This window comes from Ovis canadensis, chromosome 3, assembly GCF_042477335.2.
Source record: "Ovis canadensis isolate MfBH-ARS-UI-01 breed Bighorn chromosome 3, ARS-UI_OviCan_v2, whole genome shotgun sequence".
Taxonomy (NCBI): domain Eukaryota; kingdom Metazoa; phylum Chordata; class Mammalia; order Artiodactyla; family Bovidae; genus Ovis; species Ovis canadensis.
In genome coordinates this window covers 158,108,995-158,181,083 of record NC_091247.1, presented here as the reverse complement: position 1 = coordinate 158,181,083, position 72,089 = coordinate 158,108,995, and positions in this window count along the sequence as shown.

Genomic DNA, 72,089 nt, shown 5'->3' with positions numbered 1-72,089 from the left:
GAGTGCCATTCTTGAAGGCATTTTCAGTAAATTATCTAACAAGCGCAGTGCCAGCTTAGGTTGTGGTCACTCACACACTCTCTCACCCACACCCTCACATCTCGCTGCCTCATCTATACCAGTTACCACGTCCCTGAAATTCTAGGCTTCCCACAGTGCCTCTTCCCCAGTCATAGCTCCCTAGCTCCCCTTGTTTCCCTAGTTCCCCTTGGAGAACAACTCCACTTGCCATGAAAGTTATTATGCGCATGAGGTAATCCATCATCCATTCAGACAAATGACCTGGCGAACTTGGAAACTTAAACATAGGACAAACTATTGCGTTTTTAATGACCTGGTGTGATGTTGGTTTATGTCAAGGTTCATGCCCAGAAAACTAAGGGTGAATTTTGTAGCTGGTGAGGAATGTGGAAGGTGAAGTCGCTCACTCGTGTCCGACTCTTTGCGACCCCATGGACTGTAGTCTACCAGGATCCTCTGTCCATGGGATTTTCCAGGCAAGAATACTGGAGTGGGTTGCTATTTCCTTCTCCAGGAGATCTTCCCGACCCAGGGATTGAACCTGGGTCTCCCACATTGTGGGCAGACGCTTTACCATCTGAGCCACCAGGGAAGTCAACTGGTGAGAGCCAACTAATATTCCAGGTTCCCTAGGAAAATGACAGCCAATGTCAACCCTCTATATTTTGACTAAAAGAAACTGCCTCCCTTCAGAAAGGCATTCTTTCCTCTTGTGTTTTGAGGAAGAAAACCAGACTCTGAACTTTTCTGCTAAATGGGAATCTGGGCTATCAAAGCTATAGTTAGTTATCAGTGAGTTTCTGTCCGGCTCAACACAGCTCAAGTTTGACATCCAAAGAAGTCGTGCAAAAACTGTTTTTAAAGAATTTCCATAGTTTGGAATTGCAGATAAAGCATTACAGACATTCTCAAGTATCTGTTACTGTAGATTTTAGCCTGCAATGATTCATAATCCAGAGCTTTTAAAAAGAATTGCAACGGTGAAAATTAAGAAATCCACATGAAAGTTGGAGATTATGATAAAATATGTTAATGCTGGCTTATTCTTTCCATTATAATAAAAAACATCAAGTGGAATGTTTTGTTAGGAATCATGTTAGGTGCTTTCCAGTAATTATATCATTTATTATACTTAAGAACCCTATGAGGATGATACTATCGTGACTCCTTTTTAATAGATGAGGAAACTGAGGACCAGAGAAATGAAGTAAATTGCCCAAGGTTACCTCACGAATAAACAAGAGAGCTGTGAGTGAAACCAGGTCTCTCTGACCCCAGTGAGTCTTAGGTCCTCAGTCTTTTTGCTTCTTTTTTTCCCCGCCAAGTTGGCAGGCAATGATTTTTGTTGGTTGTGCTGGTGTGTGGAGGTGATCTAAGGAATCAGCTAGTGTCTGGGAATGTAATCAGCTATTCTAAAATATAATCAGATTAGCTTCTGCGTTTCTATTTCAATAGTCAACATTTCAGTCAATTCATTGATCCAAAGTCTGCTATCCTCATTTCATATTATTAACACTTTAAAATCATGTGTATTGAACTAGTGGAAGTGACTTATTGTGCTATTTATACTTTTACTCCTAAGAGTAATTATGGTTTAAAAAAAAAAACATTTAAAACATTTTTTGATATACTGAGGGCTCCTGAAGAAGTGAATGGCTATTACCCAAATATAAAATAACCATTGAATTCAATTGCAGTGAGAAAGCAATTATTGAGTTCCTATTTGATGCTTTATGCTTATCCTGGGCTGGCAAAAATGAGTGAATTTCTTGCCCTAAAGTCATTCACAACTGGGAGGAAGACAGACCAGTAGAGAAGTAATTCTATGGCAATGTGGAAAGAGCCACACCAGGGATAAGAAACAAGGAGCTGAGAGGGGAGTGACCGGATGAAAGACTGTCACCTCAGAGGCATTACACACACCTGCACACAGCCATTCCCTCAGTGAGCTGGTTATAGTCTTAAGTGTTCCACTAACAGGTAGTAACAACACAGTTTCTTAACATGTGCTGGGGGTGAGGTGGGTGCTTGTGAAGTGAGAGAAATCATTAGCATATTCTTTTTAAAAATTTTATTTTTAAAAACTTTTTATTTTGTATTGGCGTATAGCTGGTTAACAATGTTGTGATAGTTTCAGGTGGACAGCAAAGGGTCTCAGCCATACATATACATGTATCCATTCTCCCCCAAACACCCCTCCCATCTAGGCTGCAACGTAACACTGAGCAGAGTTCCCTGTTCACTTGCAAATCCCTAATTTAGGGTTGTTTACATTTCCTAAATGTAAAATTGATCAAATTTCCAGTCCCTCACATCAGTGACACCGCCCTCTCTTCCCCCTCTCACCCATTCCACTCTGGCCACACAGAACTCTCCAGATACATGTTCATGCTGGGGCTTTAGTACTTGCTGTTCCCTTTACTGGAATAGTCATCTCCCAGGTAACCATGTAGCTATTCCCTTGCCTCCTTGAAGTTCTAACCCAATTGTCACCTTCTCAGTGCAACTTGCCCTGACCACTCCCATCCCCTCTGAGTCCCAGGCTCCTTCCTTGCATTGTTTTCCCCCACTATACTCATCATTGTGGGGCACATTCTGCACTTTGGTTGTGTGCTTGTTAATAGTTATATGTATGTCACCATAGCAAATAGCTCCCTGAGGGCAGGGGTTTTGTTCCAATTCACTGCTGTATCCTTGGTTTGCAACAGCTTCTGGCTCACACAATATTTGCGAAGCAATTACTATGGTCAAGGTGGACTGTTGCTATTCAACTACTGGTGTTAGCCAAGAATTATTAGTTATTATCCTCTGTTAATAAGCAAAAAGTCCCACAGAATGCAAATATTACATAATCCTTTAGCATTCTTCCCTGGGAAAGCTCCTCAGTCAACATTGTCCCACTCTCAACAATGCACAAGGTTTATTTACACTGAAAAACACTAAACTTTGACAGGCAAATAAGATTCAGGACTGTGTTAATTGGAAACCAATGTATGGAAGCCATGCATTTCCAGGAGGTATTTCCAGGACTTAATTCACAACCTATGGAAAAGTCTTACAGATAGCTTGTCTTACAGATAGATTGTGAGGGTGAGAACCTCAGTCTTGTCAATGCCCAAAGTCATGAGTTGGGGGAGGTTAACCCACAGTACTAACTCCAGAAGAAATTGAAGAACATGCCAGGATGTGAGCTGTAAAATTCAGAATGAGAAATGGACCTGTTAAACAGGGACTAGAACTGTCTCTGGTGTGGCTTGAGCAGCATCCTCTCTCCCTGTTGGCAGTAGGACATGGCAACACCAATGACATTCACAAGCCTTGCTGGGGAAGATGGGATCTACGGATATTCACACTTAGGTTTCCTCAGTGAGATAGTCCAGTCCACCCACTGAGATTTATCTGCCACTGAGCCAGGGCCAGGACATCTCTCTCTGCATGGCTCTCTCCCTCTCTCCAGCTGCCAAAAGGAACATTGCTTTTCTTTTGATGCATCAATTCCTTCCGACAACACAGAGCCAAACCTTATTCTGTTCTGTGAGCTGCTTTATCTTGTTAAGGTAACTACATTTCTTTATTGTCTCGATTGATTTGGTCATTTAATTCTGATGGAATAGCCTGATACTTTATGTCTTAGAACATTCTCTGTCTTCCAAGTATCCTCTCTTGTTCCTAATGAATTAAAATAGCATCATTGTCACCTTTGCCTCCCCCCATATCTTCTTAATAATAGCAGACAGTGGTTCTGGAAAACAAAGACTTCTTCCATCCTGATTGTGTGAGTGACAGCGAAAGATGGCTTATAGATATATACACACTCGGGCAAACTGTTGGGTTATTTTTAAACAGTGTCCTTTTTCTGTGATGATTCCTGAACACCAGATTGATGTCTGGACACTGACTGTCACTGACGTTTATTGAAGAGACATCTAGTGGGGCTGAAGCAGAAAACTGTCACTCTGAATTCTGCATCATAAGGGCTGGAAATTCAGTGCCAACAGGGACCTCTAGTGTCCTACAGAAATAGAAGCTCAATGACGCTGAAGATTCTTCAGAGGCCGTTTTCTGTTTTCAATGTGTCAAACAAGAGTGTACTTTTTATTCATAGTTTGCCATTCTTTGTGAAGTAAAGAGGCATACATAGCCTATTCAGGATTTCTGACTAGGTATTTGTAAGTTGGTGAATTTAACTAACCTTTCTGCGCAGGAAGTGAGTTTTGTGGAGCACGCTATGGGGAGTCAGGATACACGGCTTCCATCAGCCTAGAATGGCACTGTGTCTCATTTACTGAGCACTTACTGCGATGCTCAGTCACTCAGCCGAATCCAACTCCTTGCCACTCCCTGGACTGTAGCCCACCAGGCTCCTCTGTCCATGGGATTTCCCAGGCAAGAATACTGGAGTGGGGTGCCATGCCCTCCTCCAGGGATCAAACCCATGTCTCTGGTGTCTCCTGCATTGGCAGGAAGATTATTTACCACTGAGCCATCTGGGAAGCCCTGAGCACTTACTCCTCACACATAGTCCACACACCATATAAGTCACCCGTCTAAAGCGTACAGTTTTATATACAGGGTGGATAAACCATGAGGTCCTATTGTATAGCACAGGAAATTATACTCAATATCCTGTGATAAACCATAATGGAAAATAATATGAAAAGGAATGTAGATATATATAAAACTGAGTCACTTTGCTGTACAGCAGAAATTGAGACAACATTGTAAATCAACTATACTTGAATAAAATAAAATTTTTAAAACAGTACAATTCAATGGCTTTTATTATGTTTATAGAGTTTTGCAGCCATCAGTATAATCACTTTGAGAACATTTTCATCACTTCCCAAAGACACCCTGTGCCGCTTAGCTATCATGTCAAGGCAATCGGTTTTTAAAATCCATTTTAAGGGATCCTCATACTGTCTTCCATAGTGGCTATATCAATTTACTTTCCCACCATCAGTGCAAGAGGGTTCCCTTTTCTCCATATCCTCTCCAGCATTTATTGTGTGTAGATTTTTTGATGATGGCAATTCCTTAAAAAACTAGGAATAAAACTACCATATGATCCAACAATCCCACTACTGGGCAGGCATATACCCTGAGAAAACCGTAATTGAAAAGGACACACGCACCCCAATGTTCACTGCAGCACTATGTAAAATAGATAGGGCACAGAAGCAACTTAGATGTCCATCAACAGATGAATAGATAAGAAGCTGTGGTACATATTTACAGTGGAATATTACTCAGCCATAAAAAGGAATGCATATGAGCCAGTGGTAATAAGGTGGAAGAACCTAGAACCTATTATACAGGATGAAGTATGTCAGAAACAGAAAAACAAATATCGTATATGAACGCATATATATTCAATATCGACACATATATATTTCATATATATATGGAATCTAGAAAGATGGTGCTGATGAGCCTATTTGCAGGGCAGCAGTGGAGACGCGGGCAGAGAGAACAGACTGTGGGCACACTGGTGGTAGGCAGGAAGGAGAGGGCAGATGAATGGAGAGAGTAGCCTAGAAACATATACACCACCATGTGTAAAAAACAGAGCCGGTGGGAATTGGCTGTGTGACTCAGGGAACTCAAGCCGGGGTGCTGTGACCACCTAGAGGGCTGGGATGGGGTGGGAGGTGGAGAGAGAGTTTCAAGAGGGAGGGACATATGTACACCTATGGCTGATTCTTGTTGCTGTATGGCAGACACCAACATAATATTGTAAAGCAATTAATGCTTTGGTTAAAAATAAATTAAAAAAAACATTTTATTGAGGTGTGATGTTAAAAAAAAATCTGTACATATTTAATGTATACAACTTGATGAGTTTGAGGATAAGTATTCATATGTGATGGGCTTCCTTAGTGGCTCAGATGGCTCAGAATCCGCCTGCAATGCAAGAGACCTGGGTTTGATCCCTGGGTTGGGAAGATGCCCTGGAGGAGGGCATGGCAACCACTCCAGTATTATTGCCTGGAGGATCGCATGGACAAAGGAGTCTGGCAGGCTACAGTCCATGAAGTTGCAAAGAGTCAGACACGAGTGAGCAACTAAGCACAGCACAGCACAGACATATGTGATGGAGAAGAAAATGGCAACCCACTCCATTATTCTTGCCTGGAAAATTCCATGGACAGAGGAGTCTGATGCTATAGTCCATGAGGTCGCAGCAAGTCGGACAGGACTGAGCAGCTGAGCATTCACATACATATGTGAAACTTACCACCATCAAGGCCATAAACATATCCATCACCTCAGGACTTCCCTGGTGGTCCAGTGGTTAAGACTCTGAGCTTCCAATGTAGGGGCGTGGGTTTGATCCCTTGTTGGGGAACTAATTTCCCATAATTGTGCAGCTGAAAGTAATTCCATTACCTATGAGACTTTTCTCCTGCCCCCTTTATTATTATTATTCTCATGATTCTTGTGATAAGAACACTTAACATAAGATTTATGCTCTCAGCAGATTTTAAGTATACAACACAGTGTGTTGGCTGTTGGCACTATGCTGTATAGCAGATCTCCGGAATTTATTCACTGCACAAAACTAAAGCTTTGTATCCTTTGACCAGCACCTCCCCACTTCCCCCACCTGCGGTCTTTGGCAGCCACTACTGTGTTCCTCCTTCTATGAGTTCGACTATTTTATTATATATTCCACATATGAGACAGATCATAACAGAATTTGTCTTTCTGTGTCTAACCAAAGCCTGCCTTCTTAACCATTACACTTCTCAGCATGAATCTGAAGCGGGGTTAAAAGGTCATCTTTCTCTCACTTTCTTTTTCCCTTCCTTCCTTCATTCTTCCTCCCTCCTGCTTCCCTGTCCTTCCTCCCCGTCTCTGCCTTTCCCTCCTTTTAGCCCCTTCTTGGCTCTTTTAAGTTGATAAGTGTATCCGTTTTCCATCAGAAGCTTGGTGACATTTGCAATGGGGATAGATTTGCTTTTTTTCAGGGTTGTGCTTATAATGGCATTTTTGCGCTTATAATGGCATTTTGGAATAACCCATGGGGATTGACATGTTTTGTCTTAACACTGCTAAACACTCTCCCATGTGAAATCAAAGCAGACCTTTCACGTGTCATGGCTGGGTAATGGCTTTTCTTGGACAGTGTCCAATCCAGCGAAATGATGTTATTTTATTCTCCTGATGAAAACTGATATTTGACTTTTTCCAGCTCTTCAATTATCCTGTCTTAGAATCTCCACCTCAGCTGAAGAGGTAAATCTGTTTTAGAGAACGTGTACCCTTTGCTGAAAATGATGCATCATGATTGAGGGTATCATTTGTTGGGAGTTGAGCATGCAAATCCTTTTATCTCATTATAGAGCCTGGAACCTCATGGCTTTCTCCAACAACCAATACTTTGGGGTTTTTCAATTTTGTTTTGTTTTTGAATTAGACCTAGGAGGAACATTTTCAAGACTTTCAGGAAGAAAACTTCTGATTCAGTCCTATGTGCCGAGGCTGTAGACCAGGTGGCTGAAGAGACACTCTGTATGGGTCTTGCTCTTAGACCTAGTTGGGGTCAGGGTCACTTAGGACACACATTCACCCTGGCAGGTGACATGGATGAGGGGCTCCCCCGCGGGGACCCCTGGCTTGGCCCACGAATGCCTGTTCCCAGACCTCTAAGCGCACTGAGTACCCTCTGAAGGATTTCACACCTCCTAGAAATTCATGTGCTCCAAATGTCACAACAGAGGATGGGAATAAAAGACTTATCTGAAAAAAAAAGTAAGCAATTCTTTGTCTGGTCAGTATTTTTTCTTGGAAAATTTGCCTCCCGAGTCTGGTGGTCTGTCCCTGAAATGGTGATTATCCCTGAGACTTGGGAATTTGAGCCAGAATGGACCATCCTACCCCATTTTCCTCAGTATAATTATGTGTCCTGTGGTGGGCATCTAACTCAAGCCGAACTTTGGACTCATCTTAGAGGCATTGATGTGGGGCTGGTAGAGAGAAGGTCCCTTACTCTGAAGATTGCAAGAGCAAACAGCCATTGAAATCTGAAGCTGCTGAGATAATCTATGTTGCCAAGTGGAGAGAACTTGCTTAAGGAGGAGGAAAGCAGAGTCTGAAGGTGATGGACAATTGCATCTTAATGACAAATCTGATGTGTTGGATCCAGTCATGCCTGAATGTGACATATTCCTTCCCTCTGTTTCAGTTATGAAAACCTATACATTCCTGTTTGGTTCAAACTAATTTGAATTGGATATTTGTCACTTAAAACTGAAAGCGCCCTAATTTAACAACATATGCAGAAATTTCAAATAAACATGAAGTGAAATAATATGCCAATCCCTCTCTGTTATGATATTTCCTTGGCCCTACTGAAAATGCATCCCTTGTGGTGATCACACTCAAGTCTAATTTCTTTAAGAGGTGTGTGTGGGACATTGTGTTTCTGAGAGACTCATTACACTCAACCTATCTTTCCTAGTAACTCATTTGGTAAAGAATCTGGCTGCAATGCAGGAGACCTGGGATCAATACCTGGGACAGGAAGATCCCCTGGAGAAGGAAATGGCGGCCCACTCCAGTATTCTTGCCTGGGGAATCTCATGGACAGAGGAGCCTGGCAGGGTACAGTCCATGGGGGCACAAAGAGTTGGACACGACTTAGCGACTAAACCACCACCACTATTATCCACTCATCTGCAGGATTACTTCAAACACAGGGAGGGACCCCCCACTTCACACTGGGGAGGTCTGGGGAAGCCTTCCCAGAGGAAATGATGGTTACATTGACTCAGAAAGGCAGAGGGAGAAGAATGAATAATTCTGGCAAGGGAAGCATCAGGCCCAGGAATGTGAATCAGCATTGGGCTTTTTAAACAAGGGGGAGAGCAAAAAATGTTTGGAGAATGAGATACAAGGTTGTATCTCGGAGCATATGGAGAGATGCTGAAGGGTTTACATCAAGGGAATAAGGTCAGACCTGCATTTAGAGGGTTTACTGTGTATGGGGAAGGATAGTGTGTGTGTGTGTGTGCGTGCGTGCGTGTGTGTGTGTGTGTGCGTGCGTGCGTGTGTGTGTGTGTGTGTTGGGAGTGGGCTGGGAACAAGCAGTGAAATGACTAGAAGCCCAGAGATAATGGTCAGATGAGAGGCAATGCCTCATTGAAAGGCTGGTGATGAAGCTGAAGAAGAGGTTGAGATGGAGAAGTCGGAGCACTTGGGTCCCAAGTTCTGAGTCCTGAGAGGCCTGAGGAGGAGAGTGAAGGCAGAAACATGCTGCAGCGCCAGATGCTCTGGTTGGTGCCAAAGCAGAAGTGTTCAGCACGAGTTGAAGACTGAAAGGAAGAATTTATTCAAGAGAAATTACAGCAGTAGAGTTTCATGGTAGGGGAGAGATAGCTCACCTCCAAACACCACAAGGAACAGTAGAAATCTATAGTTTAGGAGCAGGGTGGGGGGTCCATGGATGGAAAATTACTAAGAGGAGCCATGAAGACCAGGTGGAATCTGACTCAACTGAAGTGACAGGATTCTTCTCAAAGGCGAACCAGGGTATTTAGACATTGAGGGTGAGGGATGAGGAATTTGATTAAGGATAATCACATATCAAAGGTGGGAGACATTTGCTATACTGATGCAGCAGGATTTTTGATAAGACTGGAGAAGTGGGCTAAGGACAGAGCCTAAGGTCAGGGCCAAATCGGAGAGGAGCCTGACTTAAGTTTGGTTAAAGGAGAGAGCCCTGGTCAATGGTTACAAAGAAAAATGAATAATAGAGATCTTAAGAAGTCCTCACGGTTCCCAGGACTCCAGTACAAACCTCCCCTGCCGCTCAGTTTAGACCAGTGTGGAAGTCTTACTGCCCCTGCTCAGCTGGGACCTCACCTGCTCAGCTGGGACCTCACAGAGGCGATGCCAGGAGGCCAGGAAGGACTGGGCAGGAAGAGATCCCATTCAGTTCTCTTAGTGGATCACCACTGGCCTTTGAAAGGGCAGTTCAGGAGAAACTAAGAAGTAAAAGCAGATTATAAGGATAAAGACTCCTGGAAGAATTTGAGGAGGCAAGGGCAAAATGCACATTGAGAGGCGACTCTTTACAGTTGTCTGCAAGAAACAACAGTTTGACACACACAGTGCCTACCAGAATTTTCTGTAATAATTCTGCCATGACACATACAGAAATCCTAAGAGAACATATACCCTCTTAGCAATCTAAGATCTGCAGCCAGGTCCCACAGATGGTGCTTCTCAAATCTTTAAAGCCCACTGACTTCAAAGGGCATCACTTTCAGACTAGAAATGTGGATGTGAGGATGAACTGGGTGCCCATCTTAAAATCATGTCTTTGTCAAAATCACGCAGACTTCCACACCTGTAGCTTCATCCGTCTTACCATCGGCACCCCAAAAGCTCACGGGAAAATTTTTCTCTGTACATTAAGAAAGAAGTCACACTCTGGCAGCTGTGTCTGGAGTAATCACTTTGAGACAGACCTACTTTCTAGCTGTAAAGCCTAGAATATTTCAATTTCATCGGCTACTTTTCTAATGATTATTAAAATATTTGGAGCATGGCACTGGCTGCAGAAAAGGTAGTGATGCCACCTAATCTTTCTTTAATAAGGGAACATTTTGTATAAGGAGGGATGACACAGTTAATGGAACGCAGATGTCTCTCTCTGGGTGTTCCACAATTCTGCCAACCTTATGAATCACCTCAACCATTAGTAATAAAATAAAAATGCTTGAGATCACATCACACACACACAAAGGGAAACCCAGCATACCTTCTACCCACTCTGTGGAATTTCTCAGGGGCAGGGGTGGGGTGGGCTTGGCTAACCCTTCTCGGTTTTCTGCTTCTACTAAATTCTCAGTCTTACATCTATCTGGACTCATGTGGTTTTTCTTTTCTCAAATTGAGCCCAGTTGTTTTTTCTTTTGATGCCACTTATAGAAAACACTTGTGTGTAGCCCATTTGTAACAAAGGGTATTAGAAAAGGGAAGGTCTGAATCGCCACAGAGCAGAGAAAATTCTTTAATACTAATTATGAGATGTCTCACTGAGTTAGAAATTGAGATCTCCCCAGCTCTCAACTCATGTTTGTTTGTTTATTTGTTTTTCCATTTTTTTGGTTATTTCTGCAAATTACTTCCTGATTTGGCTGGAGATGTCTTCTTCTGGGCTTCCAGACTTCATTTTCCTAGACCCTGTCCCTCCTGCCTTCTCTCTTTACCCACCAATTTCTTCTACCAACATGCCCTGTCCTCATCACCTTAGCCTGTTTGTGAAAAGTTTTTTTCATATATTATTATAGAGAGAAATATACTCTCTTTGACTGACTTATTGGTCTTTCTCAACAGTATCTCAGAGCCTACATTTTCATAGTCAAATGGCTCTTCAAGGCACTTTTGCTAAGCAAAAGACACTTCCTTCTTAAGAGAAATTTCATCAACAAATTTTGAAATAAATTGCTATTTCCCTGCTATATTAAAGTCTATGTCATATCCAGATTCTGGTAACTGGTATATCAATATTACTTTTGTAGTATTGCCAGAAAGTGAAAGAAAGTAAAAGTCACTCAGTCGTGTCTGATTCTTTGTGACCCCATGGACTATATAGTCCGTGGAATTCTCCAGGCCAAAATACTGGAGCGGGTAGCCTTTCCCTTTTCCAGGGGATCTTCCCAACCCAGGGATTGAAACCAGGTCTCCTGCATTATAGGCAGATTCTTACCAACTGAGCCACCAGGAAAGCCCAAGAATATTGGAGTGGGTAGCCTATCCCTTCTCCAGAGGATCTTCCCGACCCAGGAATCAAACTGGGGTCTTCTGCAATTTACCAGTTCTTTACCAACTGAGCTACTAGGGAAAACCCAGTATTGGCAGAATAAAGGCTATATTTTAAAAATCACTGAGTACATTTGAATCAGTTCTGATGAGATGGATGAAACTGGAGCCGATTATACAGAGTGAAGTAAGCCAGAAAGAAAAACACCAATACAGTATACTAATACATATATATGGAATTTAGAAAGATGGCAATGACGATCCTGTATGCAAGACAGCAAAAAAGACATAGATGTGTATAACGGACTTTTGGACTCAGAGGGAGAGGGAGAGGGTGGGATGATTTGGGAGAATGGCATTGTAACATGTATACTATCATGTAAGAATCGAATCGCCAGTCTATGTCCAATGCAGGATACAGCATGCTTGGGGCTGGTGCACGGTGATGACCCAGAGAGATGTTATGGGGAGGGAGGTGGGAGGGGGGTTCATGTTTGGGAACGCATGTACACCCATGGAGGATTCATGTCAATGTATGGCAAAACCAATACAGTATTGTAGAGTAAAATAAAGTAAAAATAAAATATTGTTCAAAAAAATAAAAAAATAAAAATCACTGAGTAAAGAGAGATAAGACTTATTATGGCCAGATTTTAAATTCATGGTTTTTTTTTTCCTATCGTTTTTGCTTATTTCTGCAAATTGTTTCCTGAGGAAGAAATCTTTTCCCGTAGGCAGTCTCATTATCCTCTTCTTTAGATTTTTATTTTTTGTGAGATAAGCTTATATATCCGGGACACTGTGAATTTGCTGGTGATGGGTATTAAAATAAGAAAACTGGGGTTTGCTTGCATATCTGATATGTGCTATAAAGTAAGGAGCTTGAAAGAGGTGGAATGCTTGCTTTCTTACTTATCATCTTTGTTACAGCCAGAAATTCACACCTGGAAACAAAACTCAGCAGCACAGTCCAAGACGAAGTTATTTCTGGCTTTGCATTGTAAAAATTTATCCTTGTCCCCCTGTTACATCTTGAGACTGAAAAGTTCTTCCTTTGGATCTTAACTCAGGAAGTGAGGGTCAGTGTCTGTGGCTTTAATGTTGACAGCAACTCCATAAATTATTTGAAAGGGACTTACATTTTCTACCTGATCATTTAATCTTGCTTCACATCACATCTCAGATTTTTTTTTCTCATCTGCAAAGTTTGCTAAGAAATTCTCAGGTCAGTTTTGGCACAAAGGTCCACCATCATGGAGGCTTCCCATCTGGTATACTTCCACCCTTCCAAGATGGGCATGATCTATTAATGACTTTATGGGGATGATGAACAAGGCATACCAACTCAATTGCTATGCACCCACCGGCATGCCAGCCTCAGAATCACCATGCAACTTCACACAGTCACATCATCAGGCGGGGGGACCCTCCAAGGGTACACAGGCATCAGTGGAGTGCTCTAGTCTGACTCTGCAACCCTCAACCACCATACCTAACTCTGCAACCAGCCATACCTAAGCTATACATCTGACTCCATTTAATATTGTTATAGGCTCTACTTCATTGAAAATTCCCAAGAACATTCAGTGAAATATTCATGGAACCTGTTCCTGGTCATCTCTGCAAATTTCCCTTGAGGGTTTTTTATAAGTGCCACAGAGCAATCATTTGGTGGCTTCCTGTGCTCTTTCTTCTTCTTATTCCAGCCCTCCTCCTCATCTCTATGTCAGTTGTTTCATTGTAATAAAAATAGTAAACATAGCAGAGGCAATACTGGTGGAGATTATTCCATAGCCATACACATTTTAGTTATTTAACCCTCATAGCCACACAGCGAGGTAGGTCTTATTATCCCCATTTTCTAGATAAGAAAACTGAAGTCCAGAGAAGTGCCAGCAAGAGAGTGGTAGAACCCAGAGTCCTTGCCTTTAACCGCTTTGCTCTTTGCATGTTGAGCCATGGTAGATGTTGACTTTGAACTCTGTGCATGAGGTCACAGGTCTTATTTATTTATTTTTGGCTTCACTGGGTCTTCATTGCTGCGTGTGGGCTTTCTCTAGTCGTGGTGAGCAGGGGTTTCCCTTGGTTGCAGTGCATGGCCTTCTCATTGGGGTGGCTTCTCTCGTGCTGCTGAGCATGGACTCCAGGCACATTGGCTCAGTAGGTGCAGCTCAGGGGCTCTAGAGCATGGGCTCTGTAGTTGTGGTGCACGAGCTTAGCCGCTCTGCAGCATGTGGGATATCCCTGAACCAGGGATCGAACCTGTGTCTCTTGCATTGGCAGGTGGATTCTTAACCACTGGACTACCAGGGAAGCCCCGAACACAGGTCTTGATATGAATTTGAATTCCAGCTCAGCCACTTATCGTATAACAAGTTACTTCATTCTTTGGCCCTCAGTATCCTCATCTGTAAATGGGGATGATATGAGGATGTTCCTCATCAGATTGTTGAGACTATAACAACAATTAAGTGGCCTGTAACAACATTAAGTGGAGTCTTCAGCATGTTAAAGGCATACAGTGAATGTTAGTGCTGAATATTATAGCAGTCATCTTCGATCATGAACTCAGATCATGAACTCCTTATTGCCAAATTCAGACTTAAATTGAAGAAAGTAGGGAAAACCACTAGACCATTCAGGTATGATCTAAATCAAATCCCTTACAACTATACAGTGGAAGTGAGAAATAGATTTAAGGAACTAGATCTGATAGAGTGCCTGATGAACAATGGACGGAGGTTCATGACATTGTACAGGAGACAGGGATTAAGACCATCCCCATGGAAAAGAAATGTAAAAAAGCAAAATGGCTGTCTGAGGAGGCCTTAAAAATAGCTGTGAAAAGAAGAGAAGTGAAAAGCAAAGGAGAAAAGGAAAGATATACCCATTTGAATGCAGAGTTCCAAAGAACAGCAAGGAGAGATTAGAAAGCTTTCCTCAGTGATCAGTGCAAATAAATAGAGGAAGACAACAGAATGGGAAAGACTAGAGATCTCTTCAAGAAAATTAGAGATACCAAGGGAACATTTCATGCAAAGATGGGCTCGATAAAGGACAGAAATGGTATGGACCTAACAGAAGCAGAAGATATTAAGAAGAGGTGGCAAGAATACACAGAAGAACTGTACAAAAAAGATCTTGATGACCAAGATAATCACGATGGTGTGATCACTCACCTAGAGCCAGACATCCTGGAATGTGAAGTCAAGTGGGCCTTAGGAAGCATCACTACAAACAAAGCTAGTGGAGGTGATGGAATTCCAGTTGAGCTATTTCAAATCCTAAAAAATGATGCTGTGAAAGTGCTTCACTCAATATGCCAGCAAATTTGGAAAACTCAGCAGTGGCCATAGGACTGGAAAAGGTCAGTTTTCATTCAAATGCCAAAGAATGCTCAAACTACCACACAATTGCACTCATTTCACACGCTAGTAAAATAATGCTCAAAATTCTCCAAGTCATGCTTCAGCAATATGTGAACCATGAAATTCCAGATGTTCAAGCTGGTTTTAGAAAAGGCAGAGGAACCAGAGATCAAATTGCCAACATCCGTTGGATCATCAAAAAAGCAAGAGAATTCCAGAAAAACATCTATTTCTCCTTTATTGACTATGCCAAAGCCTTTGACTGTGTGGATCACCACAAACCATGGAAAATTCTGAAAGAGATGGGAATACCAGACCACCTTACCTGCCTCCTGAGAAATCTGTACACAGGTAAAGAAGCAACAGTTAGAACTGGACGTGGAACAACAAACTGTTTCCAAATTTGGAAAGGAGTACGTCAAGGCTGTATATTGTCACCCTGCTTTTTTAACTTATATGCTTTTTTAACTTATATGCAGAGTACATCATGAGAAACACTGGGCTAGATGAAGCACAAGTTTGACTCAAGATTGCCAGGAGAAATATCAATCATCTCAGATATGCAGATGACACCACCCTTATGGCAGAAAGTGAAGAAAAACTAAAGAGCCTCTTGATGGAAGTGGAAGAGGAGAGTGAAAAAGTTGGCTTCAAACTCACCATTCAGAAAACTAAGATCATGGCATCTGGTCCCATCACTTCATGGCAAATGGATGGGGAAACAGTGGGAAAAGTGGCAGACTTTATTTTTGGGGGCTCCAAAATCACTGCAGATGGTGATTTCAGCTATGAAATTAAAAGAGGCTTACTCCTTGGAAGAAAAGTTATGACCAAACTAGACAGCATATTCAAAAGCAGAGACATGACTTTGCCAACAAAGGCCCATCTAGTCAAGGCTATGGTTTTTCAATAGTCATGTACAGATGTGAGAGTTGGACCATAAAGAAAGCTGAGCACCAAAAAATTGATGCTTTTGAACCATGGTGTTGGAGAGGACTCTTGAGAGTCCCTTGGACTGCAAGGAGATCAAACCAGTCCATCCTAAAGGAAATCGGTCCTGAATGTTCATTGGAAGGACTGACGCTGAAGCTGAAACTTTGGCCACCTGATGGGAAAAACTGACTCATCTGAAAAGACCCTGATGCTGGGAAAGATTGAAGGCGGGAGTAGAAGGGGACGACAGAGGATGAGATGGTTGGATGGCATCACTGATTCAATTTACATGAGTATGAGTAAACTGCGGGAGTTGGTGATGGACAGGGAGGCCTGGTGTGCTGCAGTTCATGGGGTTCCAAAGAGTTGGACACAACTGAGTGACTGAACTGAACTGAATGCCCTTTCTATAGATTAACAGACTGAGACTTGGAGAAGTGAAAGACTTTCCCTAGGGTAAACAGCTTGAAAGTGGCAGTCTAGGCTTGACACTCAGCTCTGGGACTCCAGGGTCTCTGTTCTTCCAAGCGTACCTACCTAGTAAGGCTGCCATGATTCCATCCATGCTGAAGACCACCTGAGAGAGGCTGCGTGGGATGTGGTTTTGCTCAACAAACAGGCTCTGCCCTGATCTTGTACACGATTGCTTATGATAAGAGCCACGTGTGAGAAGTTCCAATGAATGGAATAAATGACCTGTGATGAGAGTGCCGAGCAGAGAATGGCCACGTGACCATAAGCTTTAATCATTTATGAGTGGCTTGAACTTTTTGGCTGAGTGCCTAAATCTTCATTTCACCTCTTGCTGTGGAACTCTTGTTTTTCCTTAAGCCCAAGAGTCCAGCTCCATGAGTAACATAAGATCATGTAAATGAGGGTAGTCTTGGAAGGCAGGCTGCTTGGCATACTATAGTTGCTTTCTTGCTGTAATGAAAACCACACGCTCCATGGTATTTTTAGACTAGTTACTATTAGCATATCAGCAGCATTTTTATTTAGATATTGCTATTCCAGCTGGGCTTCCTCTTGTTACTTCAAGAAAATCAGAATGTCTACTGAATGTAAGCCTTCAGAAGAGTGGAAAATGGAAAGAAAACAACCAGCACTTTCCCCTTGATGCTTCTGGTTTCCATGTGGAGGTTACATGTGCTTCCCTGAACCTTTGGAAAGGAAAGGCTGACCCAGGGGCTTGCTTTCAGAGAATGGTAGAGGAGGTACCCTGGTGGTCCAGTGGTTAAGACTCCACATTCCCAATGCAGGGGGTCCAGGTTTGATTCCTGGTCAGGGAACTGGATCTCAATTAAGAGCTCACACGCCACAACTAAAGATCTGGCATGCCACAATGAAGATTGAAGATTCCACAGAAGACTTGGCTCAGTCAGATAAGCAAATAAGTAAATAAATATTAAAAGAGAGAGAGAGAATGGTGTACTGAGTAACAAGGTGGAAGCAATGACTAAGAAAGACTTGTGTTTGTCCTGGAATCAAGAGAAGAGAGAGGACAAAAGAGGGAAGAAGGGGTTGTCCAACTACCATTTGAAGACTTATTGAAATTATTGGCGTGGTATGTTTTTTAAATGTTATTTGTTTTGTTTCATTTGTATCATTTTGAGAAAGGTAGGATCAGTCCACTCCAATCTTGAGACCTGCCCCTGAGTCATTTGAATCTCTAAATTTGCTTCTTTCAGAGAATATTTTTTATTTCTTGGGAAAAGTCCTTAAATTCCTTTCCTTCCTGAAAAAATCATGTTTCCTTCTCCACCAACATGAAATATTCACTGTCTCTGTGACTAGAAGAGTAAAAATGCCCCTTCTCTCTCCCTGGAGAGAAATTGAGAGAAGAATTTGACATCGAATGTAATGACATCATCAAAAGCAGTGACCTCCATTCTTAGGGTATGTCTTTGTAGACCCAAGGGGTGATTGATGGGTATGCCCTCCTCTGCCCAGCAGGCTGGGGGCAAAAGGAGTAAGAGAAAGGAATGGGTAGTGCCCCTTATGATCATCTTTGCTGAGGACCAGTTTATGTCCGGAGAAGGCAATAGCATCCCACTCCAGTACTCTTGCCTGGAAAATTCCATGGACGGAGAAGCCTGGTAGGCTGCAGTTCATGGGTTTGCGAAGAGTCGGACATGACTGAGCGACTTCAATTTCACTTTTCAGTTTTGGAGAAGGAAATGGCAACCCACTCCAGTGTTCTTGCCTGGAGAATCCCAGGGACGGGGGAATCTGGTGGGCTTCCGTCTATGGGGTCGCACAGAGTCGGACACAACTGAAGTGACTTAGCAGCAGCAGCAGTTTATGTCAGGCCCACACAAGCAATGGGCTTCCCTAATGGCTCAGCTGGTAAAGAATCCGCCTGCAATGTGGGAGGCCTAGGTTTGATCTCTGGGTTGGGAAGATCCCCTGGAGAATGGAAAGGATACCCAGTTCAGTATTCCGGCTGTATAGTCTATCGGATTGCAAAGAGTTGGACACGATGAGGGACTTTCACACAAGCAACAGCTCAGAACCTTCTGTTGGTAGAGGGCAAGGCTGATAAGATTTTGCTTTGGCATATCTATATTTTTTCATTCCATGTGTTGGGGTTGTACTGAACTCAGTAGTTATACACAGGAAACTACTGAATTTTCCCCACTGTGACCACTTTGAAAACATACACTGCTCAGTCTCCTTTCCCTGTCCCCTTCTGTAGTTTAGTCAAGAAGACAAAGTAAGTCTTCTTTTGACAAGTATTACTTCAAGTGTTAAAAAGACCCAATAGACTCTAACTCAAAACTTTGATCTCAGATCCAATTTGAAATTTCTCCTGTTTCTCAAAGCCTAAGCTTGACCCTTGGCCAGGGGTCCCAAAGTTGGGGAAGGAGAGTCTGATCTTAGGGTCTGTTTGCTTATTATTCCTTCTGACTCACTCTCCCTTCTCAGTTTGCATTGCAACTTTTTGTTTCTCCAGGGCTGGGGAGTAGCAGTAAAGCAGCAAGAGGGCAGAGAGTCTTCTCATGTACTTTGACCTCTGTGATTCTCCCTTGCCTGACATTGCCGAGGTGTTGGGCACTTCATTACTGTTTAATCATGGGCGCTTGTGGATCATCCACTCTGGGACTTTTGTGCTGGACTGGTTCCTATATGGTGATACACTCTTCAGCTGATCTCTTGTGACGCACTTTCCTCTTTCCACCCCAGCTCCTGTCGCAGCGGTTGCATCTCCAGCCTGGTACTGCTAGAGTCTCCTTGCTCTGGCAGACCACTCTAGAGATGGAGTGGAGCCTTTCAAGATATTTGAATATACATTCCATAGTGTCCACTAGACCCAGGAGGACTCATCCATTCATGGTTTACCATCCTGAGAACAGGCAGGTTGCCCCCTCTGCTACCTCTGTCTTTGCCTGCCTTCTGGGGCAGCTTCTGGCAGGCTCCTGCCTTCAGAAATGATCTGTGCATGTGGCAGGCTGCGGTCTCTGTTAGCTATGTCCTCAAGCCTTCAAGGACTCATGTAAGGCTCTCCCAAAGTGAAAGGAGAAGAGCCAAGTGACCTCTATTCTTAGGAATTCCCTTGCACAAACTCTATTTGGGAATTCCAAGTCTCAAGTCCCAGATCAAGAAGTAGGCTGTTATCAGAACCCCAAAGCACCCGTCATCTTCCTTTTTAGTCACCCTAGACTTCTAGCAGCATGGATTAATCTCTTTTTCCATAGTTTGGAGGTTAAAGATCTGTTTGGCTACCTTGTAGTGAGTTTTATCAAGTAGGTCTCTGGAGGACTGAGGAGGGCAATGCTTGTTACTTATTGTTTTCACCTTAGGGGCTTCAGCCAAAATGCAGACAGTAGGAAAAGTTCCATTTGTAACTAATGGAAATCTGTAAATTGAAAGTTCATAAGGAGTTAGCTTTCTGTGCAGACTCCACTTCCTCATGAGTCATTCAGAAAGATTCCCAGATTGTATGACCTCTGGAAATTCGTATTTGTTCTCAGAAACTGTCTGCAAACGTGTACATGTCTTCATAAACAATTACTTGCTAGATAAACAGAAAAAGTAACAGAATTGTCGAGTCTGGTGGGAAACCATATAGAGCTATAACTAAAATTTACTGAGCAATTCTTCTTTGCTACGCTTTTTCTGTGTGTGTTTAACTCTTCAAAACCCCATTACTTGGAAAGGCTCATTATTATTATTACCGTAACACAGATAAGGATGTCTGAGGTCCAGACAGCGTAAGATATGTAATGAGGATCACACAAGTGGGAAAACTGGAGCCATGTGCAAGCCCTAATCACCTGGGTCCAGAGCTTGTAATCACTCTTCTATTCTGGGGACCAGAGTTCCCTGAGGAATCAGGGGTTCCCTATTGCTAGTTTCTGGACAAAGCTCCACTGAGTTTCCTTAGGCGGAATGACTCAGACTTAGGGAAAGGAACTATGCAAAAGGTGATGACTTCTGGGTCAAGACCAGATCTTTTGGGTAATAAACTAGATTCAAAGCTAGATGTCACTGCTGTGTGGAGTAGGGAGAATAAGGCATTTGGAGACATGATAGTTTCTTTGGGAATAGGCCTGTGTCCATGATGGAAACCCCATGAGAAGAGTCTGTCATTTTGGATATTTCTTATACCATGGGAAAACTCATATACGGTATAAGGATTTAAGTTTTGTAAAGCAGAATGTATTGTTGGTTTCTTAAATTACTCCAATTGTTCAGATAAGACTGATACCCCTCTACTCCTCTGCGGTGACACAATGAATGTTTCAGGCACTTGATTGAAGTGTGCTCAGCCCATCAACCTCTTTTCTGAGCTCACCAGAAGGGAGAGGTACCCACTGAAGGGGGTGCCTGGGAGTTCCTGATGGTGATCAGTGGGGGAGGGGCCGGGGCAATGGCAGAGTAGGAAGGAAAACATGATGCTCAGCAAGTTCTAGGAGAAGAAAGGATGTAAAATCAATCCCTCCTTCCAATATTTTCTTAGGGAATCTGACCTGTGTGAGAGGGAAGGAGGATGCTTGGGTTAGATCTTTCTTTACTAAAGATCAAGAAGATTATGGCTTGGCTGCATGATTTAAAAAAGATAGCAAGTCAGAGTGAATCTTGTGTAGCCCATCAAATGGGATTTGGCAGAAAGAGGACTGAGAGGCTGCTGGATGACCAGGGCAGGAGGAAGCCAGACAGCAGCCTTGTTTGGGATCCTGGCTGAAGTGTCTAGGTGTGGAGCAGATGGTGTTTAAAATGAAAGTCAGCAGTATCCACCTCAAGGGAAAGGTGGAGTCTGGGCTAAAGTGGGGTGATCTGGCCATGGAGATAACAGCAGGTGTTAGGCACAGCAACTTAGAGAAATATTCTGGAGCAGGTACCAATACTGCTGAGTTCTCCTGCAGTAACTGTCATTGGAGGACCAGAAAAATGGCAAAAGAACATTTACCAGTTAGGGTTAAGGTTCACTTTGCAAACAGACATTGGATACGTCATGTGTCTGGCCTTGCACTAAGCCCCGGAGATGCCAAGACTTTAGAAAGACATGATCTCTGCTTACAAAGAGCTCACAGTCCAGGGGGATGATCTGGAAAATCAATACGATGGTTGGTTGTAAGTTCTCTGATGGGATACACACAAGCCCTTTGGGCTCACAGGAGGACAGAGAATCTAGACGTTAACTGGGGGAGATGGTGACAAAGAAGACTTCCTGGAGGAATGACATTGATGGGGATGTCCTATTGATAGGGAAGCATTCAGCATGTATGTTTAGGATGAATTGCTGTCAGCCTGGAAAACGGGGAGGGGATGGGGGATTTTTTAAGGCAGATCCTTTTAGGTTCTTACTCAATTTGAGTAAGAGCCAGAGGAAGGAGGAGCCCTGAGGAGATCAGTATAACTAGAGAGGACTGTAGCAGCAGGAAGTGGCTAGAACTGACTCAGGAGTCAGGAACAGATCACAGTGGGGCTATAACCAGCCTATGGGGCTGTCAGCACTTTACAGAGGAGACCAGTGAGCTCAGGGGTTCAGAGACTTTCCCCAAATCACACAGTGCATGTGGCAGAGCTGGTAGTGGATCTAATAGCTACTCACCCCAAATGGGGAGCTCTTTTCCTATTTTTCCTTTGCATCTTTATTTTGATAAAAGTTTAAGTTATTAAAATTTGTACGCAAATAACATGCTCATCTCCAATAGACCCCTCTGCTCAACGTTAGCCCAGAAGTCATTGCATCCTCTCAGGACTGAATAAATTGTAATGTATTGAAACAGATTCTACCCTGATCCTGATGGAGGCAGCAGATCACCAAGAAGTCAGCTCTGTGCTAAACTAGCCTGGAGCATTAGCTTGGGAGGGCCAGGCTTCATTTGTATTCTAAAGGAGAGAGTCCAGGGAGAAAAATGCACAGCAGTTTCTTTCATAAAATGTTTAAAGGACTAGTTTGTTCATGACCTTGGTTGATTAGGGTCAGGAACTTGACATCCTAATGCTGAATGTATCAGAAAAATCTGTGTTTGCTCACTGCCCCTGCTCCAAACAGGCTTCTAACTTCTAGCTCTAACTTCCTGCATAGCCCTCAGGAAATGCAAGTTGGTCTGAGGGGTTTTTTTGTTTGTTTGTTTTTCTCTTTCCCTTTCCAGTTTGGGGAAAATCCAGCATAATTGTGGCATTTACCCACTGATAAGTGAAAAATCAACATCATTGCAAACAGTGAGTGTTGGCCTAACTCCTAAGAACTCATAGTACTTCACCTGGGTGGCTGCCTCCTTGGCCAAATGTCTGATGACAGTCTTTCCATGTTGTTACATGGCTTTCGGCTTCAGTCCCCTTTATGTATTCCTCCCTAGGGCTCTGCTGATCCTGGCTTGTCTTGGACAAAGTTGAGAAATAGGCAAAGAATGCCTTTTGGGCTTAAACCTTCTTTTTCTTCTTCTTCCTCTGGGACTCAAGCTCAGTGGTTCAGGCGCCCAGTGTTACATCATTTCTCTCTCCTCTTCCATCAAGATGATGACCAAGAAAGTAATCTCAAACTTAATTGTTGGAAGAGACTAACTTCGATGATAACAGCTTACACATAGGTGGGGCACACTTTGCAAAACACCTTGTTCTCAAAGTTTTGTGTACATTGACTCAATGTGTTATCCCAATAATTTTGTACATTGACTCAAAATAATTCTGTGCACTAGAGAAAGTCATTAGCTCTCTCAGTCACAGAGCGGTTAGTTTACTGACCCAAGGTCATAGCGTTAGAACAGGGTAGAAACATTTGAACCCAGGAAGTCTGACTTTGTTCACTCTGCTGCTGCTAAGCTGCTTCAGTCGTGTCCGACTCTGTGCGACCCCATAGATGGCAGCCCACCAGGCTCAGCCGTCCCTGAGATTCTTCGGGCAAGAACACTGGAGTGGTTGCCATTTCCTTCTCCAATGCATGAAAGTGAAAAGTAAAAGTCAAGTCGCTCAGTATTGTCCCACTCTTAGCGACCCCATGGACTGCAGTGTACCAGGCTCCTCCATCCATGGGATTTTCCAGGCAAGAGTACTGGAGTGGGGTGCCATTGCCTTCTCTGGACTTTGTCCATGGGCTCAGCCAATTCATTCAGTTCAGTTCAGTTCAGTTGCTCAGTCGCTCAGTCATGTCTGACTCTTTGCAACCCCATGAATCACAGCAAGTCAGGCCTCCCTGTCCATCACCAACTCCCGAAGTTCACTCAGACTCACGTCCATTGAGTCAGTGATGCCATTCAGCCATCTCATCCTCTGTCATCCCCTTCTCCTCCTGCCCCCAATCCCTCCCAGCATCAGAGTCTTTTTGAACAAGTCAACTCTTCGCATGAGGTGGCCAAAGTACTGGAGTTTCAGCTTTAGCATCATTCCTTCCAAAGTAATCCCAGGGCTGATCTCCTTCACAATGGACTGGTTGGATCTCCTTGCAGTCCAAGGGACTCTCAAGAGTCTTCTCCAACACCACAGTTCAAAAGCATCAATTCTTCAGCGCTCAGCTGTCTTCACAGTCCAACTCTCATATCCATACATGACTACAGGAAAAACCATAGCCTTGACTAGACGGACCTTAGTTGGCAAAGTAATGTCTCTGCTTTTGAATATGCTATCTAGGTTGCTCATAACTTTTCTTCCAAGGAGTAAGCATCTTTTAATTTCATGGCTGCAGTCACCATCTGCAGTGATTTTGGAGCCCAAAAAATTAAAGTCTGACACTGTTTCCACTGTTTTCCCATCTATTTCCCATGAAGTGATGGGACAAGATGCCATGATCTTCATTTTCTGACTGTTGAGCTTTAAGCCTTTTTTTCACTCTCCACTTTCACTTTCATCAAGAGGCTTTTTAGTTCTTCTTCACTTTCTGCCATAAGGGTGGTGTCATCTGCATATCTGAGGTTATTGATATTTCTCCTGGCAATCTTGATTCCAGCTTGTGCTTCTTCCAGCCCAGCGTTTCTCATGATGTACTCTGTATAGAAGTTAAATAAGCAGGGTGACAATATACAGCCTTGACATACTCCTTTTCCTATTTGGAACCAGTCTGTTGTTCCATGTCCAGTTCTAACTGTTGCTTCCTGACCTGCGTATAGGTTTCTCAAGAGGCAGGTCAGGTGGTCTGGTATTCCCATCTCTTTCAGAATTTTCCATGATTTGTGGTGATCCACATAGTCAAAGGCTTTGGCATAGTCAATAAAGCAGAAATAGATGTTTTTCTGGAACTCTCTTGCTTTTTTGATGATCCAGCGGATGTTGGCAATTTGATTTCTGGTTCCTCTGCCTTTTCTAAAACCAGCTTGAACATCACGAAGTTCACGGTTCACGTATTGTTGAAACCTGGCTTGGAGAATTTTGAGCATTAATTTACTAGTGTGTGAGATGAGTGCAATTGTGCGGAAGTTTGAGCATTTTTTTGCATTGCCTTTCTTTGGGATTGGAATGAAAACTGACCTTTTCCAGTCCTGTGCCCACTGCTGAGTTTTCCAAATTTGCTGGCATATTGAGTGCAGCACTTTCACAGCATCATCCTTCAGGACTTGAAATAGCTCAACTGGAATCCCATCACCTCCACTAGCTTTGTTCATAGTGATGCTTTCTAAGGCCCACTTGACTTAACATTCCAATTCATTAGGAGAATAATTACAATTCACTGATGGGGACATGCATTACTTCATTTAATGCTTCTAAATAGTTTTGATATATGGTTTTATAACTGTTTTACAAACAGAAAAATGAAAGAGGAAGTGCTGAGATTTTGTAACTAGTAAGTGGTGGAGAAGAATGTGGAGCCATGGTCTGAGTGGGGTGCCACTGCCTTCTCCGACTATCCACCATAGCATTCCTGAATTCAGGTCCTCAATCACGGAGTATCAGGCTCTGCAGATTTTGTGCTTTAAATAGTATCAGAATATTAAGTTAGATTATTGGAGCTATCCTTCTAGTTGAGACAATGGGTAAGTAGGAGGCAGGAGAAATATTTTATCTGGGATTTGGAGAAGTGGGCACTGAGACTTTCTTGGATGTCAAAGTTACAGTTTGTAGACTGGTGACCATTTGGCCATCCTAGCATGCTAGCCTCATTCAGAAGCTTTTTCTCTTCCGTTCTAACCCACTGTATTTGACTGTCTGCACCCCAACAGTGCACAGCCTCCCCAAAGTGGCTATGACTGAAACTAACCCCCCCTTTTTAATTTTCCAATGGGTTTAACAGCATCACCTAAACTGGGAATGCCCTTTCGCCTTCACCTCCTACATTTAATCAGCCCCTGTGTTTCACAGACCCTGCCTTTTACAGACATTTCTGGTGTATTCTCTCATACCTCCTCACTTGTCCTGTCTTTGTTCACCATCCTCACCTAAATGGTCATAGGAGTGAGTTTCCCCTCACTCCCGGTGTGTCTCTCCTCCAGTCATCCATTACTGCTTCCTGGAGTAATTGCTCTCACATGGAAGCTGATCATGTCACTTCCTGCTCGAAATCTGTCAGCGATGGGCCCCAAACACTTACGTAGTGTTTCCTCAAACTTCAGACTACGGTCTTCAGTAATGTACTCTTGGAGCTAATGGGGTTTCTCGGACATTTAAAAATAATCCTTTATTTAAAAAAAAAACAAAGAATTCTCCTTGTGATGAAAACTCTTAAAATGGTTTTATCCCAATATTGACAATGTGACCTTGGGTCATTTGGTTAATAGTGCCACCAGAAGAAAAAATACTTAATTTCGCTTTAAGGAACATGACTGGGAAGATTAGTAGCATATTTTGTTAATAGGCTTTGTATTGGCTTTCCCTTTGTAAATTTGTTTTGGTTTTATTATTGCATAAAGGTTATAGACATTGAGAAGTTATAGCTAGTTTATAGATTTAAAGATAAGTCTATAGATTTATAGATTTTTTTTCCAGGCGTGGTTTTTTATTCTTGAAATAGATAACTGTTCACCTCTTAAAATTATTTTATTTCTTAGTCCAGGAATCTCCCTGGGTTTTGGCCTTTTTCTTTTATCCTATTGGTACCCATTTCTGTTCTCTGTCACTGTTTCTCTTTTTTTAAATATAAATTTATTTATTTTAATTGGAGGTTAATTACTTTACAATATTGTATTGGTTCTGCCATACATCAACATGAATCCGCCACAGGTGTACACGTGTTCCCCATCCTGGACCCCCCTCCCTCCTCCCTCCCCATACCATCCCTCCGGGTCATCCCAATGCACCAGCCCCAAGCATCCAGTATCATGCATCGAACCTGGACTGGAGATTCATTTCATATATGATATTATACATGTTTGAATGCCCTTATCCCAAATCATCCCACCCTCTCCCTCTCCCACAGAGTCCAAAAGACTGTTCTATACATCTGTATCTCTTTTGCTGTCTCGCATACAGGGTTATCGTTACCATCTTTCTAAATTCCATATATATGCATTAGTATACTGTTTTGGTGTTTTTCTTTCTGGCTTACTTCACTCTGTATAATAGGCTCCAGTTTCATTCACCTCATTAGAACTGATTCAAATGTATTCTTTTTAATGGCTGAGTAATACTCCATAGATTTAAATAATGTTGTAATTAAAATAAGTTGTCAGGACTTTCCTGATGGTCCAGTGGCTAGGACTCTGTGCTCCCTATATGGGGGTCATAATGTCTGGTTGGGGAACTCGATCCCATGTGCGGCAACTAAGAACTTGCATGCAACAACTAAGATCTGACATAATCAAATAAATAAATAGAAAAAAATAAGTTGACAATTCTAAGAATATTTAATCATTCTTTCCTTTAATGTTGGTCCATACAGTTTTGCATACCCAAGTTCAAAAACACTGACCTGTGGGGTCAAGTGCAAACTCCTTAGGGCTGTATGCGTCGTCTCTATCCCCTTGCAGCCTCCTTCCTGCATCTCCCCACATGCCTTCTCCTCCCTGACTAGAGCTCCCTGACAGTAGGAGCAAACAATTTCTTACTCCTGTTTGTACCTACATGTCTGGCCGGGAGTGAAGGAAGGAAGCAATGAACCTGTGATAGAGGCACAGACCTGGTGGCCAACTCCTAGCATTACTTTAAATATTAACATTCCTTGCTTGACTTCGGGCTGGGACACCACGCTATCTCTCCTATCTGTTCAGCCACACTTCTAGTTTATGTACTGAATGACTAAGTCATTTACAGAGGAAGAGGGACAGAGGAAGAAAAGGTTCAAAACTTACACCCATAGGGGAAGGTCAGATGCAGCCTGTATCCCGAGAGAAGAAATCATCTCCCCACAGTGTTTTCAACTTGGAAATTCCCAGAGGATCAAAGAGAGACGTCCGCTTTGCTCCTTGTCTCACAGTATGTCAGCTGCTCCCCTCCCACCCTTTCTTAGCTCCTAAAAAAGGGATGATTCGTTTAAACAGACTTTTATGTCTACTTTATTTTTTAGCCCAGAAAGTATTTGCTTTTAGTGTCTGTGTATGGGAATGTGAATTCAGGTCAGCTGGTGATCAGGTCAGACACTCAAACATGCCTGCAGCCACACTGGGGCATAGTAAGCAGCCAACAGAGCTGGACAGTAGATGATGAGCTCCTATCAGTTCCAAAATCTTATTTTGAGTGGCAATCAACTCTAATGGGTTTTGTGGCCACACCAATCTCATAAGAAGGATTTGGGTATATGACCCGGATAACCACAATGGTGTGATCACTCACCTAGAGCCAGACATCCTGGAGTTCTAAGTCAGGTGGGCCTTAGGGAGCATCACTCTGAACAGAGATAGTAGAAGTGATAGAATTCCAGCTAAAATACTTCAAATCCTAAAAGACAATGCTTTTAAAGTGCTGCACTCAATATATCAGCAAATTTGGAAAACTCAGCAGTGGCCACAGGACTGGAAAAAGTCAGTTTTCATTTCAACCCCAAGAAGGGCAATGCCAAAGAATGTTCAAACTATTGCACAATTGCCCTTATCTCACACACTAGTAAAGTAATGCTCAAAATTCTCCAAGTCAGGCTTCAACAGTACGTGAACCAGGAACTTCCAGATGTTCAAGCTAGATTTAGGAAAGGCAGAGGAACCAGAGATCAAATTGCCAACATCAGTTGGATCATAGAAAAAGCAAGAGAATTCCAGAAAAACATTTACTTCTGCTTCATTGACTACACTAAAGCCTTTGACTCTGTGGATTACAAAACTGTGGAAAATTCTTGAAGAAATGTAAATACCACACCATGTTACCTGCCTCCTGAGAAATCTGTATGCAGGTCAAGAAGCAATAGAACTGAACATGGAATGGATTGGTTCCAAATTGGGAAAGGAGTATGTCAAGGCTGTATATTGTCACCCTGCTTATTTAACTTATATGCAGAGTACATCATGTGAAATGTTGGGCTGGATGAAGCACAAGTTGGAATCAAGATTACTGGGAGGAATATCAATAAACTCACATAAGGAGATGACAGTACCCTTATGGCAGAAAGTGAAGAGGAACTGAAGAGCCTCTTGATGAAAGTGAAAGAAGAGAGTGAAAAAGCTAGCTTAAAAGTCAACATTCTAAAAATTAAGATCATGGCATTTGGTCCCATCACTTCATGGCAAATAGATGGGGAAACAATGGAAACAGTGAGAGACTTTAATTTCTTGGGCTCCAAAATCACTGTAAATGGTGACTGCAGCCATGAAATTAAAAGACACTTGCTACTTGGAAGAGAAGCTATGACAACCTAGACAGCATATTAAAAAGCAGAGATATTACTTTGCTGACAAAGGTCTGTCTATTCAAAGCTATGGTTTTTCCAATAGTCAGGTATGGATGTGAGAGTTGGACCATAACTAAGGCTGAGCACCAAAGATTTGATGCTTTTGAACTCTGGTGTTAGAGAAGACTCTAAGGGTCCCTTGGAGACTTGGACTTCAAGGAGATCAAACCAGTCAGTCCTAAAGGAAATCAATCCTAATATTCATTGGAAGGACTGACGCTGAAGCTGAAGCTCCAATACTTTGGCCACCTGATGCGAAGAGCTGACTCATTGGAAAATATCCTGATGCTCAGAAAGAACAGGAGAAGGGGACAACAGAGGATGAGATGATTGGATGGCATCACCGACTTGATGGACATGAGTTTGAGCAAGCTCTGGAAGATGGTGAAAGGCACGGAAGTCTGGTGTGCTGCAGTCAATGGGGTCGCAGAGTTGGACATGACTGAGCAACTGAATTGAACTGCAGCCCATCTCATCTCAGAGAAGAACTTTCTTACTTTTTTCCTTCTTTCTCTCTTTCTTCCCACCATTCAAAATATTTGCCTCATGTGCCAGGTGCCATGCAAACCCTGCCTAGCTTTTGATCCTGATCAGATACAGTGAAATTATCAAATAGATTCTTCCTGTATGTGCATGAATCTTTACATAGAGACAATTGGGTTGTGATGTAAGAAAGTGTTAATCTTGGTTCTTGTGCTAGAAATTTGTCTTTTAATGCTGCCTTTTTAAAAAGTTTTTTAAAATATCAACCAAATAGTGAATATTTAGAAAAATGGTGCACACAGACACCATAGTAATATGTATACAATTATCAACAATTTTATGAAAATCTCATCATGAATGGCCGACATCTTCCAACAGATAAAACTAGACAAAGCTACCAGGTATATTTGAAGTTTCATTTTAAATATCATTTAGTCATATAGACAATTGGAAGGTTTAAAAAAATAAATATGACAAACATATGGATTTCTAAAGTATAAATTGACCTACAAATCTATATATTTTCATAATATTTTTCATTAAAGCATCATTAAAGAAATATTTGGAGATGAGAAGACGTAGGTCCTTCTAGTTTTGTAACATGAGGTGACTCATTCACTTGTTTTGACCTTATAATCTGTTCTATTTTATGATGATGGAAAAAATACCTGCTCTTTTTTGTAAATAGGAAGTGCAGTGATGAGGATTAAAACTAGAACAAGATGTTCTAGGTGAAAGAGCTTTGTCAGTAGTATAAAGTACTAAACAAATGTATGAGAGGGTTATTGTTCTTAGCTAGCCTCCCCCAACCCTTCTCATTAGAACATGGCATACTATATAAATCAAAGTGATTATAGAGATAAGGCACTGGCTTCATACTGCTCAACAGCATGGTGTGTTTGTTCAGTTGTTTAATCATGTCTGACTCTTTGCAACACTAGGGACTGTAGCCAACAAGGCTCCTCTGTCCATGGGATTTCCCAGGCAGGAATACTGGAGTGGGTTACCATTTCCTCCTCCAGATCTTCCTGACCCAGGGATTGAACCCACATCTTCTGTGTCTCCTGCATTGGCAGGTGAATTCTTTACCACTGAGCCACCTAGGAGGCCCCAGTAGCATGGTAGACACCCTCAATCATTCCACCAGACAGGTGCTTAGAGAGCACCAGGCCTGGATGCTTGGAGACAGAGGCAGGTGACCACAGTCACAGGTAGAACAGGTGTGAAGGGTGTGCCCTATGGGTGGAGGGCCACCACATGGAAGGGCCAGTCATTTTTGTTTGGTATCCTGAGCTGCGCAGATACACAGAAAACAACCAAATACTAGCTGTCTGAGGTTGCCACTGTCCCCTTCCTTAGCACCTTCCCATGGACAGCAGTTGTTCAAAAGACTTGAACAAGTTCTCAGAAATGTTCAGTTACTTTAATTAAATCTTCTCACTGCACCCAAATGGTAAGACAAAGCCATCCTCTGCTCTGGGAATGGTATGTAAACATCCTGCCTTAAATCACAGTGGTAACTTGGTTCGTTTGTTAATTCTTACTGCCTACCCAACCCCCTTCTCTCTTCAGCTTCCCAGCTGTCTTCTGCTGTGTTCACCCACAAGCAGACATGCAGAGTGGGGAGGAAATGTTAGCACTTCAGAGTGGGAATAAAGGGCTTTTCCTCTGATATAAATATCCACTTTGTTCCCTGCTTCCCTACCTTTAGAAAATGTACAGTTCCTCTCCAAAGGAAGCGACCTGCCCTATTAGTAACAGGAAGAACTTTTCTCACTGCCTTCTGGAACCTCATACTCATTCATTCATGCATAAATTCAACACATGGTGATTGAAGTCCTACTATGTGCCAGGCACTGTTCTAAGTGCTTATAATAAAGCAGTGAGCAAAAGACATGGGGGTCCCTGTCTTTGTGGAGCTTATCTTTAGAGTGAGAGGACACAGTCAATAAGAAAAGACAAGACAGCTTCAGATGGTGAATGAAATAGAAAGACTGATAGAAAACAAAAAGGGAGAGGGTATATCTGGGGAAGCCTCTCTGCGGAAGGGTGTTTGAGCTGAGACCCGAGAATGAGGATCTGCTGTGGGTGGATCTTGCACAGAGTGTTCCTTTATTAAGGGAACATCAAGGCCCATCTCACTTGCTGAGAAGCCCATGTTTGGTTGGCTGATACTGAGAGCAGCTGGGTGTCCAGATTCCCAGGCCAGTTTTCTATTCTCTAAACCATGTTACTAGTGGGTGCTCACAGGTATAAGAATGCGGGCTATTTTTTTCTCTGCTGATTCCCTCACTTTATGTAGGGCTTTCTCTGGCAAAGAGAATAACACAAACGGTGTAGCTGGTTTCAAGTCACTGCCTTTCCTCAGTCACCCCTGTTTTAAGCTAAGCCTCTAACACCTGTGTTGTGATCTGGGTCTGCAATGTTTACTGAAGCCAAAATTAGGACACAATCATCCCTCTTAATTACTAATAATAGACATTGTGACCTTTAATCTTCAGACACAGACCTCACTCTGGGAACTTATAATAGGACTGATGTAATAAGCATTTAAGAATGGAAACCTGTGTTTTGGATTGGAAGAATCAATATTGTTAAAATGACCATAGTACCCAAGGCAACCTACAGATCCAATGCAATCTCTATCAGATTACCAAAGGCATTTTTCACAGAACTAGGACAAAACATTTTTAATTTGTATGGATGCACAAAAGACCTCAAGTAGCCAAAACAATCTGGAGAAAGAAGAACAGAGCTGGAGGAATCATGCTCTCTGGCTTCAGACTATGCTACAAAGCTACAGTCATCAAAACAGCATGGTACTGTCACAAAAACAGACACACAGACCAATGGACCAGGACAGGAAGCACAGAAATAAACACATGCAGTTATGGTTGATTAATCTACAACAAAGGTGTTAGGAATATACATTGGAGAAAAGACAGTCTCTTCAATAACTGGCTTAATTTCCAATGTATACAAATAGCTCAAATTTAAAAAAAGCAACACAATGAAAAATGGACAGAAGCTCTAAATAGACATCTCTCCAAAAGAGACATACAGATGGTCAACAGGCATATGAAAAGATGGTAAACATCATTAACCAGAGAAATGCAAATCAAAACTATAATGAAGTATCACCTCACACTGGTCAGAATGGCCATCATAAAAAACTCTACAAATAATAAATGCTGGAGAGGATGAGGAGAAAAGGGAACCCTCCTACACTGTTGGTGGGAATATAAATTGGTACAGTCACTAGAGAAAACAGTATGGAGTTTCCTTAAAAAACTAAAAATAGAGTTGCCATAGGATCCCCCAACCCCACTCCTAGGCATATATCCAGAGAAAACCACAATTCAAAATGATACATGCACCCCAATATTCATGGAAGCACTATTTGCAATAGCCAAGACATGGAAGCAACCTAAATGTCCATTTACAGAGGAACGGATAAAGAAGATGCGGTAACCTATATACAGTGCAATGTTACTCAACCCTAGAGAGGAATCAAATAATGCCATTCGCAGCATTAAGGGTGGATCTAGAGATTATCATACAAACTGAAGTCAGACACAGAGACAAATATCATGTGATATCACTTATGTGGAACCTTAAAAATGATACAAACAAAGCTATTTACAAAACAGAAATAGGCTCACAGACATAGAAAATAAACATGGCTACCAAAGGGGAAGGGGGGAGGGATAAATTAGGAGCTTGGGATTAATAGATATACACTTACTATATATAAAATAGATAAACAACAAGGATCTATTGTATAACACAGGGAACTATATTCAATATTTTATACTTCCTATAATGGAAAAGAATCTGAAAGAATATATATATATATATATGAATCATTATAATGACTATATATACATATATATGAATATATATGAATCATTTTGCCATACACCCCAAATTCACACAACATTGTAAACCAGCTTTGCTTCAGTTTCAAAAAGGGGGAAAGAAAGCATGAAGGAAAGGACAGCTGTGAATTTGTGAACAGACCAGGTTCCTGGTTTGGACTGATGGTGCTAATCAAGAAGAACATGGAATGGGAAAACTGCCATTACAAATCAAAAACCAGGAGAAAGGGAAGCAGGTTTCAGATAGGAACATGATCTGCCAGATATTAAGAGGTATCTTTCTCAACGTCACACCTCATTGGTGCGCTTTTAGAAGAGCTCCTCCTAAAGGGAATTTTTGGTGTTGTGGTTCCTGTTGGGCTGCACCCCACAGGCCTGAAAGACTTGCAGTTGCCAGACCAAAGACTCTGCAGACAGTGACTGAGACCCCAGTGGTTCATTGGACGAGGGTATCTTATGCATCTGAAGCAGAAGGGTCCTCAAATGACACCCTGCCGGGTAGAGGAAGCAGGACAAGGCAGTCGTCTTGGGTACTCTGGGGAGAGGAACGCTACCATTTAGAGGGGAAACTGATGTCTGGTTGGCTCATCAGTTACCAGGGAACCAGCAACGCACAGCCTCACAGGTTAATGACCATCGCTAGGGCAGACGTTTCCCTTATTAAATAAGCAGGTGGAACCATTCAAGCCTAGGGATTAGAACAATCACCAGTCAGGGCAGGAGGCAAGCACACTGATGTGAGTAGGTGAAAGTGAAGCGCCTCACGCCTGATGGAATGTAAAGTGGCTGATTGAGCAGAGGAGGAACAGAGAGCAACAAACAGCCGTCTTTGGTGTCCTGACCATTCAGCCCATCTCCATCCTTTTCCTGTTTACACACCCATTTAGCCCTGGGAGTATCTGAAGTATATGACAATCACTTTCCCCACAAAATTAAAGGGTATAAGAAACAGGAGAAAATACAGGGCAACTCATAGCAAACAAAACGGGTGCTACGAATACGCTAGATTTCTAGGCTGACTCAGCTCCAGAGGCTCACTGGTCTCACGGACAAGTAGAAACAGGAGGTATGAGCAGCACACACAAAGACAAGAGGAATGCTACTATTCTGAAGGACAGAAAAATTTATCTGCTTCTGTTGGTCTCATCTTTTAGGTGTTTCTATTGCCTTTTTGTCTGTTTTTTTTTTTTTAATTGGAGTAGAGTTGTTTTACAATGTTGTGTTAGTCTCTACTGTACAATAAAGTGAATCAGCTATACATATACATATATCCCCAGCTTTTTGGATTTCCTTTCCATTTTTGTCACCACTGAGTACTGAGTAGATTTCCCTGAGCTATACAGTAGGTTCTCATTAGTTCTCTATTTTATACATAGTATCAATAGTATATGTATGTCAATTGCAATCTCTCCATTCATCACCCCCCCCCACCCCTTTACAATGGCAGAACATGGAAGCAACCTAAATGTCCATCAACAGAGCATAAAGAAGATGGGGTGCCTTTTTATCTTTTTCCTGCCTCTAGAGAGCCACAGCTCACCAGTTATCACTACCCATCTGGTGGACCCTTGGTCACATCACCAGTTAGAACATCATTCTGTCATTTTTCCTGTCTGACAAGTCCCCCACTGCATCATTTTGGCCAACTCAAGCTTAACTCCCAGCCCACTCTGGAGACACCCACAATAAATGGCTGATGGTTTCCTGTTTCTAGGAACAGAGGGTTACTATCTCAGGAGGATGAGGATTTAGGGTTGTTTTTCCAGGGAATTGTAAGATACCCAGGTTAAGAGCTGAGGTGAAGAGTTTTGTGGGGAAAATTGTCTCTCTGAAGCTAACCAGCCTGTATGGGATTAAAACCGCTCCTGAGACTTCATTAGGCCTGGGATCGTCCCTGATGACACAGGATATAACTGACGATGTGAAATCAACTATTCAAATGAGGAGATGTGCATGTATTTCCAAGCCCAGGACTTGTGAACTAGCTAGAACTTTAATAATATAAGCTGTGACCATCTGCACTGTTACTACACATTGACTGACTACACTAAGTAGGAAAAAGGCATTAATTAAATCTATTAGATATTTCATGGAAGGGTAAGACTTTTGCAGAGGAATATCATACATTTCTCTGACAACTTCCATAGCTCTCTTATTCTTAGCGATTTTTACCCAGCCTGGGTCAAAGGCAATGAAATAAGAGGTCACACACTTCTGTTTTCTGGGGACCCTTTTCCTTTCACAGAATCATTGTGTTGCTAAGTCACCCATTGGCATGAGACTGAAAATGTATTAGGTTTTCATGTGATTTTTTTTCTCCACACAGACTCCAGAGGCCGACTCTCTCTCTATCTCTGACTCAGGCAGGCCTCATCTGATAAGCAGGCACAATAGAGCTGCCTGAGCAGAAATTGCAAACAAGGGCCTGAGTGATCTTAGATAACGGCCCTGGCAGGGCAGAGTTCTGGGGCCAGGTGCCTCTTCTAGAGCAGTGCTGAGGGTGTCCTAAAAGATCCCTGGCCTCAAAGTTCTCCCACTGGTCTTCTCTAGAGCTCAGAATCTTTTATATATATTACTGCTTTTGTGTGTGTTATTCAAATAATATATGTTCCTTGTAGACAGTAGAAAACAAAAGCCAAAGTATAAAATTCAAGTAGCCCATAATTCTAACCTTTGACTGTAAACATTTTTGTTGCTATGTATTCTTCTGGACTCTTCTGTATGCATGCCACATGTGCTGTACGTGTGAGTATGTGCATATGTGCACACTTTTTTTCTGGTGTTTTTTAAAAATTTTATTTTATTATAGTTCATTTACAATGTTGTATTAATATCTGCTGTACAGCAGTGATTCAGTTACATATATATATATACTATGTGCATAGACATATAATATGTTCTTTATCATATTTTTTTCCACAGTGGTATATCACAAGATACTAAATATAGTTCCCCATGTGTGTACATTTTTTAATGTCAGTCTGCAACACTTGTTGTATGAAGTTATTTTTTCTCTGTTAATTCCTTATTATAGACTCTTTTTAATTTTACATGTTCTTCTATGTCATTGTAATGGATGCACGGTAATTCATTATATAGAGAATTTGTATAGAGAGGTTCAATTAAACCTCTCTATGTGGGATATTTAGAGTTTCCAATTTTTTACAAGTCTTTCATTAACATTTCTCAAGTGAAAGCTTTGCACAGAGATGTATCTGTGTTTATCTAGGTGTTTATCTTTTGGAACATCCCTCTGGGTCCAGGCCACCTTGGATGTCTTAGTCCATTTGGGCTGCTGTAACAAGCATTACAATCTTGGTGGCTTGTAAACAACAGAAATGTATTTCTCACAGTTCCAGAGGCCAGAAATCCCAGATCAGGGTGGCGGCATGGTAGTTCTCATGCAGGCCCATTTCCAGGTTGCAGAATGCCAACTTCTTGTATTCTCACATGACGGAGAAGAGAGGGCAGTAAGCTCTCTTGAGACTATTACAAGAACACTAATCTCATTCATGAGTCCTCTGCCCTCATGACCTCATCTAATCCTCATTATTTCCCCAAGGCTCCACCTCCTAATATCATATTGCAGGGTAGAGTTTCACCATATGAATTTGGGGGGGATACATTCAGCTTATAACTTTGGATAATCGATGACTAGAGACAGATTCATAGAATCATAGATTCTCTTCAAGAGGAAACTTAGTCATCCTCTGTTTGCTGTAATAATAATAAAACCTAATTCAGTTTTCCTTCTCTTTTCTATGCCCATCAATCTGGTAATGATTGAACAGCTCTGGAGATGGGTACTCACGATGTGTATATAGTTTCTTATAACCCACAAAGGGTTTCACATACATTATTTTACTTTAACCCCAGAATAACTTATGGAATAGAACTGATATTTTTATTATTTTTTTTCAGATGCTATGGCTGAGCTCAGAGGTGATAAGCGACTCCTCTGATTTATGCTGCTGGTACCTAGTGGAGTCTTGGTCTCTGAATTCAAACAGGTGTGTGAGCAGGGTGCGGTGGTGGTGCTGGTGTAAGGGGGTGAGGGGTAGAGGTTTTCTGCCTCAAGACCAGTCCATCTATTCAGTGTTTTTTGCTGAATCCAAGCCATTCTTGCATCAGATCCACCACTCTTGCTCTGATTTTTCACTTGTGTCTAGATAGAGTGAAGCTACTCTTTGGTTCACCAGCTAGTCTTTCCTGAAGGTCTCTGAGGAGGTAAGGTAAGTTTTGAACTGGGGGAGAGGCGATATGAATGGAGGCCAAGGGGTCCAGAGCAGGAAGAAATAGCCTCGTGGGGCTGTTTGGGAGTGAGGTGACGTTCTAGGCAGCAGGAGGAGAGAAATGAGAGTGAAGTGCCTCCTGAAGTACACCTGGTCCTGCAATTGTTCCTGCTGGATTGGAGCCAGGGCTGTTTCTGACTCTGGGCCAGCCATGGATCACTGTGATAAGTGTACTTACTTTAATTTCACCCTATCATATTCTTCTCATTAGAGGATCAAGAAAACGAGCACACAGAGATAGATCACTGTGGAGAGAAATCAACCTAGATGTGTTTATATTTTTCCTTTTATTTTGAATGTTTTGCTTGACTTCTCTTCATTTGAAATTGCTTCTCTGGTATCGCAGAGAGATTTGCCTGACGATCTCAGCCAGAAAGTGATCACAGAAGCAGTATTCTTTAGGGCACTGAGCATTTGCTCTGAGGAGGAGCACGCTGCTGCTCGAGGGCAAAGCCAACAGCAGCCTATGGGCTGAGAAACGCAGAGCCCTTGGCTTGAAGGACGCGTGGAGAGAGCGCCCCCTTATGGAATTCCGCTCATTGTCTAATCTGCCTGGCAACAGGCTCTCTTACAGAGCTTTTAACCAATGGTTATTTTCTTTCCGTTAATTTTGTGTTGGAGGGTATTCTTAGAAGATTCTGAGCACAATTTCTGGCTCCTTTTAATAGTCACCCAAAATGGATCATTTCAAATCAATGTGCAGTTCAAAAGACTACACTGTTTTGTTTTCTTAGAGAGCCAGATTAACTGTAAATTGTCTCCCAAACTAGGGTGTTGGATAATTATTATTATTATTAATTATTATTTTTGGATATTATTGTGGTGCAAAGCCTTTAAAAAATATGCTCTTGCAATTAGATTATTTCTTAAAAACTACCTTTCCCACGTGGGTAGGAATTAAGCAAAGCCCAGGTCTACTGGGGCTATTTTCAGTCCTGATTAATGACTAGGCCAAGATAATTCCAAGTTCAGCTGCTTATGTTGAGGAGACATGACAGCTGGGCTCTCAGGGCATCCTCGGGTCAAAGCCGACATTGTAACAAAATGGTGCCCTCCCCAACTCTCAGCAGAGTGCAGGGGTGGCACTTTCTGTTACACTGGTATGAGCTCTGCCAGCCTGGAGTTAGTGAACAGAGGAGAATCTGCTGATTCAGGGGCCTGCAGACATGGCTGATCTCACTGCAGTGAAAACAGGTCACTAATGACACATGGCTATAAGCCAAAAGACAAGAAAAAAAACAAAAATGCGGCCAAGCGCTCTGAACTGGCTGCCAGTGGCAAGATCCATTTTACTAGAACTCCAGCAAGAAAGCAATCTGCTTGAATTTGTTTAGAACTACGACAGGGTTGCAGAACTCAAGCTTGGATGGTGCTCTCTCTCTCCCTTGCCTTTATTTTCTTAAGCTTTCAAGTTGTTTATTGTTTCAGTTTATCCCATGTCCATTCCCACGCACTGAAATAACTCTGGGCCTGTTTCTTTTATGAACAGCCAAGCTGATCTGATTCCCCCTCCCCACCCCAAGTGGTAGGGAGCAGAATGGAGACAAGGATGATGTTTTCCTCTCTGATTCCATATATGCTAGTGCTGAAATGATTCTGGCCAGTCTAGTCCATGCCACACTGATCTTCACGAAACCATCCATCTCTGTGATTTTAGGGAGAAACGTCCCCCTACGTGGTATTGCCATTACATAATAAAATAGTATTTTACTTCATTTTGGTTGGTGTCATGCCAGATTGGTGTTTCCTGTTACTCTCAGTAGTTGCTTGAGAAGAGAAGGCAAGTTGTGGAGAAGAAGGCTGGGAATTGCTTGGTGTGATTCAGTGTAGAGCTCTGACCAGAGGACCTAACAGGTCCCAGATTGCTGACTCCACCTCCTGAGTTTTGATTCAGACGATCAGGAAGAGGGGCCCAAGACTGTGCATTTCTAAGCAGATTGCAGGTGACCACATTCGGAGAGGCAGGTCAACAGTGGCTTCAGGACTGCCCCCACCTGAGTGATTTCCATATCTCTTCATTAGACAATGAGAAACCCACTGATCAGATGAAGGGACCTATAAAGTAAAATTTGATGGATATGGGAGATAAGTATTGCAGTGGCAGGGGGTAGGGAGTACAGCTATATATTAAAGAATAAATGACTGTAACATTTATCTGAAAACAACACAGAGATCTCTCAGTGACTCTCAGGAGAAAACAAGGAAGAGTTCTGGAGATAATGCTCATAGGTAGAGATGTTAACATAACTTTTAAGATTTTAGTTCAGAGAACTGAACGTAACTTTAAAATATATTATTTTAAGTATCGCCCAAACTTTTTACGTGAGGCTTGTAAGTAGAACACTCCACCAAAGTTCTGCCCTCTAGGGACAGATTTCCAGAAGGTGTAAAGCTTTCCACTATTCATATATTCCATTCAAAACTTTATAAGGCTCTCAGAACCAGATGAAAATACTCCCAAGGAAAAGCGTCTTTGTAGAGAACATTCCAGTACCTGTTTTATAGGGTTGGCCAAAAGTTTGAGTTTTTTCACAAGATGTCACAAAAAACCTGGATGAACTTTTTGGCCAACCCAATAATAATACACCATCAAGTAGTTGTGGTGTATTGATAAAATTTGTGCCAACCTCAGTGCCACATTCAAAATCACCTAGAGGAGCTTCTTGTCTAGTCCAATAGAAGGCCCTGGGTTTCTTTCCTTACCTGTCGCCTATTCTGAGCTTCTCTTTATTTTCTCTGGCTGGAGGAGTTACATCTGCCAGATGCTTCAGAGGTGAGAACCACAAGGGGCGCCATCTTGGAAAGTCCCAAGCTGTCTGGCATGATGGATACTGTATCTCTCTGGACCCTGGGAGTCTCATATGACTCAGACTCCTTCAAGGGAAGTGGCTTCCTATCAGTGACGCTGCAAGAGGGGACATCTGTCCTGAAAATAGAATCAGCCAAATTGGCCACTGCCACTGCTGTCATAGCTTGCTTGGCATTAGTGGGCTCAGACATGAGAGGTTTTTGCCATTCACCTCTGAAACTCATGGCTGCACCTCCTAGAACTTGTATCTTACCGACTAACTTAGAGCCAAAAGTTCTGACTTGCACACAAGATGTTGGATCTCATGAGTTTGAACTTCTGCCTGCAGAATTTAGCTATGTATGTGGCACTTTGCTGATGTGGCCTCAGAGCTGTGGCTCTGGGGCCCTCCATACAGAAATGTGTTTACACTAAAGGATTTAAACCAGATGAAATCAGCTGATGCCAGCACAAGAACCTGGCTGAAACAGGTGACTAAGGCCTTGACCATCTGCTTCAGGTCTTCCCTTACCAGTTTTCAAAGGGAGAGCCCTGGATGCTTTTGTACAGGGAATGCCTCTTTTGGCTTCTCTTCTTTTTAGTTCTTGCCTGATATCCCTGAGTCTGGTTAGAGAAGGGATTGGCCTTAACGCCATGGTTATCCTGAAATCGCCTATAATTATCCACTAAGGATACAGGCTTCCCCGGTAGCTCAGAAGGTAAAGAGTTTGCCTGCAATGCAGGAGACCCGGCTTGAATCCCTGGGTCAGGATGATCCTCTGGAGGAGGAAATGGCAACCTACTCCAGTATTCTTGTCTGGAAAATTCCAAGGAAGGAGTAGTCTGGTGGGCTACAGTCCATGGGGTTGCAAAGAGTCAGATACAACTGAGCCACTAACACATGGATACAGACTGATCTCTAAGATTTGTGGGAAATGGCCAACAAATGCCAGGAAAGACCTATTCAGGATCTGTCCATACCCTGTTACGATGCTAAACATTGAGTGGAACCTGTATTTGAAAATGAACAAGGTCAATCCTGATTCTCCAAGGCAGCTTTGAACTTTGAGGATCAGAATTCATGTGCCTCTGAGGTCTTATAAAGTACAATTTTATTATTAAAAAAATTAGTACCTCCAGATATTTCATATCAGCCACCGTCCTTCCCATCAACTACCAGGTAGTGTCAGGAGCCTCCAAGATCCCTTGTGAACACTATCAAAATCGCAGTGAAATTATCTTCTTGTCTTTGCATCTGATACCATCGGCTCCTGAAAATCAGCCCTGAAAACTACTGCCTCTGGTCAGCAGTGTTAGACATTCAGAACCTGGGTTCTGGGTTCAGGTTTCCTTTGGTGTCTGTTTAGAAAGCAATAGCCCACCCAAATCTAAATTTTTATCTGGTTGTTTGTGCTTCACAGTGCACTTGCTATGAGGCTCAGAGATAGTCACTACCATCTCTTGATACGTGTAGACTTTCCCTATGTGGTCGGGGGTTCTGTATCTCTATTCAAGATGGCTCATGGCCCATAAACAACGCACATCATGCTCATGAAGGGCACACACTAGGCTTCTAGCTACTAATGTCCTTCTTAGACTCACCTGTATCTCCTAAGGAAACTTTCCATCCTCTGAGAAGCCTATTTGAGATACTCTGAAGAGAAGAAAGGGGATGAGCCAGTGCTTGAATATTTTCTCTTTCTCTCTGTGTCGCTATCTACACGTGGTGTATGCATGAGAACAATAGCCATACGAACTGCACGAATATGCTGCCTGCATATCTGGACACGCAGGGTAGGCGTGCCAGAGCTGGCCCTATGCAGCCATCTCTTTTCCAACCCCCCGGCCCACTCCAACTCCTTCCCTGACTAAGGGAATGCCTTGGAGATGCCACTGGAGCTGCGGAATCTAAAACCAGGATGATGGCACAGATGCTGGTTCTCAAGTGGCATTAAAGACTCCCTGACTAGCAACACCAGGCTTCAAGATTCTTCTCTCCTGGCAGCTTCTCCAGCTGGACCTTTCCAGATCCTATGGATGAGGGCTAGAAGTTTGCTCTGGCAAGAGCCTGCTCCTGCAAGGCTGGAAGCCATGAAAATCCTTGACTAATTCATTGCTTCCCAACTTTTTCCAAGGGGCCTCTACTCCTGCAGTACTGAAGAGGGGGTGTTCCCTTTCTCTCCATAGCAATAGGACATAATGGGGTGGTCTTCTTTTTCTTTCTTTACACACCCCAACACTGGGGCTTCCCTGGTGGCTCAGTGGTAAAGAATCTCCCTGCAACTCAGGAGACACGGGTTCAATCCCTGGGTTGGGAAAATGCCCTGAAGAAGGAAATGGTAACCCACTCCAGTATTCTTGCCTGGGAAATCCCATAGAGACAGAAGCCTGGTGGGCTATAGTCCATGGGGTCACAAAAGAGGTACAACTTAGTGACTAAACACCACCACCCCAATGTTAGCAGTGAGCTTCTCAACACTTCGCTGGTGCCATCAGCACTGTGTGCTCCAAAGCATATAGGTTGGGTGTGGGGTGAATCCTCTTCTACCTGGCCATTATACCCTAGTGGGGCCTTGTAGTTCCTGTATGCTCTCATCCTTCTTTTCATGTTTGGTTACACTAATTGAAAGAAATAAGGAGGCTGTCTCAGGCATGTCAGGCAGAATTCCTGCCATGGCTGATTCCTTAGAAATTAAGGGCCTCTTTCTATATATACATACATATTTTTTCCTCTCTCTCTCTCTGCTACCTTTTTTTCTATTGCTTTCTATAACACAAGTTATCAGATTAAAAAAAAATTTCCCAGTTTCCGTTTATAAGCGTAAGAGTCCCCTTCCCTCCATATCTGGTAGAAGTTTGACCTGCACAGTCTTATGGCCACTGGTGCTCCCCAAGACAGCCTGCAGAGTCTTCACCATTCTGCCCCAACAGGCCCTCAGTAACCTCAAATACCAGGTGCTGGAGGCTTTCTACCAGCTTCTCCTCTCCACATCTGGCTTCTGGCTTTTTCCCTTTGTACAGTATCTCAGAGGTATATTCCAGCCCTGATCAAGCCCTCCTCTCTTCCCCAGGCCTTCATCTCCTGCCCCAGTAGTTGCTTCCTGGAATAGTTTCAGCTTGTAGTTACAAATAGCTTTAGCAAATGAACAGCCTGCTTCTTCAGTTGGTGGTTCTAATGTATGAACCTAGTTTTCAAAACATATTACATCCAGAAGAGTCAATGTATACATGTATAGCTATAGCTTGATGACTATTCCTATGTAACCAGCACCCAGATGAAAAAGATATTATCAGAAGCCCAAAGCATAGCTTACCTTCCTTTCTAATCATGGCAGACTTCAGCAGCATGGATTAGCTTTACCTGTTTATTGTCTCATACAGATGAAAGCAGACACACAGTACTCCTTTGTGCCTGACTTTTGCTCAGCATTATGTTTGTGTAATTCATCCCTATCATTGTACAGGCTTGGAGATTTTGCATTTCCTGTGCTGGGTAATATTCCACCACGTGAAAATGCCATTTTTCTTTTTTTTTTTTTTAAACTTTTTACTTTATATTGGAGTATAACTGATTAATAATGTGGTGATAGTTTCAGGTGGACATTAAAGGGACTCAGCCATAAATATACCATATTTTAAAAACTCCACTTTACTATTTTGCTCCATTTTTTTTTATTCCAGGGTTTGGCCCAAAAGCGGTGCTGTAATGGCACTGTTGTTGTGTTACCTGATTTTTTGTTGGCCCCGTATAGTCATTTCTGTTGGGTCTACATGGGTGTGGAAACGCTGAGTCACATGGTCTGCATTTGCTACGGGTTGCCCAGCAGTTTTTCAAAGTATGAGAGCTCCTTCCTCCCCATCCCGGCCCCACTCAGCATGTTCTGTATTTCCATTTTAACCATCCTGCTGGGTGCGTGCTGGTGTTTCCCTGTGCTTTTAACCCGTGTTTCCTTCTGCTTGGTTCTGTGGCAGCCTCATGCTTGAAGTCAGGGCATTGCATGAAAGAAATCGCTGCAGACAAAATCTCACTGGCTCTTTCAAGAGATGCAGCCTTTTCTCCTCACTTTAGAAATGACTTGTTTGCAGAGACTCGTTTGAAAATCCAGAGTCCCTCAGGCAATTGCTTTGTGAGGAATCGTGCTGTTGTTCACAGGTCTAGACACATCCCAAAGTCTCAGGCGAGTGATGCTGTCTGGCTGGGCCACTCACTTGTTTGATCATTTGCAGACAACTGCAGAGTCCTTAGATACTTACTGGGCACTGTTCTAGGTGCTGGAACGAAATAATATAGACTCTTAGGAAATTCATGGTCTAAGGCGGGGAGACAGACAATAGATAAAAAGTAGAACAGCTTGTCAGACAACAACTGGTGCTATGCAGAAAAATAAAGCAGAGATGGGGTAGGGAGGGCTAGCACAACCTCAAGTAGAACAGTCAGGGATGGTCTCACCAACAAGTTGACATTTGAGCCAAGGCCTTAAACTGACCTGGGAACAAGCCATGTGGGCATCGGGGGAAGAACAATCCAGAGGATCAGCAGGTACAAATGGCCCATGGGGGAACCACGTTTGAGGAACAGCAAAGAGGCTGTTGGGAACAGGAGGTAATGGGGTGCAGAGAGGAGAGGGTTGTGAGCACTCCAGTTTCCCTCAGCTCTGAATGAAATGTCCTCAAAGCTGCTCTGGTCCCACCTCTATGAAGCCTCTCAGTGCCACATCCTCTGAGCTCTGACCACCTGTCTCTCCTCCCACAGTCCGGGATGGGCCAAGTTAGTATTCCTCCCCCACCACAGCTTTCTATGGAAGTTGTTTGGTGGATGCATCAGAAAAGATAGCAACCAGATGGAGTTTGGGGATATTAATTTTTCTGAGATACAGTGAACACATATTCCTGAAGAACTCTGCAGGCTATAGCCACAGCTGGCCCTCAGCAGGCTGTGGGAAACAACAGGCACAATAAGAGTTAAAATGGAAAGTCTGTGATATCTATATTTCCTGTCTGCATCATAGCTAACCAGATCCCATTTTCAAAGTCCCTCATCTCAACCAAGCGTCTCCTAGGGCCACTTTAAGAGGGAATCCAACATGTGCTTTTTATTCAGGCAAACAGAGCTGTGACTTTTCTGGAAAACAATAGGAAAGAAGCATTGGTGTTAGAATAGACCGAGCAGAAAAGTCCAGAAAAAGAAAGTAATAGTATATAATAGAGGGAGCATCAATCAATGAATGGTATTGAAAAAGCCTGGCTTAACCATAGTGGAGAAGATGACTCTGCTTTATAGATAATACCAAAATTAACCTCCATAAAACACAGAAGGAAATATGGGTAACTTTTTTTTTACAACTAGATATGAAGAAAGATTTTGTCATGTGAAAAGGAACCCATTATCATCATCTGAGACTCTGTGACAAACACAATTCTAGTGCTTTATCTATGTTAAGTAATTGAATCCTCATAACAACTATGTATATTTTTTACCATTTATCCTTACCATTTTCTAGATGATAAAATTGAGACGCAGACAGGTTAAGTAGTTTTCCCAAGGTCAAACAAATGATGGTGCCAGAATTCAAACCAAATAAGTATGATTTCAGGGTCACTACTTCTAAATTACTAATTTAGAGGAAAATACTGAGAGAACGGAACACTTAATTTAAAGTGCTGTAGAAAACAATCACAGAGTAAAAGACAAAGGGGAAAAGACAATGGGGAAAAATCATACCACATATGTAACAGATAAAGCTTTACTATCCTTTGCAGAGCAATTTCTCAAATGTTCTTGCCCAGAACACCAGTGTCCTGAACGATGCTAATGGGGGTTCTGTAAAAAAAAATTTCTGATGGTCAATTAAGTTTAAGAAATGATGTGTTAAATCTGACCATGGGAAGTCTTTTTCCTCTCATCAGTACACCTATTAACATCTCAAAGGGCAATAAAATTCTCTGAAATACAGTCTAGAAAATGTTATCTTTGTATGTAATGAGTTTCTACAAGACTGGAAGGAAAATATAAATATCCCAATAGGCGAATGGGCACAAGAGAATAATTAAAAATATGTAATTATTGGCATATGAGAACATATTCAGCCTGGTTAATAGTCAGAGGAAAATAAAACAATATAAAGGCACAGATTTTTATCTCTCAAATGGGCAAAATTTTTAAAAAGTGTTTGTGAGAGCATGAGGAAATAAATGCACCTTTATGGACCTTACTGAGATAGTAAATTAGCACAAGTTTTCTGGGGGAAGGAGGAATTTGACAATATGTATCAAAGGCCTTGAAAAAATGTATATAGGAATTTATCATAAAGAAATAACTAGACAAATGGGAAAGGACATGTGTACAGGGAGTTCATTGCAACACTATTTATATTAGCAAAAATGTCTATTAATATATGTTAAAGCACACTTATACATTGTAGTACTATGCACCTCTTACAAACATTGATCTCTGTTATTCCCAAATGACAATGTCCGTAATAAATGAAGAAAAGAAATCAGATACCGTTTATAAACAAAAGAAAATAAAAAAGACTAAAGTCATAGATTTCACAGTTTTAATGGTGGTTAGTTTTCTCTAGTGATGAGACTGATTTTCTTTTTTTTTTAACTTTCTTTTTTTAAATCCCTTTCTGCATTGTCTAATTTTTTCTTACGTTGATTGCTTGTTACTTTGAACATAAAAAGGACTATTACCATTTTGAAACATGAAATGTTTATTACCCTGAAATAGTGAGTCACAGATTAGAAAAATAAGAGGATTTCATTCTTCAACAAATATTAAGTTCTTTATTATGCTAGTGAACTCAGCCTCAGTCTAATAAGCTAAAGTCAAAGTGAGGGTGAGGAGAATTCATGAAGAAGAAGAAAAAGGAGCTTAAAAAAACCTGAAGCCTGTGGAAATAATACATCTTCATAAAGGGATATAGAGAAAAGAAAATTAATCTTCACTTGGTGTAATTGCCACACTGAATCACTGGCTCTCAGAGGAGAACCCAGACAGCTAACAATCGTTCTTGTACCAGGTAGAGAAGCAAGCGGATGTCAAACAGGCTTGGCAAATGGGGCAGCAGAGCCACCCTCCAGCTATTTCTGAAGGGAATCTCAGCTCCTTGTTCCTGAATCTGTGGGACAGGATCTGGGCCAACTCCTTCCCTTTTCTGACTAACCCAAAATGAACTCCGTATGTGAAATCTGGACCAGTGCCAGCATACCCAGTGCTCAAGGTTGTCAGACAGCTGTTGGCAGCTCGCACTAATTTTCTTTTCTCTTGAATAGAGCAGAAATATGTTGCTTTACATATACAGGGTAAAAATGGATTGAGGGAGCTAATTTGCAAATATTCCAATCCTCCCACAATTAGCCTTGAGACCCAGTCGGTTTATTTACATTTCCTTCTGTGGCACTAAACTGTGGAGATGCGGAGGGGTCACAAGGAGAATGGCCCTTTTTATTTCTGATCTGTAAAGGGGATTCTCCAGCAAATTCTCCTAGAAAGGATAGGACTTGAATGTTAATAAAGGAACTGTCTCTCTTGCTACTCTCTTCCCATTGACAAAGCTCTCCAAAAGCTTACTGCCCTTTGGGGTTCCTGAATGGGGTGCTTGGGGAGAGGTGCCTGACCTCTATGGCCCAAAAGGGAGCCTAAGACCTAAGGTCTTTGACTGGTTCCTTTAAAATCATTTTTGATTCTTATTCTTTCATTTGAGTGACCAAGGGAGACCCTTCCTTGTACAAATTTAGAAAAGTTAGCATAATAGCCAACTTAGGAGTTGGGTCTTAAAATATCCAGGTAAGTCAAATTTTATTTTGCTTAGCAGGAAAGCTTTCAAGTTCCAATTAAAAATGTTGTTTCCTAGGTTTATCTAAAATAGAATCTATCATAAAAGCTAGATATATTTTAGGAAGTAGAAGATTTGAGGAAATGTATTATCCCTACTGTCTATCATCTATAATTTCCTATTAAAGGTGGCGTGGTCCAGTGTTTAAGGTCAGAAGCACTAAAGTCTGTTTCTTCATTTATAATAAAGATGAAACAAAATAATGTTTTGAAAGTATGCAGCATTGGCTGGGCACAGACTAATGAAAAGAAACCACCCATAAATACCACCAGCACCCCTGGGTCACAGTCCACTAAGCAAGCATCCCACAGGATCCTCAGCTATTTAGAAAGGCTCGCATCAGAAATTGTAAAAAATTGCTTCAAAAGATCCTTGTACTCTGTTTGTGGAAATGTAAACTGGTGCAGCCACTGTGGAAAACACTATGGAGATCCCTCAAAAAACTGAAAATAGAACTACCCTGTAATCCAGCATTTCCACTCCTGGGTATATGTCCCCCCCAAAGCAAGAACACTAAAAAAGTATACATGCAACCCAGCATTCATAATAGCAGTATTTACAATAGCCAAGATATGGAAGCAACTTAAGTGTTCATCAACAGGTGACTAGATAAAGAAGATATGGTACATATATGTAATGAAATGTTACTCCTCCAAAAAAAAGAAAAGAAATTCTGTTACTTGCAGCAACAAATAGTGAAATAAGTCAAAGACAAATACTGTATGATATCACTTATATACAGAATCTAAAAAGTAATAGTAATGAGTGTATATGCAAAGCAGAAACAGACCAGCAGATACAGAAAACAAACTAGTGGTTACCAAAGCGGGCAGGGGTGGGGAGGGGCAGGTTAGGGATATAGGATTAAGCACTACAAACACTACATATGAAATAGAGAAGCAACATGGATATATTGTATAGTGCAGGGAATTATTGTCATTACCTCGTAATAACTTTTAATGGAATATAATCTGTAAAAATACTGAATCCCTAAATTGTACTCCTGAAACTGATACAATATCATAAATCAACTATACTTCAATTTAAAAAATACACTGTCCTTCCAGAAACACCACTGTTTACTGTGTTACAGGGTAAATGCCTCTACCCCCAGCCCCAGCCCCACCCACAGACTCCAGCTGAGTCTTTCCTCCCATATAACCACGCTCTGAGGGTCAAGATTGGACCCTTTTCTTAGTGTTGGACCATTGATGAAAGGCAATTCAATGGGCTCGGCAATTTCTTAGGTCACCAGAGGGTCATCTGGGGTGATGTATGGGCACATGACATGGGAGGCTCCTGCCCAGCTGTGGACGGAAAAACCAGTGAGGGGAACAGGGATGAGTGCTGTTGACAGGAGCTGGTCAGGCCCCCAGGCCTCCTGGTACTGCATGTCTTCATTTTAGCATTAACTCTCTGATACGCCTTGAGTGGAAAGAAACATTCTGAAAAATAACCTTTCCTGACTCTCAGATTTCCAGTCATAACAACTCTTAATTCTTCTGCAGGCAAATAGATGCTTCTGCCTACTAGAGGAAAGGTCAGGAAAGGCTGAACAGAAAGAAAAACACAATGATTTATATTTTAAGATCTTATCTTCCACCTTTGCAATGAAAGCCTCTCTTAACTGTTGTGGAGTTGTTGGAAATGAAAGGAAAATGGAGGTAATGGGGGGGGGGTGTTGCCTCTCAGGGGATTTCTCTGGATCGAGGGTGTTAACTTAGGAAGCCCAGAGTTCCTGCCAGGCACTGAGAGTTGGGGGAGTTGGGGAGGGGTGGTTACTAGAGCACTCTTGCTTTCCCCATGCGTTCAGTGTTCCCAGAACAATTTCGTGCTCAACACTGTTGCCTCGCATCTCCTCCCTGAAGCCTGTCCCGCCCCTCCACCGCGCCAACGCCAATTCTGGAAGAATTAGAAAATCCTGATGGCTGAGACAGGAGCTGTCGTAAGCAAGAACAAGTGTGTTAGGTAACTCCACAGTCATCTCCTTCTAGAAGCAGAGTGAGCACACTGAGCCGTGGTTAAGACCTGCTCAACTTAAAGATGGGCCTGCCCCTAGTTTCTCTCTCTGAGTCACATATTAAAGTGGAATTTTCCAGGAAGGTTTGATCTAATATGGCTACTTCTCTTAGGTCAACAAGTTCTCTTTATGCAGCAGGAAAATCCCACCTGGTGACCATTTGTGGGCAGCCTCTGCCCACTCCACCAACTGTCAGATCTAAATTAGGGAGAGGAATAAGCCTCTTCCGTGAAAAAGATCCCTGCTTATGGTGTGACCCTTCACAGTGTGACGAGACTCACACAAGAGTCACAGGCTTATTGACAGAGTATATGTAGGGATTGGGGTTTTCTATTTTTATTAAATAATATTATTTCTATTTTTATTAAATAATATTATTTCTATTTTTATTAAATAATAATATTTCTATTTTTATTAAATAATATTACTACAAAAGGAATTTGGGAACATAATTTCTCTAAACAGTTCCCTTAACATCTTTATGCCTCAGTTTACTCACCTAAGAAATGACAGAATTATTTAATTTTTTAATATCTATTCTAACATTAACACTAATTCTTTTTAGAAATATACATACTACCATGTATAAAATAGATAGCTCAGGTCTCTACTCTGTGATGACCTAGATGGGTGGGATGTGGGTGGGAGAGAGGCTCAAAAGGGAAGAGATATATGTATTCATGTAGCTAATTCACTTTATTGTACAGTAGAAACTAATACAATATTGTAAAGCAATTATACTCCAATATTGTGAAACAATTATACTCCAATATTGTAAAGCAATTATACTCCAATACTGTAAAGCAATTATACTCCAATAATAAAATTTAAAAAGAAATATTCACAATTAGTTTAAAACCCTTATATTGGGTTTACAGATAAAATTTTTCCATTAAAAAATTTGAGAAGCTCCAGCTGCCAAAGTTTCAGCTAAAAGTATTTATTTCTTGTTTTCCAGGTAAAGGTGAGTGTATTTTGTTAAAGGTTAGACCTATTTGAACATCTTTTTAAATGTCTGGCAATTTCGATATTTCTGTACAAGTAAATTTGAGAAAGTTCAATTCCTAAGAAGCTATCATTGGGATGAAATACTAAGTGAGACTTGAATGTTGGAACGTAGTAAGGATGACAGGCGTGAATGTGGGATAAAGACTCATTACTTAGGGACAGTAGCAGGCTTCGAGAGGGAACACTGGGGCAGGAGTAAGACATGCAAGACTATGAAAACCTTTGAGTAACTAGGACTTTCCAAACCCTGGGGAGTATGAGAGCCCTGCCCTGCAATGGCAGCCTCCTGTTCATTTCCCAACCACTCCTTTAGGGTTATTTCTGAAGACAGGCAATCCCTGTGGTTGGAGTAGGAATGAGAGGGAGTGGGGAACGGATACTTTGGTGTCTTTGAAGTGAATATTTTAAAAGTTTCTGAAAGGGAGGTCATTATTTATTTTGCTTAGCTTGTTCTTTTCCAGCCAAATTACCAAGAGAATCTACTGCCCAGTTTCTTCAAGTCAGTCGGAGTCAAAGAACAGATTAGAGAATTCAGTATGGAGGGTTATTGGCCCCTCCACCTGCTGTATACTGGTGAGTCTTGGGTGGGCCCTATCTGAATGTATCAGTCAGAGGGCAGTCTGTATTTAGAGTCACAGGCATTGCAAGCTGTAACATCAGTGGACCCTGGAGGCAGACATCTCTGCTCATAGGTCTGGTGGTGTTGAAGTGGCCCAACTGTTCCAGTCACCCATCTCTGAGACTTTTGGGTGCCAGAGAGTCTGAAGTGGGTTTTCTTCCATCTTTGTCTGCATATAAACACTTCTTTCCTCATCCTGGGCTCCCCTACAGAAGAATCGTAACTGATGTCCACTCTCACCTTCTGCTCACCTTCATTTCAGACCCACAAAAATAATTTATGTATTCCATCCTAGAGTTTGCCTTGTAATTTAGCTTCATTGTGAAATTCCACTCACATTTTCTTGGAACTAGCCTTTGGCCTTTTGCTCTAAACAGCCTGTAGGACTCACTTCCTATCATCCCCAAGAAATACTTTCCTATTTGTATTGCTGAATCCAAGGTTTGTCCCACTCTATGCCTTTGATGATTGTTCTATTAATATTTGCTGAAATTAAAAGAAAGTCTTCTGGAAATTTAAAACCATATCATGGCAGCTCTTGTAGAGCTCTTCATAACTGGTAGGATATTGAAGACATTCCAGTCATCTTCATAAACACCAGGCACTTCTAGATTATATAATGTGAATTGTATTTTGCTCACAGGGAGTTTATAATCCAGCATATAACTGTTGAGAACTTAATTCCCAACAATAAGAAGGAATAAATGCTCAAACTGAGGCCTTGGGGAAGAATGGAATGGAACTTTATCTCTATACATGGTCCATATATATGAATGTCAACTGTTGAGTTTCTTAAACTAAGATTACTAAATGGAAGCAGTGAAAATTTAGTTATTTTAAAAAAATACTTATTACCAATTTAGTGAAATGGCATAGTCTTCTTTAATTAAAATTCAAGTTTCAGCATATGGATTCTGGACTAATACTTCTGTCTCTTGTGAATCCCATTCTTCCCTTAAATTTAGATTGAGTCCCATTAAAACCAATGACAATGAGCTGGTACTTTTATTTTATTCTTTCACATAGGAACCATGCATCCAAGTAACAATCTGCATAACTGAAGGCAAGTCATCCCTCCAACAAGCCCACAGCTATCTTCTTTGAGAGGGGAAGGGCTATAGCAGCCAAAGTCTTGGCTTATCTGCTGAGCATTATGTATTTATTTATTTATGACTTGAATAAGGTATATGATTTAAGCACAACTAAGCACACTGTACATGAATTTAAATAGACCAATTGTTAGAATAGGATTTTCTCGGATCAAATTTACGTTTGCTGCTCACTGGGTGTCTGGAATTACTGCTTAGGTCTGAGGATCACACACAAGCATTCACCCCAGGGCTTCTGTTCACCTTGACAAACTGTACATAATTCTGCATTCTTCCTTCTCCTGCAGACTTTTCATCACTTGGTATGGAAATCATGTAAAAAAGAAACTAACTACAGACCAAAAAAGCATAGCAAGGGTTTTTTAAAAAAAATATCAGGATGGAGAGGGGAAATTCCTGCCTTGAGTGCCAGGGTCTAAAAGTCAGAGTGAATTTTCCAAGGTCTGTTTATAGTGATTTAATCCAATCATGGGAATTTGAGACTATGTACTTGTCACAAGTGACTAAAAAATGAAAGAAAAGCAAATATTATTCTTCCCACATGGAAGACTGGAAGGTAAATCTATTTAATGCAAGAAACATACCTTCTTTTTCCCCTGAATCAAGTTAGTCACCCATCCATCTCTTCTTTCTTGACAGTTAGGTTTATCAATCTAAATTTCAGATGAGAGCCCAGGAGATACTCTCTCTGATATCTGCTAGGTGACTAGAAGAATATTAGTTGTATTCTTAATTTTTACTTGATAATCGATTTTATGTCCATGAATCTCCATGGTTTTATTTTCCTGGTGACAGTGATGGGACCATCTGATGGTTGCTGCCATTTTTTATAATGGGACATCCAGCAAGAGTCTGCAGGAGAGTATATATACAATTAGCCAGACCTCTGCAGCTGCTGCTGCTACGTCGCTTCAGTTGTGTCCGACTCTGTGCGACCCCATGGACAGCAGCCCACCGGGCTCCCTCATCCCTGGAGGGACAGGTAAATGCCACAAAACTTTCATTTTCACTTTTTGCTCCTCAAAGTAACAAGCTCTGTCTGCTTTATTCCTGCTGTTTGGAGGGGTTCTGGCCCCTCTGGGCCTGCCGTGTACAGGGGCCATGTGGGGTTGGCACCTGAGACTGAACAGAGACACAGCAAGTGGAAAGAAAGCCCAGTGTCGGCAGAAAGGGAGGTGTTTTCATCACCCATCACGTCCCTCTCGGTCTCCTTGCACTTGTGGGTGCCCTAAATGAAACTGAAGCTGCTATCTGTTATCTGTCCAAAGGGAGGCAAGAGCCACAAACAGGACCTGAAGGCTCAAAAGGGAATTTTTCTGCAGAGGTAGCAGTAATTAGAAAGAAGGAAGTTTTTGAAACGGGTCAGTTCCTTAAGGACTTCTCTTGGCAGTTTGCCTAGAAACTAGTGTTTCCTGCCCCACATCCTGCGGCAGTTCCTCCTGGGAAGTAGAAATGGAACAATGGAACACAGAGAGATACTGATCAACACGGCTGTTGTGGTGATTGGGGTCGATGCTTCATAATCATTGAGGGCGTCTACTCGGCAGTTGTTGAGGCAAGTTTGAGATCTCACTAGGACCAGAAGACCTTAGGGGGCAGATGCCAAAGAAAATTGCTACCTTGAGAAGTGGATACAAAGAGGATCACAGTGAGGAACATGGATGAGCACACGTAGGGATATAGCCCCTTACTGGGTTAGGTCTGCACAGGATAAACTGAGCCAAGTGAATCTAAATGAAAGACACCAAGCCCCAGATATATAAAATTAGAACAAAGAAAGTTATTGATTTTCCTAACTAACCAGAGATATTTCTCCACTCCAGCCATATAATTCAGAAAGGATGATGCAATTACAAAAACTGACAGGAAATTACGGCAGCAACACCAGTAGCGCCCAAACCAGGAAAGGCAGAAACTCAAAGTAATGCAGGGTTAATGTGAGAAAATCCAATCGGCACTGTCTTTCTGGGGGGCAGGGTGTGTGTGTGTCCCAAGGAGCAGCTGAAACCAAAAGACCAACAGTGCTGCCGGTGGTATCAGTCCTTAGGTGACAGTAATTCCAGTCCTCTACATGGGTGATTGTTCTGTCTTTTACAACTGTGCCAAGTATATTGTCTTACTTCTTCCTGTTTCAGAGCCCTCTGTGAGCAGCCCTTGGAAGGCAACATTACTTCCAAGCAGGGAATGGTTTCAGAGCCATTCTCCCCACAGGATTCAGAGTGGTCAGGGTGGTGTGGGAGGTGGGATCCCTTTGCAGTTTCTGCTGTGTTTTTGGTCTCAATGTATTGTTTGCAGAGTGACAAATAAGAAAGCTCTATTCAGGGTTGTCAAAATGGAAACTCCTGAATTGTGGGTCAGGTCACTAGGTTCCTGGACAAAGTTTGGCAGCACCCCACCACTAGATAAAGTTATAGCTGATAACCAGTTGACCAGTGAAAATTTGGTTCCTGCAACCATGTTACCCAGGATTACAAAAATGGCAGCTAAATAGAGACTACCCTGGCAAGAGTGAGTAGACATCACCTTGTAGTGTGTGTGTGTGTGTGTGTGTGTGTGTGTGACAGTGCAACTCTGACTGTAGGAGATGGAGAGGTTTATTTTTCCAGTTCATTGCAACCCTAATTCCTACTCTCTTTGGTTTATACCATTTCTTCTTAAAACTGGCTCATTTTTGCTTTGGAGGATAGAATGGAATCCAGTGCCAGCCCAGCCATGGCTGACTCTGGTTCCAGGCCCTATGAGCTTCATCTGGATCCTCAGTGGTAGTGGATGTGTATATGAGTCCTTGCCATCTAAGAATTTGGGGAACCAGGGAAACTTCTGTCTCGAGTTATTGCTGTGACAAGAGTGACGAAAGAAGATACCCTCACAGAAGCTTGTGTTTGCAAATGTGCACCAATGGCTGTATTCTACAAGGTCTTAAAATGGGATTTTTTTTTTAACCTAATGGAAGTTTCTTCACCTCTATCTTGCCTAGTTCTCTCTGATGTTTCTCTCTCTTTTTTCTCTTAACAGACTTCAATATGGTTCTGAAAGCTATCTTATTTCTTGGAAGGCTTTAGGGTATTTTTTTCTTTATTAAATTTAAAAGTTTGAAAGTCATGGCTTATTATTTAGTAGGCCTTAATATATATGCATTTTCCCCTTCTCCTATGAGTCAAGAAAGACCCCAACCTCTGGCTAACTTGATAGAACATTTTCCAAACTGTGTACTAGGAAGGCTGATTAGTTGATTTGGTTTGTTTTGTTTTCAGTTTCTTGGTGCCTTCACCTTTTCAGTCTAGGAAATTGAAATACTAACTCTCATAGAAATTCAAGCAAGTGTTCAAAGTGCAGTCCATGAATTATTTATTTTCATGCCCCAGACTTCATTCTCATTAGCCATATCCCTGCACACTCAAGACAGTGACTGAGGTAGGGATTCAATTCCTGAGCAAGAAAGAGCACTTCAGCAAGTTAGACAAGGGAGGGCTATTCCATCTATACAAATGTCTTCTGGGTTAACTACCATTTAAAAAGCATCCACTCTGTGTCAGACATCACACTCAGTGAAAGGAGGGTGTGTTTTTAATTCTTATAACAGCTTCCTAAGAATAGATATTGTTTCCCCAATTTTATAGGTGCAAAAATTAAGACTCTGAGAAGTTCATTAACTTGCTAAAGTTCAGACAGCTAGCAAATGGCTAAGAAGAATGTTCCCAGAATCCCTTTCTTATATTTATGCAAATTTAAGTGTTGATCTATGAATCTGATTAATGATGTTTACTTTTCTTCCAGTTTACAAAGCACTATCACATAATCATTTCTTCTCAACAACCCTGTGAGTCGGTCACTGTAGTCCCAATCCATGATGAAGAAACTTAGGCCCAAATGAGTGAAAATATGAAAAAAAGTTAATCCTAGAGACATTGTAAATGCAATCTAGCTAAAGATCAATTTTCTATTTTTCAGAAGGGACAGCTAACTGAGCAGGCGTCTTTGCAGAGAATTCTTACTTATCAGGTATGCACAAAATAAAATTAAGCTTCATAATCCTTTCAACCTGTGGGCCCTTCCTTCGACCAGTGAGAAGGAAGGAGAGGGTCTTAGGCCAGAGGAAAGTCAGAATTATTGTATTTACCAGAGTGTGAGTGTGTGTGTGTGTGTGTGTGTGTGTGTGTGTGTGTGTATACACATGTGTAGAGGTTATCCAGGCAGCCCATGGGTGCCTGAGGAGCACTGAGGTCTCCCTTATCCCATTAGGGCAGGAAAGGCAATTCCACCCATGGGTTATACCCAGGACCAGAGGGCGCATCTTGCTGTCTCTGACTCTGTGCTGGAGAAAGGCCCCAAATCCTTTTACAGGGCCAGCTTGGACTTTGCCAAGAACTGCCAGGCATTTAAGATACAGCCCTTACTAACACACATTACCCACTGAACCCTTCCACTCATATCTCCCAAAGCCTTTACCCTTGTTCATTCAAACATGGTACTGTGCCAACCAGCAAACTCTGCATTGCAGTAAAATTGAAGCCCCAATTCAGGACCTGCAGGCTACAGATACTTTAGGGAACTGTCTGGTGGCCAAAGCAAGAAATATTTGTTATAAAGTGGCTTTGCCAGTGAGGTTCCCCTTGAGGACCATTATCAATAAATTGAAAGAAGAGGCCACAAGGGACCACTGGACCCTTTCCTTTTGGGAATTGCTGATTCTAGGCAATCCTTTCAAATCTCTGGGCTGTGTTTGTTTCTCTCCATAATATCACAAGAATTCACCTATTTCCAAGGCAGGAATAGAGATGCTGACGTACAGAATGAACATGTGGACACAGCAGGAGGAGGGGAGGATGGGACAAATTGGGAGATTAGGATTGACATCTATACATTACTGTGTGTAAAGCAGATAGCTAGTGGGAAGCTGCTATATAACACAGGAAGCTCAGCTTGGTGCTCTGTGATGATCTAGAAGGGTAGGATGGAAGGGGTGGGAGGAAGTTCCCAGAGGGAGGGGATATATGTACACATATGGCTGATTCACTTCATTGTATGACAGAAACCAACACCACATTGTAAAGCAATTATATTCCAATTAAAAATTCACTGACATAATAGAAAACTTCCACAAATCTGCATGTATGTCAAGTACCAAAATGGGACAAAAGTAACACTGCTTTGGAGCTGTGCTAAAATGAGGTAATTATGTAAGTTTAGTATTTCTTTCCCAGTATCTGTCCCTTCCCTGTTATACTATTTAGTTGCTTAAGAAATCGGCTTCTTGCAAGGATTCTGAGAGCCAGAGGCATTGTCTGTGCTGCCTCATTTTTCCATTTGACAGCACCTGGGGTTAGAAGGAGGAGCGGGCTGGGGTGTGTCCGAGTGTTATTGTTAGTACAGTCTGTGTCAGCACAGGCTGCAAGTCAGCATGCTTGTCACATGTCACTGAGCCTCATGGGGCCACCGCTGGGATAATAGCCCTAATCCAGCTACACAGAGGAAGCTGGAACCTTCAGGGAGCTGCGTGCCTCTACTTTCTCATGTTGCTCTAACTGGAACTAGGCATTTACACCCCAAGTCAGCCTTTACCTAATACACTCGTTTAAAAGAAGAAGAAAGGCATACTTGAAGGGTTAACATCAGTGAACATTTGGAAACTTGTTAAAAGATTTTTTTCCCTTAACACTCTTTAGAGTTTAGGAAAACCTAGAAATGCAATTCCTAAAAAAAGCCAGTTTCTCTCCATATTTCTAAATCATTTTCATATCTTTAAAAAGCTGTGTGGGTAATCTTCAGGGAAGGAAGGAGACTATATATGCCATTGCTGACTTCCTATTTCTAAAGATGATATTCTAACATCTGTAAATCAAACTCACTACTTTGCTATTATTATGCAACAAAAGACAGAGTTTTGAAATCTTACAATTCTGAGCTCCTCTGCAGCCCCCTCTTCTCATCCATTTTCATCTTTCCTAAAGCATGGGGACCTTTGGAACTCTGAACAAAGACTTAAACAATCCACCATTTCTCCCTCCTGGAAGCCGGATTAAAGTTTACGTTTGCCCTGTCTGTATGTAGCAAGGAGAATTTGCTAACAAAGGGAGAGAGAGTATAAACTCATTTTCAGGATGATTGCAAGAGACATGACAGATTATTTTTTAGGACTTCTGTGAAAGTACCAACACTTTTAAAATTCTATACTTTCTCACCGATTCACACTGGGCTTCCTTCCATTTATTTCAACTGGGCTAGATTTTACTGACCGTTGAAAATGGGACACTCCCGGGAGGCGAATTCCCAATTAGAGTACAGTCTTGGCTAACTATGTGGGTTAGCCAGATGGCAGAGCAGGGGCCAGTGCTGCGTCCATGCTCACGTTCATTTAGTCCATAAAATTTTGTAGCACCTCTAAGCACTATGTTACATGCTGAAGATAATAGGAAATAAAATGCACACATTGCCTGGACTTGGCCTCACAGAATTCCAGTCAAATAGGGAATAAAGAAATTATCACTCAATAAGTTCTTTGATGGACATTACAGACTGAACTATGTTTCCAGCAAATTTTGTATGTTGAAAATGTGACTACCCCCAATGTGACTGTACTTGAGATAAGGCCTTTAGGGAGGTAATTAAAGTTAAAAGAGATGATAAGGTTAGGCCCTGAGCCACTAGGACTATTGTTTTTATAAGAAGAAAAGACATAAGAGCATTCTGTCTATGTGTGGGCAATGTGAGGACAGCAAGAAGGCAGCTGTCTGTAAGCCAAGGAGAGAGGCCTCATCAGAAACCAATGGTGATGGCACCTTGATGTTCGACTTATAGCCTCCAAAACTGTGAGAAAATAAACTTTTGTTGTTTAAGCCACCCCAGTCTGGAGTATCTGTTATGGCAGCCCAAGGTGACTAGGACAGGGGGAGTTCAGGGTTCTTTGGAGGCATATGGAAGGGACCCCTCAGCTAGTTCTGGAGAAGCAAGAGTCTAGGCTGAGACCTGCTGGAACAGCAGGAGTTAGAGTGGGGAGTTGGAAGGAGGCATGTTTCCAGTGGAGGCTGCAATGCAGGTGAAGCCTTGGGGGCAAGGACAGCATGGTCTGGAGTTGTAAAAGAGGAAAATAAAGGTCAGTAACTTAGAGCCTAGAGGGCAAGGGTGCTGGTTCTAAAACAGAGGAAGCTCTTAAATCCAAAATCCAATGAGTTCTCCAAGTATTCAAAATAAGACAACTCCTCTTCCCTTCTAAAATTCCTTCTTCCCCTTTGGGCTTCCGTAACATCACATTCTCTTGGTTTTTCTCCTACTTTCATCATCATTCTGGGTCTATTTTGGTATGTCCTTTTCCCCTGTCCAACTTCAAATATTAGCATTCTCTAAGATTCAGTCCTGGACCCACATCTCTGTTCTTTTTACATGTCTTCCAGCGTGATGTTATCCAGTCACGTGGCTTTAAATAGAGTCTATGTGCCAAGGACTTCAAATCTCTATCTTCTACCCTGACTTCTTCCCACACATGTAGACTCATCTTCATTTGTTTCCTTGATATCTCTCTTTAGTTGTTTAATAGGCAACTCAAACCTAATACTCAGTTAGGTAGGATGCTATTGGCTATAAGCAACAGATGACTCCAACTCTAACAGCTTAAACAGGATGTTCTTAGGGTGCTTTCTGACCTGGGTAGTTCAGAGGGATGGTACTGTATGAGAGGAAAAACTTCCTCTAACCTTATATGTTGGTTGACCAAGTCTTGTAAATTAAATTGACAAAAGACAGATTAAGAGGAGAAGAAATTTACACATGCAATGCAGTCACATGCAGGAATACTCAGTCATTAGTAACTTAAAATGATGTGACCTATATTAGCAGGGGAAAGAGAGAGGGGAGAAAGGGCTTCTATGGGAAGGACAAATAGGCTTTTGTTCTTGGTTTTTAGAAAAACACATGAGGGTTTTTCTTTTTTCTTTTTAGGAAAGACAAATGAGAGTTTTAAAATTTTTCAATATTTGCCTATGTTGGTACTGTTGATCTTTATGTCATAAACTCCCTGGGAGAGGGGATTATGGTGGGTTTATTCTTGGTCTTTTTCCTGGGAACAGACTTACCTTGAAGGGGGGATTTGTGGTCACCTGATTTCCTAGAAATTTCTGCTTTTATTCAGATAAGGAAAGCTCCAGGAAGCCTTCTTTCTGCATCTGTTGAATTTCAGATGTCTTCATCTTAAAATAATTCTTATGCTGAAGTGGCAAATTTTGGGGTGGCATATCCTGATATCCTTCAGGACTACATTCTTTCAGTTGAATCGAATTATAGAAGGGGCTTCCAATATTCTGAATGAGTCTTAGGCTAATTCTGGAATTGTGAGTCATCAAAGAGCCTAGGTTAGTGGTTCTTCTTAGCTCTAACATAGCTGCTTTTATAATTCTATTCACCATGATTCAAATTGAAGCCAAGAGATATTTGTACCATATGAGAGTACTAACCATGGCTTTTCCTCTGTACCTTTCTCGTTCCCTCCTATTCTGAATACAAACTCACTATGAGACTTGCTTTGAGCAATGAAATATTAGGAAATTCACCACAACCAGAGGCTTGAAATGTTCTTGTACACTGGAGTTTTCTTTCCTCCCTTCAACCCCTGCAGTTGCCATGAGAATGAACACAGGCTGGCCTGCTAGAGGGCGAGGGATCATGTGGAATGGAAGTGAGTCATACCAGCTCAAGCCACCCTTGACCAGCCAGCCTCCTGATGATTGGCCAGGTAACCAAGGATGCAAGAACATACCCATCTAAAACCTGTTAAGTCAAGCCCAAATCAGCAGGAGTGCTCAGCCAATTTGTAGACTTGTAATTAATAACAAATGTTAGATATGTTAAATCACTGGTATTAGGGTTGGTTCATTATAAAATAGGTAACTTATACATGTGGAAAAGTCCTAACCCTTTTGAATGGGGAGGATGAGGAGACATCTTAAAAGAGGAGGAATAAGGGTTCCCCAAGGAGAGGGCAATGGCAACCCACTCCAGTGTTCTTGCCTGGAGAATCCCAGGGACAGAGAAGCTGGGTGGGCTGCCGTCTATGGGGTTGCACAGAGTCAGGCATGATTGAAGTGACTTAGCAGCAGCAGCAGCAGCAGAAGCAGAAGCAGCAGCAGAAGCAGCAGCAAGGGTTCTTCAAAACTATACCTCCTGAGTCTGGCAATTTAAATTCCTAGATTTATTGAGGGAGATAAGAAATTTCTAAATTGGAAATTCTTTCTGTAAAACATGCTTTGATGGCCCTTGCTGAATAAGATGGTCACTCTAGGTTAGTTCTGCTAATAGATCATCCTTTGATATGCAAAATCATATAATTATAAACTTTCCATTTCTTTGTATGAAAGGCTGTGTAGAACACTGCTGGAAGAAGGCTGGCTTCTGGACTGAGAAATGTGGGTGCTAATAAAAGAGGCAGCACAAGTCGGTCCGGTTAGCATAGAAGATGGAATCCTTAAATGCAGGTGATCACAGTAGTGCAAGGAATGGTGCAGATGAGTAGATGGGTTTCCAGCAAGTTCTTTGGAATTAGTTATTTCCTTCTTTACAAATCTTCTGAGGCCATGGCAAACCTCCAGAATTTCACACAATGGCTGGTCACTCCCCTTAGGCCTCAGTGGTATCCTTCATTTGCCAAGAAATTCCCACTGACACCTAATTGTGCACTAATCTCTACCCTCTGTTTCCTCCACTGGGTCCTTGAAGATGTTGTCAAACTTGCATTTTAACGCCCAGCCCGGTGTCCTTTTTTGTTTCTTTGCAGAAAGTCTGATTATCACTTGACATCTCTTGACATACATAGATGTCAGACAGAGAAGCCCCAAGGAAGAAAAGAGCATGCATTACACTTGATTCAGCTCTCACTGGTCAAGCGTGGCTGCTGGATGGTGTGAAGGTGCTCACTGACAAAAGGATCTGTTGGGCAGGCTCGCAGGGCAGGAGAGGATATGATGGTTCTCAGAGCATGGGTTAAAGTTGGTTTTTACAATGTAATATAAAGTATTAGTCTATGAAGCAACCATTGCAAAGTGTAGTAGTGCTATTGCAAATGTAGCTTAACTGGTTAAGCACATAGATTTTGAAATCAGGTCTGGATGCAGACTAGGGTTTGTGATTCACTAGTGCTGTCATTGTGGGCTAATTACTTAACTTCTGTATACTGCTATGCAAGGAAGATAATAACTCCCCCTCTTAGAGATGTTGCAAGGCTCAAGTGAGATGTAGTTTAATAATATCCTATATATAGTTGGGGATATGTAACAAAATACTCAAGCCCTCGTAAGCATTAAGGGGAGGTGATGATAATAATAATTACTTAATATATTGTTTCCCTAAAGTATACCCAACAATAATATATTAATACTTGGAAAAGTTAATAGGTGTACTGTGAAAAAAAGTTTCAGAGGTCCCAAAGAACATCAATATACTAAAGGCTCTGTGTGGTTTTGCAGTAAAGAAATCAGTTTTGTTTAACCCAGCTTGTTCCAAATTTGAAGACTCTTTTTTTCCCTTCTTTTGGAACACTTACTGACAGCTAGTGTTCCCCAGAACACTGTTTGGACCTTGTTGGTTTATGAAAATAATTTTCAGTTATGTGACTAGTTAAAAATATATTACCAGAAAGCAAAATGGGAGTTAGATATAAAGAAGCTGAAGTGTTAAACCTGGCCTCAGTGAATATTGGACTGATGTAGCAGTTGGTTCTTGGCCTCTCTGGAGTCAGGAGTAGAGAACATTGTTCAGGCCATCTGCTGTGAAGGGGCAGCATGTGGTGTGGTAGGGCATGCTTTTAAAGTTTGACTCAAATTTACTGTTCCAACTGCCAGCCTTACTTTTAAACAGAAGGCACTCAGAACTCTAAGTGGCAGCTCAGTGTCCTAAAGAAGAGCCCTGAGCTCCTCACTGTTCTCAGGCCAAATCCTGACTCTTTTTTCCAATCAGAGTGGCCACATAGTTTATGCTTTTGTTGGTTTGAGTTTGTTTTGTAGGAAACTGCATGAAGCTTAAGACAAGTTGATCTATGCTGGTCTCAGTGTAGGAGAAGCTCCACACAGTGATGCTTTTGAAGAGCAAAGTTAACAACTCAAAGAATATAGAATGGATTCCTAAAGCAGAATGACTCATAAAGAGACTTGGGTTTGGATGGCCAACCCTGTTGAACAATAGCTGACTGTTCATTTTAAGGGAAAGTTTACAGAATTACAGATAGTAGGTAGTAGACATGAAAGAGTGAAAAAGCAATGTCATGTTTTTGTAAGGGGAATACAGATTTTTTAACATGCTTAAGGATGTCTAGAATATTAAACTGATATTATGTTAATATTGAGTCAATGGAAGGGAATTCACAAGGGAAGAAGACACCAATTGACTTTAGTGATGAGATAGTCTGAACATCTTGCCACTAAAAACGTGTTTAGCCTCATGCACTATTTACAATAGCCAAGACATGAAAGCAATCTAGATGCTTATTGACAGATGAATGGATAAAGAAGAGGTGGTATATATAATGAATAGAATTGGACTATAAAGAAAGCTGAGTGCTGAAGAATTGATGCTTTTGAACTGTGGTGCTGGAGAAGACTCTTGAGAGTCCCTTGGACTGCAAGGAGATCCAACCAGTTCATCTTAAAGGAGATAGGTCCTGGGTGTTCAGTGGAAGGACTGATACTGAAGCTGAAACTCCAATACTTTGACCACCTGATGTGAAGAGCTGACTCATTTGAAAAGACCCTGATGCTGGGAAAGATTGAAGGCAGGAGGAGAAGGGGACGACAGAGGATGAGATGGTTGGATGGCATCACCGACTTGATGAACATGGGTTTGAGTGGACTCCAGGAGTTGGTGATGGACAGGGAGGCCTGGTGTGCTGTGGTTCATGGGGTCGCAAAGAGTCGAACATGACTGAGGGACTGAACTGAACTGATTCACCCGTAAAAAGAATGTAATAATGCCATTTGCAGCAACATGGATGAAACTAGAGATTGTCATACTAAGTGAAGTAAGCCTAACAGAGGAAGACAAATATCAAACTATGTCATTTTTATGTGGAATCTAAAAAATGGTACAAATGAACTTATTTACAGAATAGAAAGAGATTAACAGATATAGAAAACCAACTGATTGCTACCTAAGGGGTAAGGGGGTGGTGGAGGGATAAATTAGGAGTTTGGGATTAGCAGATACAAATAAATAAATAACAAGGTTCTATTGTACGACATGGGGAAGTATATTCAATATCCCATAATAAATTATCATGGAAAAAATCTGACAAAGGATATATATATGTGTGTGTGTGTGTGTGTGTGTGTGTGTGTGTGTACAACTGAATCACTTTGCTGTATACCAGAAACTAACACAATATTATAAATTAACTATACTTCAATTAAAAAGCACATCTGTTTATTATATACTTTATATTAAACATGGGGAGTTGGAACTGAATGCTGCAAAAATAAACCATAAAAGATGAACTGAAATACTAAGAAATTAAATCCAGCAGCATCTGAAAGGAAGCCTAAAGTCTGACAAAGTAAGTTTTACCATAGAAATGCAAGAAGCTGTTTATTAATAGGAAGTCTATAAATAAAATATATCATTTCAATAAATCAAGAGAAAAACTACACAATCATCTTAGCAGATGGTACCCATTTATGATTAAAAATATACTAAATTGGGAATAGAGAATAGTTCCTTAATAGTACTTAATAGAGATGAAGACATAGCAGAGTAGTTCCATTAAAACTGAAAACAGGATAAAGATGTTCCATGTTTTTACTATTTTATATTTTCCTGGGGGTTTAGCCACTAAAATAAGATAGGAAACAAATACCAGTGTGACAGTTAATTTTACGTCCACTTAGCTTGCCTGTGGTGCTGAGATGTTTGGTCAAACACCAGTTTAGATGTAGTTGTGAAGATATATTTTAGATGACAATTAACATTTAAATCAGTAAACTTTGAGTCAAGCCAATTACCCTCATAATGTGGATGGGCCCCATCCAATCAGTGGAAAGCTAAAAGAAAAAGTCAGAAGTCCCCGCGGGAAAGGGAATTCTGCAGTCTCCAGACCACTGCCGAACTCAAGACTACATCAGATCTTTCCTGGGTCTCTGGCCTATTGGTCTGCCATGTGGGTTTCAGATTTGCCAGACCCCACAACTGTATCAGCCACCTCCTTAAAGTAACTCTCTCTCTATATATAATACACTCACACACACATCCTATCGGTCTGTTTCTCTGGAGAACTTTAGCTTAAAACAAACAACAACAGCTAACACCTAATGAAGGCTCTCTATGTACCAGGCAATGTTTTAAGGACTACACATGTATGTATTAAGTAATTTAATCCTCACAATTACCCTAAAAGATAGGGTGATTTTTGTCCCTATTAGAAACTAATCAGAATGAAATTCTCTAAGGACTTATTGAATGTTCTGGGTTAATTAAGGGAGAAAATCGAAAAGCCTCAAGTTGCTGCCCTTTTTCTTTTAGGCAAGTGACTCAGCTGGCTTTTTCTAGGTAAGCTATCAGTGCTCTGAGACCATCCACTGATGATGAAGTCAACCCTACTATCTTGGCAGTGCTTCCCAGGTGACTCAGTGGTAAAGAATCTGCCTGCAGTGTGGGGTCAATTCCTGGGTTGGGAAGATCCCCTGAATAAGAAAATGGGAAGAAGAAAATGTCCATTATTGTTGCCTGCAGAATCCCACAGACATGAGCCTCGAGGGCTACAGTCTGTGGGGTTGCAAGAGTTGGACATGCCAACAGTCTTGCCAGTAGCCAAGTGCACTGGACGTAGCTTGGAAGGAGCAGCATTTGGGAACCACTGCAGGGATCTGGCTTGTACTCTGACCATCCCTTATTAGTTTCCTATGGCTACTGTAACAAATTACCACTAACACGGTGGCTTAACCAACGCAGGTTTACTACCTTACTGTTATGGAGCTCAGGAGTCCTAAATGAGGGTGTTAGCTTTTGAAAACTGCAGGGGAGAACCTATTTCCTTGGCTTTTCATCTCCTAGAGGCCTCCTGATTTCCTTGGTTGATGTCCCTTTCCTCCATCTTGAAAGTTAGCAGCATAGTATTTTCAAATTTCTCTCTGACCTCCATTTACATTGTCAATTGCCTCCTTTCTTGTTTCTGACCTTCCTGCTTCTCTCTTAATAAGGACCTTTTCAATTGCTTTGAGCCCACTGGGATAATCTCCCCCATCCCAAGATCTTTAAGTTAATCACAACTACAAAGTTTCTTTTGCCATGGAAGGTAATGAACCCACAAATTTCAAGGGATTCGAATGTGAATATTTTAGGGGAGAGTATTATTCTGTATACCATACATTCCAACAATAGGTGAAAGATACCATCAAATCCTTCTTATCAAGAAGCATGCCTGCTAATGGAACAATAAAAGCTGGCTTCTCAACTTTATTACAATCCCCAAAGATGTCACCCTTCAGCATTGCCCCATTCCTGGATCTCTGGAGAAGCCTGTTGTACACCCTAGTTCTAACAAAACTGTACCCCAGGAAAATGGACTACCCTTGCAACAGCGCTTTCTAACATTTCTGTATACACATAATGTAAGATGCTTTTACAAAACTAGAAAGAAACATGGATCCAAATTTTTCTCATCTTAAGGACAAGCCTATCCTAAACATAAAAACAAAGACCAAATTTACAGTGACAAGATTAATAGCTATGACTTACTTAAAAATTCAAAACACAGAGGTTTTTAAAAAACAGAGACTTCCAGTTTCTGGTCCTACATGTAAGGAGCTTGGTCACTGCCACTCTGTCCAAGCAAGTACAAACCTAAACAAACTGGAAAACAAACCTCTCTTCTTGGATCCATAACACAGGGAAGGACACAGGGCAAACCGCTACCTGCAAAATTGGAGAATCAGATGGGCTGATAATGCAGAGCTGTGGCTTACCTGAACAGAGGCCCAGGAGTGAAAACACCATGGAAACCAGTGCTGTGGTGGGAACACCTAAACTGTAATTGACAAATTACTGGAAACTCCGTGTGGAGAAGACTGACAATTAAAACTCCAGGAGAACCCAGGCACAGAAGTGATTCCCGCTTTTGTGGAGTTTAACCAGGTTCTCAGTAGATGCTTCCTGCAAGGCAAGGAGAAAAGTAGCTGTTTTGAAATACACCAGAGCACTCAGTGCTTCAATGGCACCCCCCTCCAGTACTCTTGCCTGGAAAATCTCATGGATGGAGGAGCCTGGTAGGCTGCAGTCCATGGGGTCGCGACTGAGCTACCTCACTTTCACTTTTCACTTTCATGCATTGGAGAAGGAAATGGCAACCCACTCCAGTGTTCTTGCCTGGAGAATCCCAGGGAAGGCGGAGCCTGGTGGGCTGCCGTCTATGGGGTCGCAGAGTCGGACACGACTGAAGCGACTTAGCACCAGCAGCAGCTAAGGAGAGCCTAACCTGCTGGGGTATTCTTATCAGAGCCTAACTGTCCTGAAGGAAGGGATATATCCATCTCCTGATGGCTCTAGCCTCCACAAGGGAGAAGGGAAATATCCAACTTCAGCCCAATCTATCCATCCTATCCCACCTGAGGGGAGAAAAAAACTGAGAAATATGTGTGAGGTTCACAGTTTAGAGGCCCAGGCTCACAAAATAACTGAGACTTAATCATAGGCTTACTGAAATGTAAGTCAGTGTTTCCAAACTCACTGTGAGGCTGCTGCTACTGCTGCTGCTGCTAAGTTGCTTCAGTCATGTCCGACTCTGTGCGACCCCATAGGCAGCCCACCAGGCTCCTCTGTCCCTGGGATTCTCCAGGCGAGAACACTGGAGTGGGTTGCCATTTCCTTCTCCAATGCATGAAAGTGAAAAGTGAAGGTGAAGTCGCTCAGTCGTGTCCGACTCTTTGCGATCCCGCGGACTGCAGCCTACCAGGCTCCTCCGTCCATGGGATTTTCCAGGCAAGAGTAGTAGAGTGAGGCTAAATAATGTCAAAGCGTCAGAGTTTGGAACAGAAAAAGGTTTGTTGTAGGGCCATGTGAAGAGATGGGTGGCTCATGCCTTAAAAAACCCCAAACTCCCCCAAAGCCTTCAGCAAAGCCCTTTTCTAGGAAAGGTAAGGGAGGGGTGTGGTTAATTGTTGCAAACTTCTTGGTGTCAGATCCTTTATTCTGGAGTCAAGTCATGGTCATGTAAACAATGTTCCTGTGAATGTCCACCAAACCAGTATTACTCTGTTCTGACAAGAAAGGGCAAGGTCCCCAGGCACAGCTTTCCCCCTCCGAGGTCCAGGTCCTGGCTAAGAGGAGGGAGATCTCAGCTGGCAGCTCCCTCATGGCCAGGTCCTCAGACCCTGCCCAGCCATCATCGCTGAGGGAGCTTGGTGCCCAGCCCAACTAACGGGTCCTCTGGTGGCCCATATGGCAGGGACTAGGTCCCGCTGACTGCATCCTATGCAGACAGCTGCCATTAGGTCACAGAGGCGGGGATACGGGAGAGGTTCACTGCAGCCTTCACCCACTAACGTGAGGCCAGGTGAGCTGTAGGGCCCTGGGGAGAAGGCTAGGATCCACTTGTTACCTCACTCTCTGGCTGACAACCACCACTCCCTGACTGTTGATTGCATTGCCTCACTAACCCTTGCTCACAGTTGGTTGCTTGGGGGCGGGGCCTGGCTCCAACCAATGGCTGAGCAGGAGCACTAATAGTCACCACTTGACTGTGGCTTGGGGGCGGGGCCTGCTGCAGTGCTAACCAATGGTTGAGCAGGACCTCTAACCACTGCTTGTCGGGCATTGGTGGTTACCTGGTGACCATTGCCTGGTAATGGGTTGGGCGGTAATGGCGCCCAGCACATTGCTCTATTTTACTATAATAGGACTATTATATGGAATGCTTCCTCCTGCAACCCGCAGCATCTCAGTCACATTACTAAAGACTTATTCATAGCACTTCAATTCACCTGGTCCATCATATGCAGTTATCAAAAAGAAAAAGAAAAACATACCAAAAGACAGTCAACACCATTTGAAGAGACAAAGAAAGCATCAGAACAAGATGTGGCACGGATGCTGGAACTATCAAACAAGGAATTTAAAACAACTATGGTTAATTATGATAAAGGCTCTAATGGATGGAGAGCACCCAAGAATACACAGGTAGTGGAAGCAGAAAGATAAAAGTCTAAAGAAAGAACCAGATAGAAATGCTAGAGATCACCAATATTGTCACATAAATGAAGATCTTTGATAGGCTTATTAGTAGACTAGACACAGCTGAGGAACGAATCTCTGAACTTGAGGACATATCAGTAGAAACCTGCAGAAATAAAAAGCAAATGGAACAAAGACTGAAAAAAAATCCACAACAATATTCAAGGCCTGTGAAGCAACTATGAAAGATTTAACGTACGCATAATGGGAACAACGGAAGGAGAAGAAAGAGAGAAAGGAACAGGAGAAATATCTGAAACAATGACTGAGAATTTCCTCCAAATTAATCTAAGTCACCAAACCACAGAATCAAGACGTTCAGAGAACACCAAAACAATATAAATGCCAAAAAACAAAACCAAAAATCCCCCATACCAAGGTATATTATTTTCAAACTGCAAAAAAAATCAAAGACAGTCTTTAAAACACCAGAGAAAAACACATAGAACATATAGAAGGGAACAAAGACAAGAGGTACCTAGAGTTTCTCCTCAGAAACCATGCAAGCCAGAGGAGAGTGGAATGAAATATTTAAAGGGAAAAAAACTACTAACCTAGAAATTCGTACCCTGTGAAATTATTCTTCAAAAGTGAAGGGGAAATAACGACTTTCTCAGACAAACAAGTTTGAGAGAATTTGTTACCAGTACCCCTGCTTAGCAACAAATGTTAAAAGAAGTTTCTTTGAGAGAAGGAAAATAACACAGGTCAGATCTACATAAAGAACATCAAAGGAGGAATAAGTGAAGGGAAAATATAAAATATTTGTTTTTCTTATTAATTAATCTAATGTATAAGAGCTTGTTCAAAATAATAGCAAAAGTGTATTTAACTATGTATGCATATATATAAGCATGCTTATATGTATGATATATACACATGCACACTTTTGTACAAGAGAAATGAAAGACAGCAAAAATGCAAGCAACAGAGGGAGGAATCAGCATTTTCTGTTATTATAAGTACTCATACTACTTGTAAAGGGTTATAGTGTTATTTGAGAGTGGACTTGGATTAATTGTAAGTGTACATTGCAAACTCTAAGGCAATCACTAAAAAAATGAAAAAAAGAACATAACTGATATCCAACAAGGGGAAAAAACAGAACAACATAAAATGCTTCATTAAAACTGCAAAAAACACTGAAACATGTAGACTATTATGTAAGAAACGAATCGCTAGTCTAGGTTCGATACAGGATACAGGATGCTTTGGGGCTGGTGCACTAGGATGAGCCAGAGGAATGATATGGGGAGGGAGGTGGGAGGGGGGTTCAGGGTTGGGAAATCATGTACACCTGTGGTGGATTCATGTCAATGTATGGCAAAACCAATACAGTATTGTAAAGTAAAAAAACTGCAAAAAACAGAAAAAAAGTGGAAGATAGAAATAATACAGGAATAAGAGGACAAGCAGAAAATAGTAACAAATGTGGTAGATACTAATCAAGCTATGTCATTAATTACTTTAAATATCAATGGTCTAAACATACCAATTCAAAGACAGAAATTGTCAGAGTGGATTAAAAAGTAGGCCAACTGTATGTTTCTACAAGAAACCCACTTTAAA